Raw genomic sequence first — 72,089 nt, forward strand, 5'->3', positions numbered from 1 at the left:
AATTCCTAATTAATTTATGACTAATATTAATTAAATAATATTATTATTCCTTTAATATATTATTCTTATAACATATTAATATAATAATATCTCTTCTCTCTATATAAATCAACCTGTCAAGTTGCTATGGTGAAGGCAACCCAAAAGGACCATGCACAACCGGGTCAAGTACTTACCAAATATAGTTACGGGCTTAGACACTAATCCAACAGTACTTATCACTATTTGTTCCTTTTTATAGCTAAAATTTCAAGTGGCAGATATCTTGGAAAATGAAAGTATATTTATGACCATTCAATTCCAAATATTTGATGGATCAAGTCTCGATCTCCTTTCTAAAAAAAGCTACAGATTTTTCTATTTAAACTATTTTTTGTTTGACTAATTCTTTTTTTTTTTGTATTCTTATTCTCTCTTCGTACCGTTTTTAAAAAAAGGAATCTAACGGTGGCATTTTAAGCCTAGTATGCAACTTTTGACACATAATCATCCCAAGAACCATGCTGTTATATCTGACAAAATCTCTCTAAGCTTCTCATCAGCGAGACCATCTGCTGAGAACACTGAGTCACCCTCTCACGCTGATTGTTTAGCACGGTCTAAATTCTCCAAGTAAGATAGAATGGTCCAAATAAAAAAATCTTGATAAAACGGTTAGGGTGTTTTATTATTTTTAAGTTAATCATCTTTTCTTGACCCTGTGCCTGGAATCATGCTTGTCGTATGCATCAAGTCTCATGTTCTGCTGAAACATTGACCATAACCCAATGGCTTACCCTGATTGCATAGTCATCAACGTAAAAGATACTTGTCTGGTCCTTAAATGACAAAAGGGTTGTTCATGTCCCTTACCTCCTAGTTTGACGTAGAAATGTATCATTATGAATTAACAGTGAATCCTTGATTCTAGATTGCAACTTACTTTATGATACAAAAGTTTAAACCACTTCCTATTGAAGAGTTAAACTGTTAATAATTCATGTTAATTTCACTGCAGCATGATTGAAACAATCCACTCTTGCCCTTATACTCTTCTTTAAAGTTTTATGATTCAATTCAATGTACCATGCAAAAATGAGAGCTTGACAAATATGTTCAGATGGGTATATCATTATTCGTGGTATATTACACGCACCTATCCATTCTTGTAATTTTCTTCTAATAAAAGAGACTTATAATTCAGCGTATGACACCACGTGCTGATGAGATCTCGAAATACTATGTCAGTGAATGGTAGTTTAAATCTACACTATCACGAGACATCACAATCGTACTAGACTACAAGTTGATATTCTATTATGCTCAAAGTTAGGTAATGATGTCAAAAAGGGGGAGAGAATCTCGGTAAAAACTGAACGAAAAACTGGAGATCTCGCTGAAGAAAGAAATCTCAGTACTAGAAAAGCACATTCTAAGGGGGGGGGGAGTCGAGTCAAGATAATATCAACGCTCTCAACTCAAGCTCAAGCTTTCATAAACTTAAATGTTTGTTGAGTCATTCATCTTCTCAGGGGGAGCATTTGTTAGAACTACAAGAATAAAGACTTCTTTATTTTCAGGGGGGTCACAACCCAATATTCTTCAGCTTTCCGCTTATATATTAGAAGACGTTTAGTTTTGACATCATCAGATAGGGGGATATTGAAAGATCACACCTTATGATCTGATGAGTCAATGCATAACATGTTGATCCATCAACTTCAGCATCTACGAGTCGACAACGCCATCGTCAACTTATAGTATAGTTGTCTGATTGTAATCTTTTATATATTAGGCACTTATTATAGATAAATATAGAATAGATCAGATCATGTATCATTATGATAAGATCGGTTCTTGGTATAGATTAAACTCATTCTCGTCAATCAAGATATATACATGAATAGATTAGTCTATATACAACATTAGGGTAAACCCTAATGTAGTGCTAGTGTTTGTGGCTTTATGTCAATTGTGTTGGTGACAAACCTGTCTTCTTTGTGAAAACAAAAACTATTTTCTTGGTGAAAGGAAAATTTAGAGAACTCTTGTGTCATTTATTTTTTGTTGATTTTTTAATTCGTACTTGAAGTGTATCCGATCAAATACAAACCTTCATATTGGAATTGGTAAAATGTATTACATACCTAAAATTGATTTGTAATTGGATTAGAGCATCCATCTTCTTATTATGAATTGAAAATATGGATCCTAGGCTTAAGTATATAAAATTTAGGTTAAAATATATTAAGGACAAAAATCAACTAATTAAAACTTTCTCTTATATATAGATGTATGGAAATGTTGATCTTCCTCCTCCTCCTACCACTCAAAGTTCAAACTTCACTCTTTTGTCAATTTTTTCGAAGGAAACACTTACTGGTCCACACTACGTGGACATGATGAGGAATCTGAAAATGGCTCTTCGTTATGAGAACAAAGAGTATGTTCTCAATAACATAATTCCCAAAACTTACATGGAAACTGCTACTCCTGAAGAAATTGTTTCTAATGATAAACATGTTGACGACGCTACAAAGTTTTCTTGTATCATGATAGCCACTATAATGCCAGAACTGTTGTAATCCTATGAGGACTACTGGCCATATGAAATGAACCAACCACTTTGTGAAATGTTTCACAAAAAAGCTAGAAAAGAACGCTATGAAGTCGTCAGGGACCTTATGGCGTGCAAGCTAAAGGAAGAAGAATATGTGTGTGCTCTTGTGCAAAAAATGAAGAGACACGCGGAAAGGCTTGTGAAGCTCAATGTGAATTTCGACAAGGAGTTAGATATTAATGTGGTTCTTATTTTTTTCCTAGTAGTTATGACCTGTTTATCTAGACTTATCATTTGAACAACAATGAAATGAAATTGATGCAACTCCATAACTTGATGCAAACTGCTGAAGCGGGAAGGAAGAATTCTCATCCCACTAGAGGTGCTACTGCTCATGTCATCGCCATTCATCAAGGTAAAGGGAAGAAAAGGAAGGTTATCACCCAAACTAAGTGGAAATGGAAAGCCCGCATTGGAGAGTCTAGTGGTGGGTTAAAGGGAAAAGCTAACTGTGAAGTTCCTCCTGTTAATGATCTGAAGGATGCCATTTGCTTTCATTGGGGTCAAAAGGGGAATTGGGAGGGATTCTTCCTAAAATACCTACAAGAGTTGAAAGAATGAATGGTCAAAGTGTATGGTTCTTCGTTAGGTATGTACATTATCAAAATCAATAACACACAAATTTCTAATTCTTGGTTCCTTCATATAGGATGTGCTTTTTACATTTGTTCTGATATGCAGTGACAAAGTGAAAATGAGAAAGTAGAGCATGGAAAGTTGAACCTAACCATGGGAAATATACTTTCTTTGCTTGTTACAAGGATCGGTACTTATAAGCTTTTGTTTGATAGTGGTGTTACAATAGACCTGGTTAATTGTTGTTATTCATATGATAGTACAAGGAACATAATTTCATTTCATAGTTTTTTAGACAAGTATTTCATTACTCGTCTGATAATGACAATGGCACAATTTTGATTTAGAATAATGGTGTCTTTATTTTAAAAGCTTATCCTTGTAATAACGGAGTGTTGGTATAATTAAACATTAGGACATATGATGAATGTGAATCTTATTTATTAGGTAAGATGACTAAATCAACTTTCATATGGAATTGTGAATGAGGTGACAAATTTTTTGACTTAATTCACACCGATGTGTGTGGACCCTTCAGATCCGCCACAAGGGATGCTAATTACTACTACACGACATTTACTGTTGGTTTCAATAGATATGTATATGTTTATTTGATTAACCGTAAATCAGAAACTTTTGAAAAGTTCTAAGATTTTCAGAACGAAGTAGAGAATCAACTGGGCAAGAAAAGAAAGATACTCTAATCTCATAGAGGTGAAGAATATCTTAGTATCGAGTGCAACGACTATCTCAAGGAATGTGGAATAGTTTCACAAATGACCCCTCCTACGACACCACTACTTAATGGTGTATCTAAGAAGAGAAATAGAACATGGATAGACATGGTTCATTGAATGATGAGTCGAGCTTCACTTCCTATATCGTTCTAGGGATACGCCTTAGAGATTGTTTCCCATATCCTAAATCTTGTTCCTACCAAAAAGGATTCCAAAACACCTCATGAAATGTGGTGTGGAAAACCTCCCTCAATCGCATATATCAACGTCTGGGGTTGTGAGTCCCTTGTTAGGCATGGGACCAATGATAAACTGGAGTCTAGAGCTGAGAAGTGTATATCCATTAATTACCCTTAAAAGTACTATGGATACTTGTTTTATAGACCAAGATACAATTTGATTTTTGTAGCTTGAAGGGGAGCCTTTCATGATAGAGAAATCGTATTTAAACAGTACAATGGGAGTACAATTAATGTTGAGGAAATTCAAGAGTCAGCCAATGAGGAAAGTTTGGTTGACACTATTACGCAACCTGAGGATGAAACGCATAACAATTCATTACCTCTTCTTCGTTCTATTAGATTAATTTTGTAACATGGGTTATATGGATTTCATATAACTGTTGATGGGGACACATTTATTAGTGATAGAACACTAGTATTTTGGATTAGCCAACTAGCTTGGTGTAGTACCTGCATTTGAGAGTCTCGTGACAATAAGGTTGATTCTTTTGAAGGAATCGTCAAGAATTTCTCTAGGAAGAGATTTGAAGTTGTTGAAATCGTTTAAGGTTTTCGTGAGATTCTTATCTTGAGCTTGTTTCGTTCCCTAATATATGTTTTTGAGAATATATCGAATTTCCTTTGTTGATTTACAGTTAATAAAGAGATCATAAGTATCAGGTGGAACACCACAAAATATTTCATGAAAAGCGATCTCATCCTTTTCCATCTTTTTAATATCACTAACAGTGGGTCTGGACATGGTGGCTCCTCCAGCAAGTCTGATTTTCCTTTTCCATCTTTTTAATATCACTAACATTGGTCTGGACTGTCTAGCCATAAGACATAAGTTTATTCCAAATTTTCCTTCTTCCTCATCACTAGATGACCAACACCTATCATTATTTCTTGAAACCGTGGTGACAAAAGCCTTTTCACTTTCAGCAAGTTCTTGTGCTCTGCGACCATAATAGCCTAATTCTTTCACATTTTATTTTTTAGGAACTTCATCCAAACTATAACGCTCTGTTCCGCATCAATTCCTAATTCGAGGTTGTGGCCCGAAAATAAGTCATCATAAGGATTAGGGCCTTTGAAAAGGTAAGATTTAGGCCCATTCAGATGTGGGTAATGTAGATATGTGACCTAATAGTTTGGTTTGCACTTTAGAGTCAAAGGGTAAAATGGGAATGTAGTGTTTCAGACTTCTTTAATGAATTATGGATTTTAGTTCGATATGTTTTAATTAAAAAGTATTTATATAGGGTTGTAGAGCTCCTCAATAGCTTTCCGTGGATATAAATAACATCGAAAACGGAGTTAGAACGAAGAAGTTATGACTGTTTCAAATTTGGGTGGTTTTGGGCCTAGCTGAGTACCCTGGGCGTACAAAAAGGTGTACGATGGGCGTACTAATGGAATCCTGAGTACGTTGGGTGTACCAGGAGTACGTTGGGCGTATGCAATCAGAGCCCAAACCCTATTTTTGTTGTTTAAGCCCTATTTAAGCTACTTAACTCCCCCAAACCCACTCCATTCTCAGCATCCACCCCTCCAACACCCCTTTCATGAAACCCTAACCTTAGATGAGCCTTGTGAGCTAAAAGAAGGTGATTTTGACTGCTTTGGAGTATGTATGGTGCAACTTGGAGAAGAAGTAACTTCTTGTAGAAGAAACGTCATGGATATAATGTCCACGTCGTGGACATAAGGCGGCTAGGGTTTCTACCACGTGTCATGCCCTCAGAGAGCTGCATCTTCGGAAGGTCATAACTTTTGCATATGAGCTCCGTTTTTGACCTTCTTTATATCCACGCGTAGGTATGTACGAATACTACAACTTACTTTTAGACTCCAATATCTAATTCTAAGTCAATTTTAAATTCCTCTTGTTATAAGGATTTATGGCGTTTAGAATCTATCATAACTTCTTCACGTGAAGTCAGATTTAGACGTTCTCTATATTTTTGGAATCGTATGGACGTATAAAAGTTCATACTTGTATTAGAATTTATCGTGAACTACATAGTAAGTTTATCATATTGCTAGTTTAACAAAATCACATTACATGATTGACATAATCACATGTGATTGTTATTTGACATATTTTAACGAGTGTTACACTCTCCCCCCGTTGAAGTAATTTCGTTCCGAAATTTATCTTGTACCAAATTTCACCGCAGGGTCCTGGATAGCTTCCCTTCTTCCGATTACGAATACCCTGCCGCGGCCTAAACCTTCATGACTCCTTAACTTTGGACATTCCCTCCTGAAGGGTCCAATCTCGCCACACTCATAACACGTTCTTCCTCCACCATAGTCGGTTCTAGTATTTGTTCCTTGGTTGATTGTTGCAGGTGTTGTGTTACTGCAGTAGCTGACGGTATGTCCCTGTTTGTTACACTAAGTGCATCATAAACAGTTACCTAGGTGATGGCGATTACACTAAGTGCACCATGGGAGTTTTCCAGCATACTTCCTTGGTTGTGTGGGTATTGTTGTTGTGGCTGCATAATTAGTTGCCACATCTTGTCTCTCCTCAGATGATTGTCTGGGATTCTTCCCATTATATTTGCGCTTGTTCGTTCCAGATTCGGGAGACTCAGCTATAAATCCTACTTGGATTTTTGTGCTAGTTAGTTGATGAGCTATTCGCTTGGTACTGTCATATGTTGAAGGCTCCGATGCGATCACCATTCCTTTGATTTGTGATGCTAGACCCCAGATATATCGCTTGATCCTCTTGTACTCCGGGGTTACAAGTGTCGGACACATCACCGCAAGGTTATTGAATCTGGCAGTATAAGCATTTATCTCTGAACCCTTCATTGTTAGGTTCCACAGCTCTTATTCCAGCTTTTGTATTTCCTCTCTTGGACAATACTCCTCTACTAGCATCCTCTTCAGCTCCTCCCATTTCATGGAGTTTGCAACATCAATTCCCATTGTATTAACATGATTGTTCCACCATGTTAATGCTGCATCAGCGAAGGTACACGCAGCAAATCGTACCTTACAGTCGACCAGACAGAAGCTTATTTGAAATACTGATTCTGCCTTTTCAATCTACCGGGTCAAGTTAACAACCCCTTCCGTTCCATGGAAGCTACTAGGTTTGAAATTCATAAAATTCTTGTAGGTACACATTCTGGCGGTCCCTACATTGCCTTCATTTCTAACTCCACCTCTTGTGACATTAGCTAGAGCTACAACGATTCTCTAAGCTATGATTTCTTCAAGTTCTGCTGAACTTTTTGAGAGGTTTATTTCTGGTGGTGGTGGTTGCGGTTGTTGTTGTTGTGGTTCTGGTCATTGGTTAAGGTTTAGCCGAGCACTACTTCTTCTAGGCATTTTGTTTAGTTCCTATACATTTTGGATCACCAAGTGTTTAGTTTATCAAATATTGCTCCCAATTTAAATAGTTCATATGATCTGATCATAATAAAAAATAGTTGTACACCTACACCTAGTTGTGATAAGATCTATGCACATATGAACTTTAGTTGGAATATCTGATCTAAATCCTTGAGATCAAAAACATTCCGGGTATTTAGGTGTATTATCATCGTGGGTCTGAGTCTTCATAAATGACTCTATATTTATTATTTGTTGTATTCATTCTCTTTTAATTATTGATTGTTACATCAAGTCTACCTGATAAGGCACCGGCCAGTCTAGGATAGTCGGAGGGCAGGATCATTTTAGCATATAGCCATTCTGAAATCCAGCAACCCAAGCGACATGTCTATCATGTCATTGCTCCCGTAAGTAGTCGTTTAGTAGTATAATTAATAATATATTGTAGGCTAAGGGATATACCTAAACCTAACAGAGTAATCCCTAAACTATAGTCTTGCTTTCTTAACAAAGTACTAATTCACTATAGTTAATAGCTCTGATACCAATCTGTCACACCCCGGCCGTCGGCGGAAACACCGGGCAGTGTAACGTCATTTCTTCTATCATAGTTATCAACTTCCTGAAAACAAATTCATTTTAAAATACGTCAACATAAAGTTGGTGAGTTCACAGGTTTTGACTCCATATAAAATTACACTTTTTCTCAAGTGCAAAAGTATAGTTTTGAAAGTATCATTTTGACTCTCCAACATTTAGTATATATATTTGGTATAATGGTTTACTTATTAAATAAGTGATATACATATAAGTTTCACATATTATGAATAAATTATTGTAATCCCATACATAGTAAGGTTGCTACGTATAAATCTTATTTCAATTCTATACGAGTAAAACCGCTACATATAAATCTATTTCATTTCTATACGAGTAAGTGTGTTAGGTATAATTGTCTACTTAATGAGCAAGTAGTATACCTACAAGTTCCTTGTACTTAGAGTATAAGTCTTTGGGAAACTTATACTTAACATTCATACTTGTATATCAACAAAGTATAATGCTTCTAAAGATGTGCTACCATGAGTCCGTAACCGCTGCTAGACATACAAACATCTGATTAAAAGATATCCCACCAATGGTTCCTCCATTGGTGCCATAACAGATTCCACCAAGGTAAATACTCCCCCTGTACGCTTCATCGACGCCGGGTCCATAACAATCAATAGGAAAGTTCGTCACCCGCAGACCGTTGGGTTGTAGCTAATAACCACGGGTGGGGTCGTCAACCCGCATAGATCTATACTCCACCGTAAAACCGATTGGGTTGTAGCCAACAACCACGGATGGGGCGTTAACCCACATAGATCCATACACAACTGCCTCGCTCACACGAGATTAATGGTTATAGGTCAGAGGATTTCCTCTAAGATTCCCAATCTTAGTTGATGAATGAGGTAGCTCATGTAGACTTTGTCGGCTTCCTATAACTCTAACAACAAAGCATATTAGTTTCTAAAGCCCTAAGTTACTAGACTATGCTTTTAAACATTTCTCCTAAGTTCATAATACTTTAGGCAGTACAACATCTATAACTTGAGGAAAAAACAGGTTTTATCCTAACATAAAACCAATAACAACAACCTATAACATACCTGGTATTATCTTGACATAAAACCAACAGTAAAAAAACACTTATCAATTAACATATAGAACTTCCGAGTATAACTCTGGAACTATATCGCACACAACATATATATAGAATCCTAAGTATTACTCAAGATCTACATTAGTATACTACTATAACAATAGCATGTTAACAAGTTTACGATAGTTGTATAGATACAAAATAAATATATCCCGATTAACGAACTTTCTATCATATAAATATAGTATTAACTTCTATTCAATATTTAGCATGCGTTTTCCCCCGAAAACATTAAAAAGTGGGGCCGTGAAAGTCACCCTAGTAGCGTGATATATAGAATCTAAACAGTCAGAGGCTCGTCGTTTTCAGGATCGGGAAGGGAAACGGCCTTCGAAAAACGAGGGAAAGAAATGTAGAAGGTGTAAAGAATGAAAGGGTCTTGATCGCTATTTATAGGCTGTTCTGGGCCATTCCACGTCGTGGAATACATATGGCCACGTCGTGGACTTCCATAGTCACCCTGTAGCTTTAACACGTGTTTTGTAGCCCTGATTTGTGTCCCTGACACGTTCCATGTCGTGGAATTAATGTCCACGTCGTGGACATAAGGCGGCTAGGGTTTCTGCCACGTGTCATGCCCTCAGAGAGCTGCATCTTCGGAAGGTCATAACTTTTGTATACGAGCTCTGTTTTTGAGGTTCTTTATATCTACGCGTAGGTGTTTCCGAGTACTACAACTTACTTTTAGACACCAATAGCTAATTATAATTCTATTTTAAATTCCTCTTGTTATAAGGATTTATGGCGTTTAGAATCTATCATAACTTGTTCACGCGAAGTCAGATTTGGACGTTCTCTATATTTTTGGAATCGTATGGACGTATAAAATTTCATACTTGTATTAGAATTTATCATGAACTACATAGTAAGTTTATCATATTTCTAGTTTAACAAAATCACATTACATGATTGACATAATCACATGGATTGTTATTTGACCTATTTTAACTAGTATTATAGTTTTGACCCTTCTAATGGATAAAATTGGAAACTTTCTTCATTGTGGGGCTTTTAGGATCCATAAAAATGTAATCTTGATCCTTCTATACCTTCCATGAGAGTATCATGATGTCTTAATGGATTAATAAGTTAAGGTTTTAGCTTTTGGACCTTTTCTAGACATGGAAAGTCATAAAGGTGGAAACCTTTATGACTTACAATGATGTTGTGGGACTAGATTTGAGTGTTGGATGAAAGGACTTAAGAGATTAAGCACTTAATGGAAAAGTGCCATTTGGCCAGGTACGCTGCGCGTACTCGTATGGAGTCTCGATTCTGGTTGGTAGGTACGCCATACGTACAAGCTGAGTACGTTGGGCGTACTCAGCCTGAAGTTTGATTTGTTGACTTTGACTTCCGTTGACCGTTGACTTTTGGCCAAGTTTTACCTTGGGCCAAACTTGAGGGTTTTAGCCTATTAACTAAGATTTTATCTTGTTCTGGTATTGATAGCTCGGATAGCCGGCGAGGCAGCAACTAAGGATTTCTTCTGAGGAGCTTTTGCATTCGAGGTGAGTCTCCTCACTGTTTGTATGGGTCGAAGGCACCAATGTCGACCCATTTGGTTTATGTGTTGTAGGAAGACCCGGGGGTTAGCCCTAGGCATTATGTATGAAAGACCAGGAGGCGGCTCTTGGCACACTATATTCTATTATGTATGATAGGAAGACTCGGGGGTTAGCCCTAGGCATTATATATGAAAGACCAGGAGGTGGCTCCTGGCACACTGTATGCTAATTAGCTAAGTAGAGTAGTATGTATGCTAGTTGTCTTTGTGATGCTTGCATGGATGACCAGGAGGTGGCTCTTGGCACTTGTATGTAAGACCTTGGGGTAGCCCCCGGCTTGGCAAGAAAGACCACGTGGCAGCCCGTGGCATAATCGCAAGACTATGTATCGACACATAGCACCTTTATTGATTATGATATATGAATGATATGTATGTCTCATGGTTATGTATGAAAGTATGTGATTTATGTGTTTATTTGCTAGACAGTATCCGGTCGAAAGAGACCGAAGGGGTAGGCCAATACCCAAATATGTTAGGCAGTATGTTGATATGTATGGTATGTGGTATTTGGGTAACTCACTAAACTTCGTGCTTATGGTTTTCAACTTTGGTTTCAGGTACCTCCAGTTTTCAAATAAAGGAGCTCGGGACGATCACAGGGCATACACCTATGTTTTCCGCAATATGTGATTTCTGGGAATGAACTCTGATAAATGTTTTATTTGAAATGCTTTTCAATGTGTGAACCAAGTTACAAATGTGTTTTAGTTATATTAAAAATGAAATTTTTTGTTATGAATTTTGGGATGTTACACAAACAATCCTTAGCATAGTTGTTTCCGAGATCTCATTTGTGACATACAATCTTGGGCTTGGCTGAGTTCGGAACTTCCTGATGTTCCGAGGAGCGGTTCAGAATGTTAGGTCGATATGCCGGTGGATTTTCAGTAGGTTTAGAGTAAGTTTGAGGATTGCTTTGGTGAGGAGCGTGAAATATGTTTTGAGAAGGTTTTTAATTGGGATTCCAAGGACGCATGTACTTCATAGATAGAAGTGCAAACTCTTGCTGGAAACAAATAGTTCGGAATTAGGGAAGCACGTGCGAGTGGTGGTGTACGTTGAATAGGTGGAATAGGTGGGATGACTCCAAATGGATCCAAAACAGATGGGTTCAAAACTAGTGGATTGACCGAGTTAACTAAAGCGAGAGGACCTCTTGAAATTTCTCTTAACGTTTGAGCAACATTGGATTCATGACCTTGTAGTTCGTCAAACAACTAATAGAGCTTCAGTTTCTTCAGAGACTCATTACTCTGAAGACATGACTTAAGATTTTCCCATCCTTTTCCAAGGTTGTTGATGAACTTGAGGTTGTACTTGAGTTGAGTTCGGACTACTCCATATGATTTCAAGTTGTTCACCACGATCCTATACAGTTTTGGTGCATAGGCTACTGATTCACCAGGATTTGTAGTGTAGGTGTCGAATTCGTTTATGTTAAGTCTAAAATAGTGTTGTGTCAAATGTATTTATCTTAAATTCTGATTCTGAAGTTGGGCTTGTCCATGTTCGGAATTAATGTATTATTTAGTTTATAAATAGTATGCATGTATCTTCTAGGGTTATCAACTTTTGAAGCAATTACAAAATAGTTCTGTCTCCAAGAACTGTTCTATTGATGTGATTAGTGCTTTCGACACCTTTTCAATCATTGTCGTTTCTTGTCATTGATTATTCTCATAACATAGAATCTTTCGATTTTTTATTATTTTTATACAGTTGGTATCAGAGCATGAGAGAGTGTAATCAATTCACTATTCTTCTGTCGAGTAAAGGGGTTTTCATTAGGGTTTTACAATTTTCTTAGATCTGTTCTTGTTATCTGAATCGTTTCAATCGATTGTAGATCTCGGATCTAGATCTCTCGTTTTCCCTTGAACTCGATTCAAGTTTACACATCTGATTCTATATTTGGTTTCTTACAATTCTTGTTAATATTCCTAACGATGATCCTCACTCTCTCTCATTCAATCTCCCAAGCATCATTGGATCAACAACAAGGATTCCTATCCTTTTTCCAGAAGATTATGAGGTCTGGGCTCTTCACTTTGAAGATTACATGCTTTGAATCAAAGAACATGGATCTAGCTTATGGCATGCAATGATGATTGAAACGTACACACATTTGGGTACCAGAAAAGAAATCAAAACTCAGGTTGACTATAATGCACTCATTATTGAACACACTAACATTCCAAAGGATGAGAAAGACAATCTAATGTGTAATTTAAAGGTAATGAGAATCATTTGATTTGCTCTTCCTCTTGACACATTCTGTCTTGTCAGTTCATGTGACACTGGAAAAGGAATCTGGGACAGAATGAAGGAATTATCTTCAGGTGATGCCGACTTGGAACATTCTTTGTAGACGACACTTTTGTCAGAATTTGGATCTTTTGTGCAGAAACCTAATGAGAATTTGGAAAAGACAGTCAATCGCTTTAATCACTTGTTAAATAGAATGATTAAATACAATATTGAGCGACGAGTCATTAAAGAAAAGACAACATTAATGAATGGTCTCATATCTAAATGGAAATCTATAGTTTCTACTGTTAAGGCACATGAACAATTCAAAAACTATTCGCTGGCAAAACTCGTGGGAATTCTGAAATCTCATGAAGATGAAGTTACTAAAGAGGCGAAGCTTGTCTCTAGTGTTGGATCTTTGGTGTTGGTATCTAAAGGAAAAAATCAGTTGTTGAGGACTCCGCATATAAATTTCGGATGATGAACTCTCAAAAGAAGATAAAGTGTTGATGGTGTCTAACCCAAAGAAGTTCTTTAAGAAGAATTTCTCTCGTTTCAGAAACAAGTACAAGCAGGGAAACTCCAGTTACGAAAAGCCAAGAGAGGAGAGTTACAACAATTCTCAGAATGATGAAGAGAAGAAAGAGAAGTTGTTGGGTGATTATGGATATGATTGTAACTATTTTCATGGCAAGAATCATTTCGCAAATGAGTGCATGCTACGTAAACAGAATGAGAAGAAGGAGAAGGATAAAGACGAGGCTTACTACACTCAGAAAATAGACGAACTCCGAAAGAAAAATGCATCAAATGTGAAACTTATGTTGATGGTGCAAGAGGAAAGTGATGATGGTCGAGTTGAAGTTGTTGGATTCATGTCTAAGTCCATAACTATATTTGGTATGTACTTGACCCGACCCGGCATGGTCCATTTGGGTTGCAGTTCACCGGCACAATTTATATGGATAGTCTTTTGAGAATAGTTCTAATATATTAATATGGAATCATATTATTTAATTAGTATTGATCAAGAATTAATTTAGAATTAATTAAGTGATCAAAAAGAACTAATTAAATATGGACTCTTATATATATGCAATGGGCCAAGTTCATTTAGGTTGGGCTAAGCTTTCATGGATGGTCCATGGAGGTTTTAACCCATGGATCCTATGTAAATGAAAGGTCATGGGTATTAGGGTTTACATGGATGTAACCCTAATCCTCCATAATATATAAAGGGGTCATTGGCTCACAAAATTGGACAAGTGTGTGAAAATAAGAGTGGGCCGATTTTAGTGTGCATACATATTCTCTCAAGTTCTTCCAAGGTGTTTTGGTGATTTGTGATTCCATTTAAGGCTTCCACACTATTGGGGCTAAGCTCTTAAAGCTTGAAGACATCAAGCTACATCAAAAGGTATGTCATCTAACTAGAACTTTGTAGTATAGGTGCTTCATAATATGCTAGTTAGGATGAAACCTTGGAATAGTTAATATTTGCATGTATAATAGAGAAAACATAGATCCAACGTTTATAGGGTTGCATGTACACCGTAGGAGTGTTAGAATGTTCAAAACCCAACAGTGGTATCAGAGCCAGGTTGTTTTCTGTTATATTGATGCAAATGTTTTATTTTGAAGTTGAAAAAAAAAAGAAAAAAAAACATGACGTTTGTCAAATTTTAAGATAATTACTTGTTTTTGTGAAAAACTAATTATTTGTAAAATTTGAATCATTTGCTATATGAGTTGAATTAGGTCAAATTTAGTAAAAGATAAAATGATATGATTATTTTATTAGTTTTAAAAGTTTGATCTAAAGAGTTTTTTGAAACCTCCATAAGTTATGGATATGAAAAGGTTTTTAAAAAAAATTGATTCAAAGTTTTTTATGGAGTTACAAAACTTGGTCTTAATGTTTTAAAGAATTCCATAACTTGTTCTTAAGTTATGGAACATGAAAAGTTTCATCATAAAACAAGTATTTAACTCCATAAGTTATGGAATCCAAAAGTTTTCAAGAGTTACAAAACTTGCCCTCAAGTTTTGGAATTTGGAAAGAGTTTTTTTATGATAAAAAAAAGAATTGAATTCTAAAACTCTTGGGTTCATAACTTAAACAATTAATTAAATGGTTTTAATTTTGAATTTAATAATTGGAATTATGATGTTTTTATTGAATAATTCAATTAACTTTTATAGACTTTATTAATAGATAATTAAAGTGTTTAATTAAAAGAGAATTAATAATTCCATAATAACATAGTTTAAATTTAATTAAATTAAGAGTATAGTTTAATTAATAGATTAAACCACCAAGTATTTTAAATGTCTAAAATACACCCTTATACTATTATAATATTAAAAGTTTAATATATTATATGTATAAGAGCAAGTCATCTTACCATTAGTAGGCCTCACTCACGAAGCCGGTCTATAAGGGGGGTATAAGGTTACTGCCTATAAAATGGCAGTTTAATGGGTGTCCACTCTCACCCACCGCTTCCTTGACTGGTGGAGGGTCGTTAGCCGAACAGGTAGGACAAGGACTATAATTCTCCCTTCATTATAAGTATAATGATAAATACTAAGTAACTAAACACTTATAAATTCCCAATCTTAGTTACTTAGGAAAATGTGAATAAGGTGCTAATCCATGAAATTATACTTTGCACTTTGTTTAAGCTGTTAGTGCAGCATGTGTGGTTAACCGGCACACTAACCTGGACTTAACAAGGTAGGCAAAGGGTAACTTAATGTTTATCATAGTATCGTTGGAGCGTGTGTGGTTAACCGGCACATCGATTGAGGGGTAAATATTAAGGGTACCAAGTATATTTGCATGGTTACTTCACACCTTGTTTTGTGATCCTCGGCATCCCAGTCACAAAACTTGAAGGGAACACTCGAGATTGAAACATGCCATTGAAAAGTTCAATAAATCTCAAAAGAATCTAGGAGTTTCAAAACCAATTAAAACCTAATAATACATTTCGATTATCTTGGTGGAAATTGGTGAATCGTCATTCACCTACCTTCAAATATTTTATAGCTTGGATTACAGCATCCCTCTTCCAAGTTATAAAATAGTTTGTTGGGTCCTAGCCTTAATATATCATATTGGGTGTTATATTAAGGACTTAAATCAACTTTACGTGAATTTCTCCCATTGTTGATGTCTGGTTTAGACAACAATGATCTTCCCAAACCAAGTTTTCCTTATGAATATGACTTCCCGAGTTTGGCTCATGGAAGTCATACTTCTCTTCCTCCACCTCCTCCAATTATTCTCCCTAACCCACAAGTTCAAGGTCACTCAAGCCCTAATGGCAAGCAAGGTCTATGTGTGATCACATCTTAGAGATGAAGTCACATATTGACAAGCCGGGAGAGTTGGGTGTCAAAGTCTTGAGAAAGTTGGATGTTCAATCACTTTCTAAGTCACATAGTGAGTTCCTTTGGGACTACTATGAAACAGACTATGACATGAACCTTAATGATCATATCTATTTGCTTGGTGCTGCTGAATCAGCAATGATTTGGAACGATAGTAAAGCAAATTTGATTAGAAGATCAACTTCCCAAAAACTTTATGGACAGTGACAATGGTGACACTGGAAATCCAGAAAATGCATTCTCTTCCCAATGGAAAGGGATTGGCCATAGTCAACCCGGTTGACCAAATGGTAAAGAGAAAGGCTAAGTCTGAGATAGTCTCATTACCAAAGGGTCCATATGTTTATTTTGCCAAAGGAAGGGGCGTTGATTGTAAAGCTGCCAAATTTACCTAAGGATGTTAAAGTCAATAAGTTTGACTCTACATCAGGTAGAGCCCATTATCTAACTCTGTTAAGTTCTATTTTGAGATCCTCATTACATGAAGTGACTGGGTCACATGTTGATGTTTGAAGAATCAATGAATAGAGAGAAATCTTAAAGGAAGTATATGCTGATTCTGATCGCAAAGGTGGATTTCGATCGCATCAGAATTTTGAGCAGTTGCTTAAGAAGTTATGATATATTTCTAAGGAATAGATAACAACAATTTTCCATGTGGATTGTAAGGATAAGTTTTTCCGCAAAGTTTTAAAATAAAAGAAAATTGTTTAATTTTATTTATTGAAGTATCCTTACAATGGCATTTGTGGAAAATTGTTGCTTATATGATTCCACTGACAGCAATATTGGAAAATGGATTTGATTCTTTCATTTGTGGTAGTGTCTAAATTTACCAAATCAGGAAAGTTCCTCATCGCCCAAGTTTCAATTGGACCGAAACTTGGAATCATGCAAGTTGAATAGTATGATGAATGAGAACTTTCAAGCATTGGAAAATCAAGACTAATTACTTGTTCACTTGGATGTGTGAGTCAAGTGAAGGACTAAAGGGATCGAGTACACATTCTTGTGCACTGGTCATGTCCACCACAAAGCTCGTTAAGACTATTTGATTTACTAAAGTTTAGTAAATATGGTTATACTTACAAGTTTAAGTATAATTCTGAAACATTGGAAAAGACTCAATGTATGGCAGAACGAATGGGAAGAATCAAATTAGGCAGAAAGATAAAAGTTTCTCAAATCTGAAAAGATGGGAGAGTACTTTAGTATCATGTTTGTGATCATCTTAATGATTTAGAAATCATATCACAATTAGTCCTCTAAAGGTCATCTTAGTGCATTCTTATGACTAAGAAGAGGAGTCATGAATTGTTGAAATGGTTAGATCAGGAAGATGAGTCATACTTCGTTCCAAAACAATTCTTAGAGTCATACTCCAAGATTGTAACTTGAGTGACATATCTTAAAGAAAGGTTTAAAACACTTGTCAAATGTAAGAGTAAAAGTGTCCTACTCTTGTACATTTGAAATTGGTAAGTTGTGATGTTTTGGATAAAACAAAGACCAACTAAGGCCAATTGTGTGAAGTGTTTGTCTTGATAAAGAATCCGCACTATCTCTTGAATATTTGGCAAGATAGTCTTATATGTCAAGAGGATAATGGGAGTCCTAAAGATCCTAAAAAGAATTTCAAGAACTAATCAAGAATAAAACCTGAGGTTCTTCACTAGCATACGACTTGAGGTTTATAACCTATCGTGTTGACATATTCTGTCCCCATTCCAGTTAAAGTTGGCTTTGCATAGGAGTTCTGAAAGTTCTCAATTGGTTGCATAACAACTTGGAAGCAATGGAAGGCCTTGTACTGCCAGGTGGCAAGAAGTTAAGATTGCATAAGTTCAGTCCATATGAGTTTGGATTTGTCATTATCCTTGTCTTATGACTATGGTTTTGACGATTCACATGGATAAGAACACATACACCATAAAATCTAAGGGTCATAAGGTTTCTCTCCGATTCATGAAAATGATGGTGAGGAAACACTTCCACCAAGTAGATTTGAAGCAGATGGCAAAAGGTCTAAACAATTGAGACTATGATTACGGCATCCCTTTTCATAGTTCTGAAATTGTTTAGACATACATGCATGCTATCTAAGGAAAGGTGTATGATTTTGATAAAGTTTTATCAATGCATCTCGTATCAGAAATCTGAACTTTGGTAAGAAAGTGAATAAAGTATTGATTTCTAGAAGTCCAGCTGATTTCTGAGTACATGTCAAAGCTAGTGGGAGCATAAGTGTTATGCTAATAATCATCATGTTAGTGGGAGCATGATAATTATTGTTAGTGTTGCAAGTTAGAAATGTTAATTATAGAAAACAAAAGTTTCAATTCGTGAGGCTGCAGGGATTGAGAAAGTTGTTTTGCTATAATTAAGGGAGAGGATATACTTCATTTCAGTTCTAAAGGCTTAGATTGAGACCTTAATCATCTTTAGTCAAGAATATATATATGAATTTCATGTTGGATTGGTTCAACTTAAGGAAATTCTATATATTGCGTTCTCAAAATTCGATTATGATTACGACATCCCTCTTCATAGTCAAATTTTGAAAACATGACAAATAAAATTATTGTAGCAAAAGACTGGTCTAGAATCATGTCTTTATGTGAGACATCATGAATCGTGTACCATTTGCTTTGGGTACATGATCGATTGCATGTGCTATAATATTTGTCATTTCTAAATTTTTCCAAATGCCCAGAGGCATTAAGAAGGGAAAAGGTCTAGAATTGGATAAGACTAAAATGATTAAGCAATTGTCGAGGACAATCTGAGGTTTACCAAAGATTGGTTGCTTAGGGACAGTTGCAAGTATAGTGCTAATTTTGGAAGGACCATATTGACATATTCTGAAAAGAGGCATCTCTTATTCAGAAGTGATAGTCAAAATGAGAATATGGAGTTGTCTCCATAGGTGGAAGTTATCTGTGTAAGATTAGAAAACATAATGCAAGAAGCATGTCCAAAGCAATGTACTTTGAATATGAGACTTAGTTTCCATGGAGTTGATCTCCATTGGAATACCTTATAATGACTGTTGACAAGTCTTTGTGACTTTGTACATATTCATTACAGGAGGGTCAGTGCATATAAGTTTAAAATCTAAACAGATTTCGATAAATGATAGGAATTTGAAATTCTCACATTTTTCGATAAGGATTTGGGAGTGTGAAATTAGAATCATTGAAATTATGTTCAATTGGTTTATTTCACAAAGTAAGGATCATAGACAAACATAGAGTGCATACTTGGTGTATGGCAAAGCTATTGTTTAAGAAAAACATAGTGTACATGCTTGGAGCATTGGACAACTAGTGTTTTTAATTCAAGTATAAAGTTGATAAAACCGAAACAATGAATAATGAGTAATCAGTATGGTGATAAATAAAAGTGTTTATTTATATTCATAGGGTTTTATACCATATTTGATTCATTTATTCTTGTGTTTCACTTTGCATGTTTTGACTTCCAGAATAACTAAGTCGCTCTTCCTGAATGATTAACTTATTCAAACCATCCACAGTCGGTCATATGTTGGAAGTAGATATGAATCAAGACTGTCATGGGTTGGTTTGTAGAGGTCCAAGTTGGTGGACAAAGTGGTGCTACAACACTCATGAGTGCTCATAAGTTCTGAGTATTGGATTCAACCCGCGCTCATTTAAATCACTTCATGGATTTTATCACGAGTGATCATGAGACGATAATATCTTATATTCTTCAAACCTAGAGATATGAGTTGTTACTATGAGTTGGTTATACATTGATTGCACGAAAACGCATTTGGTAACTCGATGTTATAAAACGTGCATTTGTGTATGATTCAACAAGTAGTAGAACAAGCCATATGAGTCGAAGTTTATCCATTCCTTTTACCTTCGGGATAAAAGCGATATCTGTGGGCCCCTCGATGATTTAGCGATGACACATGTGAGTGCTTGGCCAATCCAGGACTGATTTGATTTGTTCAATCAGTCAGTCATCATAAATCGAAAATCGGGAAACAACAAATGGACAGAGAGAATGATTATAATCCATGTCTCAGTCCATATGATATCTAGAATGGAGGAATATATGATCCCTTATCTATTGGACAAGTCATTGACAAGGTCAGAGTTCGACAGCGGCTTTTAGAGCTACGATTGCCAGTTAGGTTTTGAAGTCATACTCAATAATAGTTTTAGACTTATCCAAGTGGGAGACTGTTGGATTAATGTCTAAGTCCATAACTATATTTGGTATGTGCTTGACCCGACCCGACATGGTCCATTTGGGTTGCACTTCACCGGCACAATTTATATGGATAGTCTTTTGAGAATAGTTCTAATATATTAATATGGAATCATATTATTTAATTAGTATTGATCAAGAATTAATTTAGATTTAATTAAGTGATCAAAAAGAACTAATTAAATATTGACTCTTATATATATGGAATGGGCCAAGTTCATTTATGTTGGGCTAAGCTTTAATGGATGGTCCATGGAGCTTTTAACCCATGGATCCTATGTAAATGAAAGGTCATGGGTATTAGGGTTTACATGGATGTAACCCTAATCCTCCATAATATATAAAGGGGTCCTTGGCTCACAAAATTGGAACAAGTGTGTGAAAATAAGAGTGGGCCGATTTTAGTGTGCATACATATTCTCTCAAGTTCTTCCAAGGTGTTTTGGTGATTTGTGATTCCATTTGAGGCTTCCACACTATTGGGGCTAAGCTCTTAAATCTTGAAGACATCAAGCTACATCAAAAGGTATGTCATCTAACTAGAACTTTGTAGTATAGGTGCTTCATAATATGCTAGTTAGGATGAAACCTTGGAATAGTTAATATTTGCATGTATAATAGAGAAAACATAGATCCAAGGTTTATAGGGTTGCATGTACACCATAGGAGTGTTAGAATGCTCAAAACCCAACAGAAGTGTGGTCCACAGACTCAGAGGATGATGAAGTAAGGAAACCTACTCATGGCGGGTGTTTCGTGGTGAATTCCGAGAAGCCGGGAAAGGTTAGTGTTTGATGATTCAGAGTGGAAGTTCGGAAAGGAAAGGTTATGTAACTGATGGTGGAAAAGCTTCGGATAGCTGCTTTGCTACGAATACATTCAAGGAGCAGGTGAGCGACTGTGACATCCCCATTTTCACGGCCAGAAAAGACCGATTTTGTTTATGCTTGTTTGAAAATCAGAATAACATTTTAAATAAAAGTGTTGCGGAATTTGTCCCAAAAGAAAATATGATAAAGATTTATCAAAAGCATTTCCAAGGAAATGTATTTCATTAGAAGACTCGGGATGTCATGTTCGATACAGATCAAAGGCATAAACAGTACAACATAAGCCTTACTACATTATTTCATATCTACAGGCCTATATCTGTAATCCCTCATCCAAAACATCACATCTATGCTCGAGCGCCACTACCTGTAATACATGGAACTGAGTGGGTCAGGCTTGGGAGCCTGGTGAGCACATAGGGTTTTGCAACCCACAATAAATAAGTTTATTAATTTCATCAATCAACAATAACCCGATTACCCATTCCCGGTATCCTCACTTTACGTCCCTAAAGACCTATCATAAGGGACCTAGCCTAAGGATCATCATCGGGATGGACACTAATGCTAAGGGGGTTCCTCAGCAATAAATGTCCTAAAGGCAACCATGAGGGGGATGGAGTACAACGGTGAACACATCGTTCACAAACACCTACAGGTTGCGAGCCTGCTAGCGTTCCAGTGGACTATCTAGAAGACTCCGTGGTCGTCATCTATACTCCGCTAGATGACTGGATCAGCAACAACATTGAGGCCTCTCATCGTTTTATCACACATCGTCTTATTACATCTACCCATGTTTTACCCCAACATTTTTGTAGATATAAAATACATATACATTTTAAATCATGAAAAACGTGTATAAAATCATTCATCCAACATAAACAGCAAGTATTTAGATAATATGCACACATAGCACGTAATTTATATAAAATACATCATATCTATGTGTAAGATGAAAGTAACTATGCACTCATCTGATTAGGTGGTGACTCAGTACTTGAACAACACTTCGTTATCTCAAAACAATTTTTCCTTGACCAAAACCTAGTATCAATACCACTAGAGTTTAGTTTTAGCGTTAACCGCGACTAATTAATAGTCTAGCTATTATTATTATTATATAAACATTAAATAACACCCAATATAACTCATAATAATAGCCCAAATATTTATTTTAAGGACCTAATAACATTACTATAATTATTTAAAAGTTATATTAAAATTTTCGTAGGCGTAGCTCACTTACAGCGGATTTTAAAAAAAATCGGGCTTTGCTCGGAGCAGCGTTTCCGAACCGAAAGACCCTTTTTCTCGGGACTCCGGGAGCCTCGAGGCTTCCTTAGGGTGCTAGGGATTTTTTCCTAGGGTTTAGGGGGTTAAAGGGGTAGTGAGAGAAAGTAGAGAGAGAAAGAGTTGTGAAAATGTGTGATTTACTCGGCAGCCCTCGCAGGGTATTTATAGGGTCGGAACTTCGGACCTACGCAGCGCGTTCAGCAAGTTACGTGGGGCGTAACTTCGGATAGGGTTGCCAGCTTCGCACAGCTGGCTCGCACTCGCATCGGACCTGGATAAGACCAAGGTACGCTGGGCGTACCCAACCTCGGACGCGGGGCGTAGAGCGATGGCGAGGCGACGTGGCGTTCATCGGATGCGAGACCGTAGGGAGCAAGCAACGGCTAAGATCTTGCCACGTCATCACAGTTTCGCAAATTGCACACTTAACTTCTAAAAATCATAACTTTTGCATACGAGCACCGTTTTTTACGTTCTTTATATCCACGCGTAGGTGGGAACGTACTCTACAACTTTCGTTTAGACTCCGTCGGCTAATTTTGATTTTATTTTAAAAGTTATATTTTTAACATGCCGGGACATGAATGGTCCGTTAAAAATTCATAACTTCTTCATCCGACGTCCGTTTTCGTCTGTCTTTTTATCGTTATGCTACTACTAACGAGATCTTCGATTCTCGTTTAGGTTGTGTAGGCTAAAAACCGCTCGATCTAATATTCAAACTTCGGGCTATACACTGCTAAGCCGAAACTTCGAAAAATCATAACTTCCTCATACGAAGTCAGATTTGGGCGTTCTTTTTCTGGACGCTCTCGGTTTAACATTTTCTACGACTTTCGTTTAGATCGCTAAGGCTAAAAATCGCTTTATCGTAAATTCACTATTTACGCTTCCCGGTGTCGTGCCCGTTCCGTCGCAAAACTTCGACGGGTCATAACTTCTTCGTTATAACTCGGATTTCGGCGTTCTTCATATCTCCGGAATCCTTGTTTCGACCACTACAACTTTATGTAAAGATATCGGTCTTATCTCATACTTTAATTTTGACGCTTATTTTTATTCTTTATTAATTATACATTTATAATTAAATAATAAGCACACAAATACACATAATTCACAAAATACTCAAATATTTCATCTTTATTACATCAAAAGAGTTACAATAGTTGACCTAGACTATTACATTGTCTACAATGCTTAGCCCCAAAACCCGGGTGTTACAGCGACTATGAGAAGGTTGTCGGAAAGGTACACTCTATTCTTAAATCTCTTAATATCCCTACGTCACGGTATGATTCTGAATTATTACGTTATACGATTTCTGATTTTAGTGTAGCTTAAAAAGGACTCATATCGGTAATTCTAATCTGAATGATAATCTTAACAGGTTAACATTTAAGAATAAGGAGAGATGAATGAGAATAGAATCCTTGGAAGTTGAGGTTAGTAGATCTAAAGATGATATTATTTTCCTTAAGAGAGATAGTAGAGCACTTTTGGAACAGCGAAATATTTTTTGTTTTATTGTGAAACGTCTGTATTTCAATATTACTCAGCTTCATTTGGATTGCGATATAGGTAAAGGTTTGCATAAGATGATTTTGCCTTTTCTTGAATTACAAGAAGATGAAATTGATGTTGAATGCATTAAATGTGAATCGATTGTTTCTTCAGAAGATGTTTTAGATTCTTACAGAGTTGGACTTGAGAAAATTGAAGAATATATTCAGTCCAAAGAACATAAAAACATGTTGAAAGATATTTTAACTGACAAAGATAAACAAGAAATCAAATTAAGTGCTATGCAGAAATATGACTTAATATGCATGAAATTGAATTCGGATAATACTCGAGATTCTGAGAATATTTCTGAATTTGATGAAAGTGAAATGAGTGAAATATTTGTAGAGGATGAAATTGATTGTTCTGCTTTTGTGAAAAATCTTGATGAACGAAAAACAATTTAATTTCTAAAAACTCAATCGAATTTTTTTCGAATTGTTCAAAACAAAGTTTCAAAAGTCTTGAAAGAAGAAGCAACAATTTTTCCAAAAGTTCAAAACAGTTCCAAATCAAGTTTTTGTAAAGAAATGCCTAAACAAAAATGACACTTTTGAATTAACGTCCATGGTTGTTGATGATAATGCAAAAGGGTGTGATGAATTTTTCTGGTCAAAGCCAATAGACAATGCTGATGAAACAAAAGGTCTCTCAGAAATAACCTCGTGGAAAACAAAAGGGAAATGCGTTTCGGAACCATTGAATCATGTGGACTTTTGTTACGATAAGGTCGGACCAAGTGGTACAAAAGATGTTTCAAGTGAAACTTCATCAGAAAAGAATGAAACACCAATTAGAAAAGAAAAATGGAAAGCTAATATTCGGAAATCAGCTAAGGAATTAATTGCAAAGAAAAGACAAATGACTACAAGATACAAAAAGAATTTGATTAAAAGAAAATTTTTTTGGAAGAAAGTTGTAATGAATTCAAATCAATGTTCTGTCAATTCATCAAAATATTTTAATCAAAATATTTATTCATCTCAAATTCCGAAACCAAAATCAAGTTATTTACCAAAGTCACAGTCTTCAAAACCGATTGTCGGAACAAAAGATCTTAATGTTAAAAACAAGGTTGTTTCGGATCTAGAAATTACTCTCAAAGAATATGAAGCCAAGTTGAAAAAGGAAGATAAAGAGTTTTCAAAAAAGACGGCTCCAAAATTCAAAGAATATATTCTTTGAAAATCTAATTTTTTTGAAATCAATCTTTGTGATAACAAAATTAAAGTTTTTAAAATGGAAAAAGCGATGAATCATGCTTTAAAAAGAAAATCCTTTTGGGTTGACAAAAGAAAGATATTTCATGTTAAAAATAAATTCTCACAAGGACCTAAGTTGGTTTGGGTTCCTAAACCTCTTTAAATTTTGCAGGTTATGCATGACGAGCAGTATGATTCGGAATGGTACATTGATAGTGGATGTTCTCGTCACATGACAGGATGGAAAAAGGAGTTAAGAGAGTTTCGGACTTTGAAAGATGGCGGAAAAGTGAAGTATGGAAACAATTCCACTGGAGAAATTAAGGGATATGGCATGATAACAAATGGAGAATTCGTGATTCAGAAGGTAGCTTATGTTGAAGGCTTACAACACAATCTAATTAGTGTTTCTCAAGTAGTAATAAGTATAGATCTCAAAGTGTCTTTTGATAAAGAAGGTTCAAAAATCATATAAAAAAAATCTAAAGTTGTTCTTCTAAAGTCAAGGAGGAAAGGAGAAATGTATCCTCTAAATCTAAATCCGATCAAGGGAATCCATTTATCTGCTTGCCTACAAAAGCTTATTCGGATGATAGTTGGCTATGGCACAGAAGGCTTTCTCACCTAAACTTCAAGGATATCAACAAGCTCGTGATTGGTGATCTTGTTCGTGGACTTCCCCTTCTGGAATTTGAAAAGGAACACATGTGTGCTGCTTGTGAGCTCAGAAAATAAAGCAGAAAGAGTCATTCTTCGATAATAAATACCAAGAACATCACTTGAATTAATGCAAATTGATCTATGTGGTCCATCTGGTATTGAAAGCATTGGCGGTAACAAATACATTTTGGTTATTGTTGATGATTTTCATGATTTACTTGCGTATTTTTTCTTAGAAAGAAATCTGATGCCACTCAGAATCTCATTAATTTCATCAAACAAGTTGAGCTACAATCGCGAAAGCTAGTTCGGAAAACTCGTAGTGATAACTGTTCAGAATTCAAAAATCATGTATTTGAAGAATTCTTGACCAACAAAGGAATTTCATATAATTTCTCTTCGCCTTACACTCCACAGCAGAACGGTGTAGTTGAAAGACGAAATCGCTCTCTCTGTGAAATTGCAAGGACGATGCTTTCATTTGCGAATCTTCCTTTATATTTCTGGGCTGATGTTATTGCCACTACTTATTTTACTCAATACCGCTCTTACATTAACAAACGATTTCTTATTACTCCATATGAAATTCTGAACAGTAGATAGCCTAACGTTAAATACTTTCATGTGTATGGATCCAAGTGCTTTTTGTTCAATTCAAAAGAACATCAGAATAAATTTGATGAAAAAGCCGATGAAGGAATCTTTTTGGGAAATTCATTGACATCGAAGGCATATCATGTTCTGAACAACAAATAAAAAAAGACTGAAGAAACCTATTATGTTACATTTGATGACAATTACATGAAGAAATATCAAAAGGGTGATTATCAAACTGAAGAAATCTTCCCATCAACAAATTCTAAGACTACTCCTCTTATGAACCTATATGCGGATTTTCTAAATTTGTTTTATGAACGTGAAAGGGAAATTTCCTCATAATAAAATGCCAAGGACAATCAAGAGGATGAGTTAATAAAGATTGTTGATGAAGTTGTTGAAGAAATAGAGACTCCTCCCAAGCAACCTACTAAGAAAGTAACTGAAATTCCAACTCAGTCAGAACCTTTTGATGCTACATTCCATGGGGAGAGTTCCACTACAAACTTCAACACAGATGTTCCACTCCAGGGGGGAGAACTCAATTCTGAATGATGGGTCACATGCAAATTTCCAGGGGGAGAATAATGAAAATAATGACTTGGATGCTCAATCAGAATTTGAAGAAATCTTTGTTGAAATTGATCCTGCCTATGATCATAACTATCCACCAACAACAAAATGGACCAAAGATCATCCACGGTCTCAAGTAATCGAAGACTCTTCTTCAGGAGTTCTCACTCGTGCTAAACAAAAAGCAAAGAAAACTGCATTATTTTCTAAATTGGAAAATTTCATGTTTAATTCTTTTATTTAAAAATTTGAACCTAAAACTATTAAAAGTGCTCTTGATCATGCAGATTGGGTTCAAGAGATGCAAGAAGAGCTTAATGAATTTGATCAAAACAAAGTATGGAGATTGGTTCCTACTCCAGCAGATGCACTCGTGGTTTGTATGAAATGGGTATTCATAAATAAGATGGATAAAGAAGGAAATGTCATTCGCAATAAGGCAACTTTGGTCGTTAAAGGTTATTGTCAAGAAGAGGGAATCGATTACGAAGAGACGTTCGCACCTGTGGCTAGACTTGAATCAATTCTAATATTTCTTGCCTATGCTGCTCATAAAAACTTTGATGTATATCAAATGGATGTGTGGTGTGCATTTCTGAATGGAGATCTTGAAGAAACTGTCTATGTTGAACAACATCTAAGTTTTGAGAATGACAAATTTTTAAATCACTGTTATATTTTAGACAAAGCAGTGTATGGTCTTAAACAAACTCCATGGGCATGGTATGAAACTCAAACTCATTTTCTAAAACAGTCTAAATTTAAACAATGTTTTTTTGATCCTACCTTCTTTCATAATAAGGAGGGTGACCATTTAATGATAGTTCAGATTTATGTTGATGACATTATTTTTGGATCAACTAATCCCAGCTTAACTGTTGAAATCCAAAAATTAATGGAAACAAAATTAGAAATGAGTTATATGGGTAAAATTAACTTTTTCCTTGGCTTAAATATAAGACAGGGTTCAGAGGGAATATTCATCAATCAAGAAGCCTTCACAAAGAAGTTATTGGCAAAATTCGGAATGGTGGGTGATTCAAATGTCAAAGTCCCTATGGCGTTCGGAACAAAACTCACTCATTCTCTTGATAAACTCGCAACGGATATAACCATGTGTCATCAGATGATCGGATCTTTGATGTATCTAACATCCAGTCGTCTTAACATAATGTGTGTTGTGTGTTACTGTGCCGGGTTTTAAGAAAATCCCCCTGAACCTCATATGTTGGTAGTTAAGAACATTTTTCGTTATCTGAAGCGAACTACTTCTCTTGGTTTATGGTATTCATCAAAATATGGAATCGGTGTACTATGATGCTGACTTAGCAGGCTGTGGTCTTGATCGGAAAAGCACATCAGGTGGATGTCAATTTCTGGATGGTAAGCTTTTCAGCTGGCAATCTAAGAAGCAGACATGTGTATCCTTATCTACAGCTGAAGCAGAATACATTGCAACAACATCATGTACATCTCAAGTGGTGTGTATTCAGAATCAACTAAGAGACTACGGAATCAATATGAAACGAATCCCATTATATTGCGATTCCGAAAGTGTCATAAGAATTTGCCACAATCCAGTGCAACATTATAAGAAAAAGCATATGGCACTGCGATATCACTTTATAAAAGACCATGTCGAAGATGGAAATGTGGAAGTTCACTTTGTTTGATCCTCAGATCAGTTAGTAGATATCTTCACGAAAGCCTTACCAGATGCATCATTCAATCGAATTCTACAAGGGTTGGGAATGATTGAAGTTGAATCAGTTCCGAAATCCACTTCGTAATCGTCAGAGTTACACTTCACATTCTGAATGGTTCCGAGCTTCGGAATGGTTCAGAATTCACTGTTCACTTCAGACTTGTTCTGATCTTCGGAATGGTTCTGAACTTACTGTTCATTAGGATTCCGAAACCTTTTCTCTTTGTAAGTCTCATGTTCTTTTCTTTACTTTTTTCCATTTCTTAATTTTCAGAAAACAATATTCCAAAAATATTTTAGTTTTTTCTGTATTTTCCTTTCAAAATTTCAAAAATATCAAAAATATTTTCTTCTTTTTAGTGTTCTGAAAAAACAAAAACATCAAAAATATTTTCGTGAACCTCCGAAATTCATTTCTGAGTTTGAATCTGCAACAAGGAATTGACGGTTAAAAGTCTTTCTACAATATCTTATCTCAACTTCCACGTAGTCCCTTGATTATTGTAACAAAACCAGTTTCGATATAGGGCTAAAAAAAGTCTAGTTCATGATCGCAAATTCATTGTCAACTTGCGTTTCGTGAAACTCCTAACCATTCTACTCCCAATGTATTATTCTGCATCGTAACCCTTAAGACTCTCATGTTTTACCACTAAGGTTTAGGTTACAAAACATCTATGCTCATGATCTTGACATCATTATCACCATGATTTTGAGTGAAACCCAAAACTCTGAATACCTTTCTGAATTGACGCTGAACAAATCATTGTTCTAGTTATTTTACCAACTGAATTGACAGATAAAACCATTTGGTTTGTACCATTGCATGTTCGAAATCTCATTTTTTTATTGTGTGATCTTAATGACATGTTCTCGACCCAAGTCATTTCTTCCAAAAAGGTCCAAATTTTTATTTTTTTTAGGTTTCCATTATATCTAGTTACTTTAAAAGAATATCTAAAGCTTACTTGTTTTTAAGGCTACACTGGTCAAACAAGTACTTCTTTCAGATCTTCGGACTTATGTTAAGTTTTGGAATTTGTTAAAAGCTGAAACCACCCTTTAAGCCTTATAAAAGAATCCTTTCATAGTTTCTCAATAAACTGATGATCGTAATTCAACAGGAAACCACACAAGTACTTCGGAGTCTCTCTTGACTCAGAAGGAAGAGATCGTTGCCTGGGATCCACCATCTTTTCATATCAAAATTGTTTAATATCACAGAATCTCATACATTAAATTTGCTTTATTTCTTTTTCTTTGGCACACTCTTGCGCTAAAATCCTTGTGATTTTACAAAAGTCTGGTTACTTTTTCGATTGATCACTTTAATTCAGAATATCCGATCTTAGTTGTAATTCTGATAAATACTGTTCTCGCTTCTGCAAGATGGAGGCTAGATCAAAGATTCTGAAAGTAGAGATTCTGAAACGCCCTTGACCCCATAAATGAAAAATCAAATCATGGCGCGACTTTTGGTTTTCCCGGACATCAGCTTGTCTTTTACAATGGCCCTGACACATGATTAATGAGCCGACATATAATTATTGGCTAATTTTTCGGCACTACAGGAACGTGAAACAGTGGTTTCTCTCTCCACTCATCATCTTTCATATAAAAGGTTTACTAACGGTTTATTTTCCTTCACCGCAAACACAACTCTCAAATTCTCAAAGCAAAAATTGCTCTCGATCTCTACTGTTCACCATTTCTCTCACAACATCAATGGCTGCTTCATCAGAGAATGTTTCCTTCGCCGACCAGTCTGCATTTGTCAACATTCTCACTCTTAAGCCCAACCAAAATATGATAATCGACCTTAAGGCTTCATGTTACAACGCCTCAATCAGGCCCATGATTGAATGTCTCAAGTTTTCACCAATGATGAAGGCGTTAACAATGGCTGAAGAAGTTCTAGTTGTTCATCTCTCCAACGCCTTCTCCACTGCCTTCTACACCAAAACTAGAGAAATTGTCAATTTCAAGGTTGCAAACCACAAGACCTCCATCAACAAAGCTAATTTATGCAAACTGGTAGGGCTTGCATCCTCATCTGTGGGTGTTGACCCTGAATTAATTCCAATGACACGCTTGATCGAGATGTTCTAACAGATGGGGTTCACCAGCGACATTTCTCTATTGTCCAAGTTAAGGAAATCCTTTTTGCCCCCAATGTGGAATCGGTTATTTACCATGTTGTTCAAAAGCCTGTCAGAGAGGGTTTCTGGTTCTGACAGTGCAAGCAAGTTGTCTACACTATGATCTATTGGTTATACCATGATATCAACCTCGACTTTGGGTCTGTTCTTTGGGCTCAATTCGTTCAGAGCACCAGTTCTTCAACACGACACACGGAAATTTCATGTGCTCGTTTATGGTCAATTGTTGTAAACCGAGACCTAATTCACTTCAAGGTTCGTCTGATGCACGACTCCTTAATGGCTGAAATTCTGACGCTCCAAACAACCATATTTGTAATGTCGGGTCCACGCAACTTTGACTTCGTTGGTTCTATTCCATATGCCTTAATTGAAAAAGTTCTGTTGAACAACGCCATTATTAGGGCTTATCGGAAAATGCCCTCCTCTGGTGTTCGTCCCATACCAGCGGAATTACAAAATATCATCGATGAAGGTGATAAACCAAAGAGGGGAGGGAAAAGGAAAGTAATGGTTGCTACTTCAGAAAGCGTCAAAGATCCGAAGAGGCCAAAGAAACTAGTTCAGAAACCGAGATCTCCATCTCCGATAATTCAAGAGGAATCCAAAAAGAGAACGGTAACAGAAGTTCAGGAGGACAATACACTCCAAAATGAAGAAGAAGATATGGCTGCAACTTCCGAACCAGTCAATACTGAACTTATTCCAAAGGTATCTTCTCCTCCAATCTCTTCTATTCCGGAACTAGAGATTTTTGATAATAATATGCAGAATCCATTTCTGAATCTCACCACATCTCCACCTCCACCTCCACATACTCCACCAACATCACAAATGACAGCCTCACTAATCACCTCCACAATTCTGATAACATCCATTCCTCTTCTACCACTAATGAGTTATGTTGGAATATCACTTCCTCGTATCTCCATCCCACTATCCTCGCCCATCTTTTCAGACTCAACCTCACCCACAACATCTATAATATCTACTGCACCAGAAGTTCCTTCTTTCAAATCCATTTCGGAGGAGATCAGGGCTTCCGACATCCCTGTCAACACATCTGATGTGGGGCCAAATTTCAACATTGGTGTATCTTCCGAACATCCATCCTCTTCGGTTCCTTAGAACATAACGATGCTGACATCTTGTTTGGATATGATCAAGAACCGATTTCGGATTTTGTCTTTCATCCATTCTTTGTAAATTTTACCAGTGATGATGATGAAGCGCCTATGACGAAAGGCCAATTCAACCACTTGAATGAGAAGCTTGATTCCATCTTGGATTATTCATAAGCCTTCTCTTCCTCAAAATGGGAAAATTTGTTAACAACCCATCGAGCAACTATGGAAATGCTCACATCTTCAAATACCAAACTCATTGAAGAATCCACAAAGGCAAACCAAGCTTCAGAAAAGAAAATATCAGAGGCTACAGAACAGGTCCAGCAGTTACAAAAGGTAGTCAAGGAATTCATGGCTGACTTCAGGACCTCTTCTGATAAGAATACAACTGACATGAACAAGGTCATCGAAGGCTTCCGATCTTCTTTGAACGCTGAAAAACAAGCTCTTTCAACCCTCCATGCAGACATTAAGCTTGAAAATGTTGAGCTTAGTTTATCAATTTCTGAAAAGCTCACCAAGTTAAAAAAAAATGACTTCGCTGTTGAAAACAAGATTATTGATGCATTGGCAAAACAGACGCAGAAAACGAAGATTCTTACTGAAAAGCTGAAGAATGTTTCAACCACTATTGCCAAACTTGAAGAAGAGAGATCTTTGGTTAAAGGGTGCACTTCCAAAATCAATCAATACTTGTTGCGAATCATTGAAACTTGTGATTCTTCATTCACTGTCTCTGTTCGACAGAATCTCTCTCAAAAACTCCAACCTGTTTTTGAAATGCTGAATCAACTACAGGGTGTTTCGAGAAGCGGGGCTTCTGCGAAACAAGGGGGAGACAAGGAAGAAAAGTTAAATAATGAGACTGAATGGAAGGATAAGTAAGCTTTCGGATAAGGAAAAGATAAAGACAAAGGTGTTTTTGAAGAAGAGGATGATGAAAATCCAATGATGTATGAAGCGGATAAGATTGCTAGAGAGAAAAGAGATAAAGAGCTTGACGATCTCAATGCTCTTCGGAAGAAACTTGACGCAGAAGAAGCTGAAGCCAAGAATTCACAATTAATTCTTGAAACTCAGAAATCCTTGTTTCCTGCCTGGTCTGTTTAGCGTATACAGAAAGAAGTCATTGATGATCCGAATATATACTAGTTGGAGCCAATAATCTCCTTCGACATTGATAATGATGTGGAGTGTCATTTTGATTTTCCCATCACTCCAAGGGTATTTCTCTTCAGGTGCTTTGAAAAGATCGAGAAATCCATGATCTCTGATAATGTAGTAAACCGAAAGCGCATTTTGTTTTACCTGAAATATGCAAAGCCGCAATATGAGACATGGAGGTTAAAAATAATTATGGCATTGAAGGTTGGATTGTCGGTTCCTACTGAAGACTTCTTGAATATTCAGTTCAAAGGATTTCGAGGTGCCAATCACATTCTTCAAGAGTTCACCTTGGCTGATCGGCCATTCACGAACCCTTATGATTGGTTATCTCTGTTTTACATTGTGATGAAGGATGTTCAGAAATATGGGCCAATTTTTTAACACTTGAAGCGAATGATTAAGTGTGACATCCTAGATATTGCAAAAATGGATGTTGAGATTGTTTCAGTTCTGAAGAAGAGGCCAATTCTGAAGCCAGAAGATCAACCGGAAGACATCCAACATTTGAAGGCAGGTATCATTCGGAAGAAGCACTGGAGCATTGTTTAGAAAAGGATGGAAGGTGAAGTAATTCAGAACTGCATGTTCTTTTTAAGGGATAAACACCTGTCTTCCACAAATGCACTAAAACAATCTTATCTTTGGCAGAAGCCAACAAAGCCAACTCTGCTGCCGACATCAAATGGGTTTCCTATATGATTCATTGATATTTTTCTATCCGAGGTTCACTTCTGAAGATTATGCCAAAGATTTTTGATGCGCAAAGACAATGATGAAGACCTCTTTCCGATTTAACACAAAGGGGGAGATTGTTAAGTCTAAAATAGTGTTGTGTCAAATGTATTTATGTTTAATTCTGATTCCGAAGTTGGGCCTGTCCATGTTCGAAATTGATGTATTATTTAGTCTATAAATAGTGTGCATGTATCTTCTAGGGTTAAAAACTTTTGAGGCAATTACAGAATAGTTTTGTCTCCATAAATTGTTCTATTGTCGTGATTAATACGTTCGGTGCCTTTTCAATCATTGTCGTTTCTTGTCATTGATTATTCTTATAATATAGAATCTTTCAATCTTTTATTGTTTTTTACAGTTTACAATAGATTTCAAATTCTTATCCTTCTTGTTCTCTGATCCTTCAAACAAATGTTGTAGTGTATCCTAAATCTCCTTAGCTAATTTTCACAGCTTGATGTGCTCAAAGATAGATGGAGGTACGCCAAAAACCATTTCAAAGAAGTTGATTTGATTTGCATGAAACTTCTCAAAGTCTATTTCATTTAGTGGTGTTGGTCGAGACTCTTCTTGACCCATGAGATTTGAAATAGAATCTCTAAGCACTTGACTTACCGGAACATGAGGACCTTCTTTTATTGGCCTTCATATTTCTTCACCTTTTTTTACAAAGCAAAAATCTCTCCATTCTAACTTTCCAGTGATCATACTCTTCAACAACTAGCAATACATTTGTTGAGATTGATTAGAAGTAGCCATTTAAATTAATATATTGGAGCTGAAGTGGTATATAGAAGAATATTTATCCTGAACACATAAGTGATTGAGATACCAAGGTAATCTACAACCGACTATAATCTGCTCTTATGGATTCAAAGGACAACCACTTAGGCTCTGATACCAAATGTGAAAGCAAATAACTGTGCGGACAAGGTCTGAGAACTCAAACCTTGAATTAACTTAAGATTAATATCTGCTAATAATAAAGATTCAGTCAAGTCTGGTAAACCAGTCTTGTCTCAGAATTAAGATAATCAACAAAGTGCTCAAAATATAAATAAATAACAAGTATGAAGAATGTAAAGTGATTCAAGAAGAAGAAGAATGTAAGAGAGAATCACTAACCGAATGATTATTGATATAAGTGAAAAAGGTGCACATTCCACACTTTGATACAAAGGATGATTACTCCTTAAATAGTCAATCAGTAACTACAAGACAAATTTGATAAAGTCCGCATGGATTGTGAGACTTCTGAAGATCAACAAACTGACACAGTCGTTGCTGTTGATCTCATCTCTTGTACTATACTCTAAGACAATAATAACAATACGAAATAGTACTTTAAATAATAAATGTACATCACAAACACAAAATACTTCAACACAAAGATGCATCTCAGAGTTATCTTAACTTCGGAATAGACTTCACTTCGGAATCATTTCACCTCGGACATGCTTCATCTCGGATAGCTTAAGGATCACTTCTCATGTTATAATAAGTCTTCAGAGCGTAATCTAGTTTTGATTAATTCATCGTTCATTTTATCTCTATTATCTAAGGCACTCTCATAAGCTTTCAGCACAACTGTCATATTTGATTTAATTTTAGTCAAATAAGGTTTACAAACAATAATATTATAATGATGTTCATCGATCATATCTTGTACTTGTTGTATGATGCTTCGGCCAGGTGGATCATTTCTGGGCATGTAGCGGTAGTTCGGTTCAGAAACATCATGATCGTCGTCCGAACCAGAAGACCAAAACCCTTCATCACATCCCATGTCATTTCGAGCCATAAGACACAGATTCCTTTCATTACAAAAATCTTTTTCATCGCCAGAAGACTGGTACCCATCAACATTTGGTGAGAAAATGGCAACGAATTCTTCTCACTCTCAGCTAGATCTTAAGCCCTTCTAGCGTAGTAAGCAGAATCCATGACCTTAGGTTGGATTGGAGGATCAACTTGTCAATCCCTTTCATAGTGATTTATGAGCCCACATTTGTGACACACAATCTTGGGTTTATCAATAGATGGGGTCGGATTGGAAACCTGAGGTGGATTGCTCGGATAACTTGGTCGGTAGGCTGAGGGTTTTTAGGTGGTTTTTGGAAAGGTCGGTTGGTTGTTTGGTTAGCAGAAGGATAGGATGGTTGAGATCTGCTCGGAAAGGTTTTATGACTATTTTACCATGAATGCCTGTGGTACTTCATGGTTAGTAAGGCAAAATTTTGTTGAAATCAAAGTTTATCTGTTGCTAGTTCAGGATCATAGATTTCTCGGAAGATGGAGTCGGAAGAACAATAGACCAGAGCAGGATAACTTCGAGGAGGTGTTCCAACAATGCTCACAAGATCCAGTGGCCCTCAAGATAACTCACGAAGAGTCTGAGCAAAGTCTGATTCATGTCATTGTAGCTCATCAAAAAGTGGGAACAGGGTTAACTTATTATGTGTATCATTACTTTGAAAACATGACTTAGCATTACCCCATCCTTTTCCAAGGATCTTAATGAACTTCAGATTGTGATCGATTGGAGTTCTTTTTATGCCACGAGTTGTCATGTTGTTTACTAAAATCCAGTAGTGATTTGAATTAGAAGCCACGTATTCACCAGGAGAGGTTGTGAACATGATGTACTTATTCACCACGAAAGTCATCCTCTTGTCTTTGACATTTTCCAAACCCTCAAATAGCTCCTTGAGTGTATCCAATATCTCCTTAGCATATTTGCACAACTTCATGTGTTCAAATAGAGATAGAGGAATACCAAATACATGTTCGGGAAAATGAAAAATCATATGCATCTATCTTTTCTTCATCCATCAACGTTGGAGGTGCAGGGCCAACTCCTTTTGACCCATCAGATTTGTAGCTGCATCTATAACAAATTGACGAGTAGGAACATGAGGGCCTTCAGTAACAGATATCCAAATTTCATCACCTTTATCCTTTCCTTTCCAGAACCTTTCCATTCTCATTTTCTAAGGATCATATTCTTCGGCAATTAGCAATGGGGCTCTCGTTGGGCAACCCACACTTTTGGCGTTGTTGCGTTTTTTTGAGCACAAGTGGTATATAAAAGAGCCTTTATCCCGATATATAAATGATTAAGAAACCAAGGTAATCTTAATCAACAATAATCTGATCTTGTGGATTCAAATGACAACCACTCAAGCTTTGATACCAAATGATAACAAATATCCCACATTTATATAAGGACAAAGTTTAATTTCTTAAACTTTGAATAAACAAATACAATGGAGTCTGGTAACAGAATTCCAGCCAAGTCTGGATAATACCAGTCAAGCCTTTAATGATGAAGAACAATAACCAAGTATTTAGTGCAATATTAAAATGAAGTAAAGCGAATGAGAGAATGATAGATGTGATTCATGATTGATAAAAGGCACACAGATTACATGGATGTTAATCCTATTTATACTGCCATAAGCACACTGGACAAAAGAGACAATAAAGTGAAATACGGACAACAGATCAACCGTCTAACAATGCGTTGTGGTTGATCTTCATTACATCGTATGGACAATAATCTTGGATAAATCATAGGGTCACTTTCTTGAACTAACAAGTCTATTGACTCGACATTACTGCCTCAGTCTATTAACTTGGCATTTTCTCATTCAGTCAACTGGCTCAACATTTTTGCCTTCAGTCCAGTATACCACATACTATTAATACATGCCACACAACCTAGTACTAACCACATATAAGATATAATGACACATAAGCTAAATCAAGGATATAAAACATCACCATATTGTAGTGAGGAACTCACTTCAAATAGAACTTAGATAACAACCAAACAAACATCAAAGCTCCAAAGGGTCAAGGCACTTCCTTTTTCCCTATAGATGTGTTATAGAGTATTGATAAACAACCCTTGACCCTTGATTCCACTAATTAATGCCTAAAATTATTTTTAGATTTTTATATCAAAACTACTATATGTTCAAGACTTGTTTTTCTCCCTTTAAACCCATTTAAATACAAAATATAATTTATTATCCATAAGTTCAACTCACTACCTTTCCATGGATATATTAAACTAATCCTAATAATTTTCCTCTAATTTACTATGCATTTTACAAAACAGCGTATCAATGCACCTAAATTCAGACCAGTCAGTGAAAGTTAGAATTTTCACCCTAGTTAAGCTCATCAAAAGGTCAAGGAAAAAATCATGGAGCTACTAGACTCAAAACTAGAACTTTGGGCGTTGACTTTGTTCAAACCTATAATCCATGATTTTTCTATAATATATGCAAAACTGGATAGAAAATGGAAAAAATATATAATTTCCCATCTTTGTCTTTTTTCGGTTAATTTGGCTTCTTAACCCATTAAGACATCATAAAATGACCCCTAAAGTTGAAAACCATTGAATTAATAGTGATAGCAAAGCTTTAAATCAAAATGACCATTTAAATTGCAACCCTCTACCCAAAGTATGTTGTCTAAATTGGAAATTCAAAGTACAATGATTTGATGATAAAACCATGAGTCTTCTTGGATTTATGCTTTTATCCAATAGCTAAAGCCTCAAAGTAAGAAATGAGAAACACTAACCACCAACACCACCACAAGGCGGCTGATGGTAGCCGACGATGGTAGCCACATGGTGGTTAGTGGTGATGGTGAGTTTGTTTTTGGGTGACGTTCGAACAAAAGAATGAGGAGAAACAGAGGGTAACAATTGTTACCTTGAAATTCTATTCTACCAGCCAAGAACCCTCTGATCGTCCTTCCTTTCCCACGCCTCGTTCTCTTCCTTGATCACAACTTCTACTATCGACTCTTCTTCTTTTGAGCCGCACCAAGATAAAATACATACACACACACACATTAACATTATCTTTTTCTTAGGCTTCTAAGGTTTTATTTTTTATGTTTATTTGTATATCTACAATACGATGAGATTGACCTTGTAACCAAGAATGTAATCAGCCTCAGTTCCCGTCAAAATACTCCTAAACTACGAATTTAGACAACATTTATTAGTCCTATCATGTTATCTATTCAGAGGTTTTATCGCAACCAAATTATTGTGGACTCTTTTTTGGATTTTAAACAATATTCAACAAAGTTTCTGTTGGATTAGTGTCTAAGCCCGTAATTATATTTGGTAAGTACTTGACCCGGTTGTGCATGGTCCTTTTGGGTTGCCTTCACCAGAGCAACTTGACAGGGTGATTTATGAAGAAAGAGGTTATTATGGTTTATTAATATATTATATGAATAATATATTAAAGGAGAAATCATATAGTTAATTAATATTAGAGAAGAATTAATTAAGAATTAATTTTGTGACTAAAAGACATTAATTAACTAACGGGGACTTAAACTGTCAAATGTGTGATAGTTGATTATTGGGCTGAGAAGGCTTATGAACTAGGCTTGGATGAAATTAGGGATGTGTACATCCTAATTTCGGCTATAGAGGCCGTATTCCAGAAGCTTCCTTGGACTTCTTAAGGCCTAAGTTGTCCATTAGGATTTTGACTGAAACCCTAGCAGCACAAGTATATATAGAACCCCTAAGGCATCATATTTCGGCCACTTGAAATGCTAGAGAGCTCCATAGCCGAATTTGTGCCTCTCCCCTCTCTCCAATATCATCCTCTTGCTTGTGTGGTGTTTGTAAGCCATTAGAGGAGTGACACTTATGACTCTAAGCTCCAAGACAAGAAGATTCAAGCCATTGTAGAAGAGATAATCATCTAGATCTGATTTCTTATGTTGATTTCGAAATATGTATGCTAGATCTAGGGTTTATAAGTCTTGGATGAATTGCATGTACAATTGAGAATCCTAGATCCAAGCTTTAGGGTTTACATGAGCACATAGGATGTTTTTTTGGTGAAAACCCATCAGTGGTATCAGAGACTTGATTGATTTCTCTTGTATTGATGCCTTGTATGTTCATCTTGCTGAAAATCATTTTTCTGCCCTCTGCCCGACCTGACTCGGCGAGTCACTTGCTGCACTCGACGAGTCGGGGAGTCAGACACAAGGATATTCGGGATTTCTTGCTGTTTTGCTGAAGCATAATTGCCTAAAATGTTTTTAACTAATAAAATCTGATTTTTATTGTTATTATATGATTATCCTTACCAAAACGAGAGATAATTACCATTTAATTGAATAATAAATTCCTTATGTGATAAAATTTGATTATTTGATTTATTTGACGATTTATCTTGTGATTAAAATATAATAGATCAAATTTAGATAATCATTTAATTAAATGTTTAGTTTATATTATTTTCTATTTGATCCTATGTGTTTTGAAAAGTTCAAAACTTGCCCTCAAGCTTTGAAATTTAAATTTTTAATTAAAAAGTTTAATTTGAATTATATAAATTTCAAACCCTAGAATTTTACAAGTTTAAAATTCAACCTTATACTTTATTTATTATAAGATTAATATATATATATATATATATATATATATATATATATATATATATATATATATATATATATATATAACTTAAATGGTAGTCTTACCGTTAGTAGGCATCATTCACGAAGTCGATCTATAAGGGGGGTATAAGGTTATGGCCTATAAAATGGCCGTTTAATGGGTGTCCACTCTCACCCACCGCTTCCTTGATTGGTGGAGGGTCGTTAGCCGAACTGGTAGGATATGGCAAACCTTTCCTCATTAAAAGTATAATGAATTTATAAAGTAACTAAATGTTTTTCCAAAAATTTCCAATCTTAGTTACTATAGGCAAAAGTGAATTGATGCAATTCCATGAAATTACACTTTACACCCTTGCTAAGACGTTAGTGGAGCGTGTGTGGCTAACCGGCACACTAATTGGGCTCTAAGCAAAGGTGGCAAAGGGTGACTCGATGTTTGTCATAGTTTGATGGAGCGTGTGTGGTTATCCAGCACGTCGAATAGGTGACTGTAACATTGGGGGCCCCATGTATATTTGCATGGTCATTCACACCCGTTTTGTGATCCTCGGCATCCCAGTCACAAACTTGAGGGGCATATCGAGATTTAAACATGCCATTGAAAAGTTCAATGAATCTCAAAAGATCTAGGAGTTTTCAATACATTTAAAACTTATCTTTAATTTGTTTTTCATGGTGGAAATTAGTGAATCGTCATTCACTTACCTTCAAATTATTTGCTTGTTAGATTACGACATCCCTCTTCTAATTTGTAAATAATGTTGTTGGATCCTAGCCCTAATTTCTCATTTGGGTGTTTAGTTGGGGATTCCCTTCTAATCAAACTTTGTTCTTTTTCTTTTCAGATGTCGAACGTCAACAACAACCCTTCTGGCTCAACTTCCTCTGGCTCGTTCTCAATCGTGAACTTGTGTGGGAGAGTGAGCTTTGACGTGTCCGATTTCAATGATTGGATCCGCAACATTCGAATGGTCACTCGTTACGAGGACAAAGAGTATGTCCTCGATGAGAAGTTGAAGGAAATCAACATCAACACTGCCTCTGCTGAAGATATCACGGCCTTTGAGGCCCATGAGCGTGATGCCACGAAAGTCCATTGCATCATGCTAGCGACTATGACTGTATAACTCCAGAAGTCCTATGAGGATATGTACCCCTATGAGATGCATCAAGATCTGCTGGACCGGTACCACCAAAGCGCTAGGCAAGAAAGGTACGAGATCATCACTTCGATGATCACTACCAAAATGGGTAATGTAGAGTCCCTTACCGCTCATCTGCAAAAAATGCATAAATATGTCGATCGCCTGCTAAAGTTGAATGTGAACTTTGATGAAGAGTTGGCAATTGACATCATCCTTCATTCCTTGCCTCCCTGCTATAACCAGTTCTGCATGACCTACCACATGAACAAGGAGGAGGTAACCTTGAGCAAGCTTCAAGGATTGTTGAGGATAGCTGAGAGCAACCTCAAAGATAAATCTATTCCATCATCTCCAACTCCTACTGCTGCCCCAGTCTTTGCAATTAGGCAAAGGAAGGGTAAGAAGAGGAAGGCTCCCTCAATGAGCCACCATAAGGGAAAGTCCCAAAATGGCTCTTCTTCTAGTGGAACCAAGGTTTGTCCTGCAAAACCCAACTCCAACCCCAAGGAGGCAGAGTGCCACCACTGCCACGAAATAGGGCATTGGAAATGAAGCTGCCCGAAATATCTGCAAGATATCAAGGATGGAAAGATCAAGCCGCCTACACAGGTATTTACACTATTAAATCTAATGATTCATTACATCCTATTTCTTGGGTATTTGATACAGGATGTGGTTTTCACAAGTGGAGAATCCACCGCTCCAACCTCCAGATCAAGAGTAGGGTATCTCGTCTCATGCGGCATCAACTGTCGCGATGCGTAGGCTATCATCTGTCCTCTCTGCATGAGGACCGCTCCCAGTCTCGTAATGGATGCATCACAGTAAACTACAAAGTCCTCAACTCCCTCTGGCAAGATTGGAGACTCGCATAGTCGTTGCCTGAGGGTCTCAAACGCCCTCTGCTGCTCAGGGCCCCACCGGAAATCCACCGCCTTCCTCGTCAGACGAGTGAGGGGTACTAAAATCTTGGAGAATGTTGGATTAATGTCTAAGTCCATAACTATAATTGGTAAGACTTGACCCGACCCGACATGGTCCATTTGGGTTGCATGGCATCGGGACAATTGGATAGACAAGATGAGGAAAAAAGGATACTAGTGATTTATATTAATATATTATAAGTTCTAATATATTAATATATAATCATATTATTTAATTAGTATTGATCAAGAATTAATTTATAATTAATTAAGTGATCAAAAGGAACTAATTAAATATGGACTCTAACATATATGTGTGTGATGGGCCAAGTTCATTTAGGTTGGGCTAAGCTTTCATGGATAGTCCATGGAGTGTTTAACCCATGGATCATATGAAATGAAAGGTCATGGGTATTAGGGTTTAACCCTAATCTCCACACTATATAAAGATGTCCTTGGTTGGTGAAATGGGACTAGTGTGTGTACACAAAAGGGCAAGGCCGATTTCACTAGAGAGAACCAAAGTATCCTTATTCTCAAGGTTATTCCAAGTGTTCATGGTGTTGTGTGAACCATTTGAGGTGTCACACTTGGGGCACTAGGCACTCAAGCTTCATGAAGACAAGTTACATAAAAAAAAGGTATGTATTCTATCTATTTTATTACCCCAAGTATATGATATTTGTATGCTAGTAGAGGGTAATATTTTGGAAACTTCATATTTGCATGTATAATAGAGAAAACATAGATACAATGTATTTAGGGTTGTATGTGCACCATAGGATGTTGTAGTATACTAAAACCCAACAGTGGTATCAGAGACATGGGTTGTTTTCTATTATATTTGATGCAAATGTATTTTTTTTCAAAGTTGAAAAAAAAGGAAAAAAAACATGAAGTTTGTCGAATTTTAAGATAATTACTTGATTTTATGAAAAACTAATTATTTGTAAAATTTGAGTCACTTTACTAAAAGAGTTGAATTAGGTCAATTTATTAAAAGATAGAATGATGTGATTATTTTATTTGTTTTAAAAGTTTGATCTAAATGTTTTTATGGAGTTACAAATTTTGTCATAAAATTTTCGAGCTCAAAAGTTTTTTTTTAAAAAGTTATGATCTTAAGAGTATTGAAACCTCCATAAGTTATGGATATGAAAAGGTTTTTAAAAAAAATTGATTCAAAGTTTTTATGGAGTTACAAAATTTGGTGTTAATGTTTTTAAGAATTCCATAACTTATTCTTAAGTTATGGAACATGAAAAGTTTCATCATAAAACAAGCATTTAACTCCATAAGTTATGGATTACCAAAAGTTCTATGTTTCCTTGATTTATGAGTTAGTTTAGATTAATGGAAAAAAAAATTTGTGTTTTAGTTGTTTTCAATCCTAATTAATCTAAAAGTTGTTCATAAAATGTGTTTTTTTTGTAACTTGTCCTCAAGTTATATGAAAAGTCACATTTATGAATCTTAAAAACTCATAAATATGCCTTAGGTTACAAAAAAAAATGAAGAGTCTTTTCTTATAAATAGTTTTTATGGCTCTATAACTTGTCCTCAAGTTATGGATGTCCAAAAGTCTCTTCATTAAAGGTTTTAAAGCTTTACTTAAAACTCATAAGTTATGAAAATCCAAGAGTTTTGAATAGTTTCAAAGCTTGCCCTCAAGTTTTGGAATTTGAAAAGTTATCTCTAATGAATACTTTAATTCCAAGTTAAGCCCTTAGAATTTTAAAAGTTAAAATTCAACCCTTATACTTTATAATATTATAAGTTAATAATATATATATATATATATATATATATATATATATATATATATATATATATATATATATATATATATATATATATATATAAGAGCAAGTCAGTCTTACCATTAGTAGGCCTCATTCACGAAGTCGGTCTATCAGGGGGGTATAAGGTTGTTGCCTATAAAATGGCAGCTTAATGGGTGTCCACTCTCACCCACCACTTACTTGACTGGTGGAGGGTCGTTAGCCGAACAGGTAGGACAAGGACTATAATTCTCCCTTCATTAAAAGTATTAATGATAAATACTAAGTAACTAAACCTTTTATTAATTCCCAATCTTAGTTACTTAGGAAAATGTGAATAAGGTGCTAATCCATGAAATTACACTTTGCACTTTTTTTAAACCGTTAGTGGAGCGTGTGTGGTTAACCGGCACACTAACCTGGATTTAACAAAGTAGGAAAAGGGTAACTTAATATTTATCATAGTTTCGGTGGAGCTCGTGTGGTTAACCGGCACATCGATTGAGGGGTAAATATTAAGGGTACCAAGTATATTTGCATGGTTACTTCACACCTTGTTTTGTGATCCTCGGCATCCCAGTCACAAAACCTGAAGGGCACACTCGAGATTGAAACATGCCATTGAAAAGTTCAATGAATCTCAAAAGATCTAGGAGTTTCAAATCCAATTAAAAACCTAATTAAATTATTTCGTTTTTCATGGTGGAAATTGGTAAATCGTCATTTACCTACCTTCAACTATTTTATAACTCGGATTACGGCATCCCTCTTCTAGTTATAAATAGGTTGTTGGATCCTAGCCTTAATATTTCATATTGGGTGTTATATTAAGGACTTTAGATCAACTATCTTCAATATCTCCCAAAAGATGTCTAGTTCAGACATCTATGTTCTTCCCAAATCTCTTGGAACTTTACTTCCTCCACCTCCTCCAATTATTCTCCCTAACCCACAAGTTCAAGGTCACTCAAGCCCTAATGGCAAGCAAGGTCTATGTGTGATCACATCTTAGAGATGAAGTCACATATTGACAAGCCGGGAGAGTTGGGTGTCAAAGTCTTGAGAAAGTTGGATGTTCAATCACTTTCTAAGTCACATAGTGAGTTCCTTTGGGACTACTATGAAACAGACTATGACATGAACCTTAATGATCATATCTATTTGCTTGGTGCTGCTGAATCAGCAATGATTTGGAACGATAGTAAAGCAAATTTGATTAGAAGATCAATTTCCCAAAAACTTTATGGACAGTGACAATGGTGACACTGGAAATCCAGAAAAAGCATTCTTTTCCCAATGGAAAGGGATTGGCCATAGTCAACCTGGTTGACCAAATGGTAAAGAGAAAGGCTAAGTCTGAGATAGTCCCATTACCAAAGGGTCCATATGTTTATTTTGCCAAAGGAAGGGGCGTTGATTGCAAAGCTGCCAAATTTACCTAAGGATGGTAAAGTCAATAAGTTTGACTCTACATCAGGTAGAGCCCATTATCTAACTCTGTTAAGTTCTATTCTGAGATCCTCATTACATGATGTGACTGGGTCACATGTTGATGTTTTAAGAATCAAAGAATAGAGAGAAATCTTAAAGGAAGTATATGCTGATTCTGATCGCGAAGGTGGATTTCGATCGCATCAGAATTTTGAGCAGTTGCTTAAGAAGTTATGATATATTTCTAAGGAATAGATAACAACAATTTTCCATGTGGATTGTAAGGATAAGTTTTTCCGCAAAGTTTTAAAATAAAAGAAAATTGTTTAATTTTATTTATTTGAAGTATCCTTACAATGGCATTTGTGGAAAATTGTTGCTTATATGATTCCACTGACAGCAATATTGGAAAATGGATTTGATTCTTTCATTTGTGGCAGTGTCTAAATTTACCAAATCAGGAAAGTTCCTCATCGCCCAAGTTTCAATTGGACCGAAACTTGGAATCATGCAAGTTGAATAGTATGATGAATGAGAACTTTCAAGCATTGGAAAATCAAGACTGATTACTTGTTCACATGGATGTGTGATTCAAGTGAAGGACTAAAGGGATCGAGTACACATTCTTGTGCACTGGTCATGTCCACCACAAAGCTCGTTAAGACTATTTGATTTACTAAAGCTTAGTAAATATGGTTATACTTACAAGTTTAAGTATAATTCTGAAACATTGGAAAAGTCTCAATGTATGGCAGAACGAATGGGAAGAATCAAATTAGGCAAAAAGATAAAAGTTTCTCAAATCTGAAAAGATGGGAGAGTACTTTAGTATCATGTTTGTGATCATCTTAACGATTTAGAAATCATATCACAATTAGTCCTCTAAAGGTCATCTTAGTGCATTCTTATGACTAAGAAGAGGAGTCATGAATTGTTGAAATGGTTAGATCAGGAAGATGAGTCATACTTCGTTCCAAAACAATTCTTAGAGTCATACTCCAAGACTGTAACTTGAGTGACATATCTTAAAGAAAGGTTTAAAACACTTGTCAAATGTAAGAGTAAAAGTGTCCTACTCTTGTACATTTGAAGTTGGTAAGTTGTGATGTTTTGGATAAAACAAAGACCAACTAAGGCCAATTGTGTGAAGTGTTTGTCTTGACAAAGAATCCGCACTATCTCTTGAATATTTGCCAAGATAGTCTTATATGTCAAGAGGACAGTGGGAGTCTTAAAGATCCTAAAAAGAATTTCAAGAACTGATCAAGAATAAAACCTGAGGTTCTTCACTAGCGCACGACTTGAGGTTTATAACCTATCGTGTTGACATATTCTGTACCCATTCTAGTTAAAGTTGGCTTTGCATAGGAGTTCTAAAAGTTCTCAATTGGTTGCATAACAACTTGGAAGCAATGGTAGGCCCTGTACTGCCAGGTGGCAAGAAGTTAAGATTACATAAGTTCAGTCCATATGAGTTTGGATTTGTCATTATCCTTGTCTTGTGACTATGGTTTTGACGATTCACATGGATAAGAACACATACACCATAAAATATAAGGGTCATAAGGTTTCTCTCCGATTCATGAAAATGATGGTGAGGAAACACTTCCACCAAGTAGATTTGAAGCAGATGGCAAAAGGTCTAAACAATTGAGACTATGATTACGGCATCCCTTTTCATAGTTCTGAAATTGTTTAGACACACATGCATGCTACCTAAGGAAAGGTGTATGATTTTGATAAATTTTTATCAAAGCATCTCGTATCAGAAATCTGAACTTTGGTAAGAAAGTCAATAAAGTATTGATTTCTAGAAGTCCACCTCAAAGCTAATGGGAGCATAAGTGTTATGCTAATAATCATCATGTTAGTGGGAGCATGATAATTATTGTTAGTGTTGCAAGTTAGCAATGTTAATTATAGAAAACAAAAGTTTCAATTCGTGAGGGTGCAGGGATTGAAAAAGTTGTTTTGCTATAATTAAAGGAGAGGATATACTTCATTTCAGTTCTAAAGGCTTAGATTGAGACCTTAATCATCTTTAGTCAAGAATATATATATGAATTTCATGTTGGATTGGTTCAACTTAAGGAAATTCTATATATTGCGTTCTCAAAATTCGATTATGATTACGGCATCCCTCTTCATAGTCAAATTTTGAAAACATGGCAAATAAAAATATTGTAGCAAAAGACTGGTCTAGAATCATGTCTTTATGTGAGACATCATGAATCGTGTACCATTTGCTTTGGGTACAGGATCGATTGCATGTGCCATAATATTCGTCATTTCTAAATTTTTCCAAATGCCTAGAGGCATTAAGAAGGGAAAAGGTCTAGAATTGGATATGACTAAAATGATTAAGCGATTGTCGAGGACAATCTGAGGTTTACCAAAGATTGGTTGCTCAGGGACAGTTGGAAGTATAGTGCTAATTTTGGGAGGACCATATTGACATATTCTAAAAAGAGGCATCTCTTATTCATAAGTGATAGTCAAAATGAGAATATGGAGTTGTCTCCATAGGTGGAAGTTATCTGTGTAAGATTAGAAAACTTAATGCAAGAAGCATGTCCAAAGCAATGTACATTGAATATGAGACTTAGTTTCCATGGAGTTGATCTCCATTGGAATACCTTATAATGACTGTTGACAAGTCTTTGTTTAAAATCTAAATAGATTTCGATAAATGATAGGAATTGGAAATTCTCACATTTTTCGATAGGGATTTGGGACTGTGAAATTAGAATCATTGAAATTATGTTCAATTGGTTTATTTCACAAAGTAAGGATCATAGACAAACATAGAGTGCATACTTGGTGTATGCCAAAGCTATTGTTTAGAAAAACATAGTGTACATGCTTGGAGCATGGGACAACTAGTGTTTTTAATTCAGGTATAAAGTTGATAAAACGGAAACAATGAAATAATGAGTAATCAGTATGGTGATAAATAAAAGTGGTCTATTTATATTCATAGGGTTTGATACCATATTTGATTCATTTATTCTTGTGTTTCATTTTGCATGTTTTGACTTCTAGAATAAACTAGGTCATTCTTCCTGAATGACTAAGTTATTCAAACTATCCACATTCGGTCGTATGTTGGAAGTAGATATGAATCAAGACTGTCATGGGTTGGCTTGTAGAGGTCTAAGATGTTGGACAAAGTGGTGCTACAACACTCATGAGTGCTCATAAGTTCTGAGTATTGGATTCAACCCACGCTCATTTGAATCACTTCATGGATTTTATCGCGAGTGATCATGAGACGATAATATCTTATATTCTTCAAACCTAGAGATATGAGTTGTTACTATGAGTTGGTTATACATTGATTGCATGAAAACGCATTGGTAACTCGATGTTATAAAGTGTGCCTTTGTGTATGATTCAACAAGTAGTAGAACAAGCCATATGAGTCGAAGTTTATCCATTCCTTTTACCTTCGGGATAAAAGCGATATATGTGGGCCCCTCGATGATTTAGTGATGAGACAAGTGAGTGCTTGGCCAAGCCAGGACTGATTTGATTTGTTCAATCAGTCAGTCATCATGAATCGGAAATCGGGAAACAACGAATGGACAGAGAGAATGATTTATAATCCATGTCTCAGTCCATATGATATCTAGAATGGAGGAATATATGATCCCTTATCTAATGGACAAGTCATTGACAAAGGTCAGAGTTCATCGGCAAGGTCAGAGTTCGACAGAAGTTTTTGAGAGCTACGACTGCTAGTCAAGGTTTGAAGTCATAGTCAATAATAGTTTTAGACTTATCCAAGTGGGAGACTGTTGGATTAATGTCTAAGTCCATAACTATAATTGGTAAGACTTGACCCGACCCGGCATGGTCCATTTGGGTTGCATGGCATCGGGACAATTGGATAGACAAGATGAGGAAAAAAGGATACTAGTGATTTATATTAATATATTATAAGTTCTAATATATTAATATATAATCATATTATTTAATTAGTATTGATCAAGAATTAATTTATAATTAATTAAGTGATCAAAAGGAACTAATTAAATATGGACTCTAAGATATATGTGTGTGATGGGCCAAGTTCATTTAGGTTGGGCTAAGCTTTCATGGATAGTCCATGGAGTGTTTAACCCATGGATCATATGAAATGAAAGGTCATGGGTATTAGGGTTTAACCCTAATCTCCACATTATATAAAGATGTCCTTGGTTGGTGAAATGGGACTAGTGTGTGTACACAAAAGGGCAAGGCCGATTTCACTAGAGAGAACCAAAGTATCCTTATTCTCAAGGTTATTCCAAGTGTTCATGGTGTTGTGTGAACTATTTGAGGTGTCACACTTGGGGCACTAGGCACTCAAGATTCATGAAGTTAAGTTACATCAAAAAAAGGTATGTATGCTATCTATTTTATTACCCCAAGTATATGATATTTGTATGCTAGTATAGGGTAATATTGTTGGGTTTTGAGCATTCTAACACTCCTATGGTGTACATGCAACCCTATAAACCTTGGATCTATGTTTTCTCTATTATACATGCAAATATTAACTATTCCAAGGTTTCATCCTAACTAGCATATTATGAAGCACCTATACTACAAAGTTCTAGTTAGATGACATACCTTTTGATGTAGCTTGATGTCTTCAAGATTTAAGAGCTTAGCCCCAATAGTGTGGAAGCCTCAAATGGAATCACAAATCACCAAACCACCTTGGAAGAACTTGAGAGAATATGTATGCACACTAAAATCGGCCCACTCTTATTTTCACACACTTGTTCCAATTTTGTGAGCCAAGGACCCCTTTATATATTATGGAGGATTAGGGTTACATCCATGTAAACCCTAATACCCATGACCTTTCATTTACATAGGATCCATGGGTTAAAAGCTCCATGGACCATCCATGAAAGCTTAGCCCAACCTAAATGAACTTGGCCCATATATAAGAGTCCATATTTAATTAGTTCTTTTTGATCACTTAATTAATTCTAAATTAATTCTTGATCAATACTAATTAAATAATATGATTCCATATTAATATATTAGAACTTATAATATATTAATATAAATCATAAATATACTATTCTCAAAAGACTATCCATATAAATTGTGCCGATGAAGTGCAACCCAAATGGACCATGCCGGGTCGGGTCAAGTACATACCAAATATAGTTATGGAATTAGACATTAATCCAACAGTCTCCCACTTGGATAAGTCTAAAACTATTATTGAGTATGACTTCAAAACCTAACTGGCAATCGTAGCTCTTAAAGTCACTGTCGAACTCTGACCTTGTCAATGACTTGTCCATTAGATAAGGGATCATATATTCCTCTATTCTAGATATCATATGGACTGAGACATGGATTATAATCATTCTCTCTATCCATTTGTTGTTTCCCGATTTTCGATTTATGATGACTGACTGATTGAACAAATCAAATCAGTCCTGGCTTGGCCAAGCACTCACATGTGTCATCGCTAAATCATCGAGGGGCCCACAGATATCGCTTTTATCCCGAAGGTAAAAGGAATGGATAAACTTCGACTCATATGGCTTGTTCTACTACTTGTTGAATCATACACAAAGGCACGTTTTATAACATCGAGTTACCAAATGCGTTTTCGTGCAATCAATGTATAACCAACTCATAGTAACAACTCATATCTCTAGGTTTGAAGAATATAAGATATTATCTTCTCATGATCACTCGTGATAAAATCCATGAAGTGATTCAAATGAGCGCGGGTTGAATCCAATACTCAGAACTTATGAGCACTCATGAGTGTTGTAGCACCACTTTGTCCACCAACTTGGACCTCCACAAACCAACCCATGATAGTCTTGATTCATATCTACTTCCAACATATGACCGACTGTGGATGGTTTGAATAAGTTAATCATTCAGGAAGAGCGACTTAGTTATTCTGGAAGTCAAAACATGCAAAGTGAAACACAAGAATAAATGAATCAAATATGGTATCAAACCCTATGAATATAAATAAACACTTTTATTTATCACCATACTGATTACTCATTATTCATTGTTTCGGTTTTATCAACTTTATACTTGAATTAAAAACACTAGTTGTCCCATGCTCCAAGCATGTACACTATGTTTTTCTTAAACAATAGCTTTGCCAGACACCAAGTATGCACTCTATGTTTGTCTATGATCCTTACTTTGTGAAATAAACCAATTGAACATAATTTCAATGATTCTAATTTCACACTCCCAAATCCTTATCGAAAAATGTGAGAATTTCAAATTCCTATCATTTATCGAAATCTGTTTAGATTTTAAACTTATATGCACTGACCCTCCTGTAATGAATATGTACAAAGTCACAAACACTTGTCAACAGTCATTATAAGGTATTCCAATGGAGATCAACTCCATGGAAACTAAGTCTCATATTCAAAGTACATTGCTTTGGACATGCTTCTTGCATTAAGTTTTCTAATCTTACACAGATAACTTCCACCTATGGAGACAACTCCATATTCTCATTTTGACTATCACTTCTGAATAAGAGATGCCTCTTTTCATAATATGTCAATATGGTCCTTCCAAAATTACCACTATACATCCAACTGTCCCAGAGCAACCAATCTTTGGTAAACCTCAGATTGTCCTCGACAATTGCTTAATCATTTTAGTCATATCCAATTCTAGACCTTTTCCCTTCTTAATGCCTCTGGGCATTTGGAAAAATTTAGAAATGACAAATATTATAGCACATGCAATCGATCCTGTACCCAAAGCAAATGGTACACGATTCATGATGTCTCACATAAAGACATGATTCTAGACCAGTCTTTTGCTACAATATTTTTATTTGCCATGTTTTCAAAATTTGACTATGAAGAGGGATGCCGTAATCATAATCGAATTTTGAGAACGCAATATATAGAATTTCCTTAAGTTGAACCAATCCAACATGAAATTCATATATATATTCTTGACTAAAGATGATTAAGGTCTCAATCTAAGCCTTTAGAACTGAATTGAAGTATATCCTCTCCCTTAATTATAGCAAAAAAACTTTTTCAATCCCTGCAGCCTCACGAATTGAAACTTTTGTTTTCTATAATTAACATTGCTAACTTGCAACACTAACAATAATTATCATGCTCCCACTAACATGATGATTATTAGCATAACACTTATGCTCCCACTAGCTTTAAATGTACTCAGAAATCAGTTGGACTTCTAGAAATCAATACTTTATTGACTTTCTTACCAAAGTTCAGATTTCTGATACGAGATGCTTTGATAAAACTTTATCAAAATCATACACCTTTCCTTAGGTAGCATGCATGTGTGTCTAAACAATTTCAGAACTATGAAAAGGGATGCCGTAATCATAGTCTCAATTGTTTAGACCTTTTGCCATCTGCTTCAAATCTACTTGGTGGAAGTGTTTCCTCACCATCATTTTCATGAATCGGAGAGAAACCTTATGACCCTTATATTTTATGGTGTATGTGTTCTTATCCATGTGAATCGTCAAAACCATAGTCACAAGACAAGGATAATGACAAATCCAAACTCATATGGACTGAACTTATGTAATCTTAACTTCTTGCCACCTGGCAGTACAGGGCCTGCCATTGCTTCCAAGTTGTTATGCAACCAATTGAGAACTTTTAGAACTCCTATGCAAAGCCAACTTTAACTAGAATGGGTACAGAATATGTCAACACGATAGGTTATAAACCTCAAGTCGTGCGCTAGTGAAGAACCTCAGGTTTTATTCTTGATCAGTTCTTGAAATTCTTTTTAGGATCTTTAAGACTCCCACTGTCCTCTTGACATATAAGACTATCTTGGCAAATATTCAAGAGATAGTGCGGATTCTTTATCAAGACAAACACTTCACACAATTGGCCTTAGTTGGTCTTTGTTTTATCCAAAACATCACAACTTACCAACTTCAAATGTACAAGAGTAGGACACTTTTACTCTTACATTTGACAAGTGTTTTAAACCTTTCTTTAAGATATGTCACTCAAGTTACAGTCTTGGAGTATGACTCTAAGAATTGTTTTGGAACGAAGTATGACTCATCTTCCTGATCTAACCATTTCAACAATTCATGACTCCTCTTCTTAGTCATAAGAATGCACTAAGATGACCTTTAGAGGACTAATTGTGATATGATTTCTAAATCATTAAGATGATCACAAACATGATACTAAAGTACTCTCCCATCTTTTCAGATTTGAGAAACTTTTATCTTTCTGCCTAATTTGATTCTTCCCATTCGTTCTGCCATACATTGAGACTTTTCCAATGCTTCAGAATTATACTTAAACTTGTAAGCATAACCATATTTACTAAACTTTAGTAAATCAAATAGTCTTAACGAGCTTTGTGGTGGACATGACCAGTGCACAAGAATGTGTACTCGATCCCTTTAGTCCTTCACTTGACTCACACATCCATGTGAACAAGTAATTAGTCTTGATTTTCCAATGCTTGAAAGTTCTCATTCATCATACTATTCAACTTGCATGATTCCAAGTTTCGGTCCAATTGAAACATGGGTGATGAGGAACTTTCCTGATTTGGTAAATTTAGACACTACCATAAATGAAAGAATCAAATCCATTTTCCAATATTGCTGTCATTGGAATCATATAAGCAACAATTTTCCACAAATGCCATTGTAAGGATACTTCAAATAAATAAAATTAAACAATTTTCTTTTATTTTAAAACTTTGCGGAAAAATTTATCCTTACAATCCACATGGAAAATTGTTGTTATCTATTCCTTAGCAATATATCATAACTTCTTAAGCAACTGCTCAAAATTCTGATGCGATCGAAATCCACCTTCGCGATCAGAACCAACATATACTTCCTTTAAGATTTCTCTCTATTATTTGATTCTTAAAACATCAACATGTGACCCGGTCACATCATGTAATGAGGATATCATAATAGAACTTAACAGAGTTAGATAATAGGCTCTACCTGATGTAGAGTCAAACTTATTGACTTTAACATCCTTAGGTAAATTTGGCAGCTTTGCAATCAACGCCCCTTCCTTTGGCAAAATAAACATATGGACCCTTTGGTAATGGGACTATCTCAGACTTTGCCTTTCTCTTTACCATTTGGTCAACCGGGTTGACTATGGCCAATCCCTTTCTATTGGGAAGAGAATGCTTTTTCTGGATTTCCAGTGTCACCATTGTCACTGTCCATAAAGTTTTTGGGAAGTTGATCTTCTAATCAAATTTGCTTTACTATCGTTCCAAATCATTTCTGATTCAGCAGCACCAAGCAAATATATATGATCATTAAGGTTCATGTCATAGTCTGTTTCATAGTAGTCCCAAAGGAACTCACTATGTGACTTAGAAAGTGATTGAACATCCAACTTTCTCAAGACTTTGACACCCAACTCTCTCGGCTTGTCAATATGTGACTTCATCTCTAAGATGTGATCACACATAGACCTTGCTTGACATTAGGGCTTGAGTGACCTTGAACATGTGGGTTAGGGAGAATAATTGGAGGAGGTAGAGGAAGAGAAGTATGACTTCCATGAGCCAAACTCGAGAAGTCATATTCATTAGGAAAGCTTGGTTTGGGAAGATCATTGTTGTCTAAAACAGACATCAACAATGGGAGAAATTCACGTAAAGTTGATTTAAGTCCTTAATATAACACCCAATATGATATATTAAGGCTAGGACCCAACAAACTATTTTATAACTTGGAAGAGGGATGCCGTAATCCAAGCTATAAAATATTTGAAGGTAGGTGAATGACGATTCACCAATTTCCACCAAGATAAACGAAATGTATTATTAGGTTTTAATTGGTTTTGAAACTCCTAGATTCTTTTGAGATTCATTGAACTTTTCAATGGCATGTTTCAATCTCGAGTGTTCCCTTCAGGTTTTGTGACTGGGATGCCGAGGATCACAAAACAAGGTGTGAAGTAACCATGCAAATATACTTGGTACCCTTAATATTTACCCCTCAATCGATGTGCCGGTTAACCACACACGCTCCAACGATACTATGATAAACATTAAGTTACCCTTTGCCTACCTTGTTAAGTCCAGGTTAATGTGCCGGTTAACCACACACGCTCCACTAACAGCTTAAACAAAGTGCAAACTGTAATTTCATGGATTAGCACCTTATTCACATTTTCCTAAGTAACTAAGATTGGGAATTAATAAAAGGTTTAGTTACTTAGTATTTATCATTAATACTTTTAATGAAGGGAGAATTATAGTCCTTGTCCTACCTGTTCGGCTAACGACCCTCCACCAGTCAAGGAAGCGGTGGGTGAGAGTGGATACGCATTAAACTGCCATTTTATAGGCAGTAACCTTATACCCCCTTATAGACCGGCTTCGTGAATGAGGCCTACTAATGGTAAGACGACTTGCTCTTATACATATAATATATTAAACTTTTAATATTATAATAGTATAAGGGTGTATTTTAGACATTTAAAATACTTGGTGGTTTAATCTATTAATTAAACTATACTCTTAATTTAATTAAATTTAAACCATGTCATTATAGAATTATTAATTCTCTTTTAATTAAACACTTTAATTATCTATTAATAAAGTCCATAAGAGTTAATTGAATTATTCAATAAAAACATCATAATTCCAATTATTAAATTCAAAATTAAAACCATTTAATTAATTGTTTAAGTTATGAACCCAAGAGTGTTAGAATTCAATTCTTTTTTTTATCATAAAAAACTTTTTCCAAATTCCAAAACTTTAGGGCAAGTTTTGTAACTCTTGAAAACTTTTGGATTCCATAACTTATGGAGTTAAATACTTGTTTTATGATGAAACTTTTCATATTCCATAACTTAAGAACAAGTTATGGAATTATTTAAAACATTTAGACCAAGTTTTGTAACTCCATAAAAAACTTTGAATCAATTTTTTTAAAAACCTTTTCATATCCATAACTTATGTAGGTTTCAAAAAACTCTTTAGATCAAACTTTTAAAACTAATAAAATAATCATATCATTTTATCTTTTACTAAATTTGACCTAATTCAACTCATATAGCAAATGATTCAAATTTTACAACTAATTAGTTTTTCACAAAAACAAGTAATTATCTTAAAATTTGACAAACGACATGTTTTTTTTTCCTTTTTTTTTCAACTTGAAAATAAAACATTTGCATCGATATAACAGAACACAACCCATGGCTCTGATACCACTGTTGGGTTTTGAGCATTCTAACACTCCTATGGTGTACATGCAACCCTATAAACCTTGGATCTATGTTTTCTCTATTATACATGCAAATATTAACTATTCCAAGGTTTCATCCTAACTAGCATATTATGAAGCACCTATACTACAAAGTTCTAGTTAGATGACATACCTTTTGATGTAGCTTGATGTCTTCAAGATTTAAGAGCTTAGCCCCAATAGTGTGGAAGCCTCAAATGGAATCACAAATCACCAAAACACCTTGGAAGAACTTGAGAGAATATGTATGCACACTAAAATCGGCCCACTCTTATTTTCACACACTTGTTCCAATTTTGTGAGCCAAGGACCCCTTTATATATTATGGAGGATTAGGGTTACATCCATGTAAACCCTAATACCCATGACCTTTCATTTACATAGGATCCATGGGTTAAAAGCTCCATGGACCATCCATGAAAGCTTAGCCCAACCTAAATGAACTTGGCCCATTCCATATATATAAGAGTCCATATTTAATTAGTTCTTTTTGATCACTTAATTAATTCTAAATTAATTCTTGATCAATACTAATTAAATAATATGATTCTATATTAACATATTAGAACTTATAATATATTAATATAAATCATAAATATACTATTCTCAAAAGACTATCCATATAAATTGTGCCGGTGAAGTGCAACCCAAATGGACCATGCCGGGTCGGGTCAAGTACATACCAAATATAGTTATGGACTTAGACATTAATCCAACAAATATCTTGAAAACTTCATATTTGCATGTATAATAGAGAAAACATAGATCCAATGTATTTAGGGCTGTATGTGCACCATAGGATGTTGTAGTATACTAAAACCCAACAGAGAAATCATGTATGAATCTCCTGTAGTACCCTGCCAATCCCAAGAAGCTCCTGATATCCGAGGGAGATTTCGGTGTGAGTACAAGAGATCTGATGCGCAGGGACAAGGTTTGAAAACTCAAACCTTGAGTTAATGCTTAAGATCAATGTCTGCTTACTAAGGAATGTTTCAGTCAAGGCTTGCAAGACCAGTCAAGTCTGAGTTAATGTATTCAAAAAAGTGTTCAAGATATTAATGAAGAGTGAAGATAATGATCAAGGTAAAGAAAATAAATGACGAACAAGAAAAATGTTTGAGAGAATAATTTGGTAGGTGAAGTAAACTAGAATATTGCTATATTTGTTTGAATAATCCATCACTTTATTTAAAATAGAAAGCTCCTTTAAATAGAAGAACAGATTACATCGTACTAACCAAATACAAACATAGGACCGGATAATAGAGTTATTTCTAACACTCTGATTATCTAGGTTTGACAAAAGAGACTAAGTCTATGACATGTTAAATCAAGCTAAATGACAAATACAATTAATTAGACGGACAAAAGACTGATTCTACATATTATGATTCAGGACACTACTTCCATTTCGGAATGCCTTTACAACGTTCAGAATGTCTACTACTCCAGACGCAAGCTTCTCTTCAAACTACACACTGATTCCACGCCAACTTCTATTTTGGAATCTGAGACTGATTTCGGAATTGTCAAAAGGTTAGAGATTGCTAGAGGTTCACTTTCAGGTTCCAACAAACTTTGCCTTGATGTGTTCAGGAGCTTCAGTTCACTTCTTCCTTGATAAAAGTACATGCTTTGAATAACCAATCTCAAACTTCAATGTAGCATTGTAGCTGACTCACAAACTTTGCCTTGATGTCTTCAGGAGCTTCGGACTAGGATGCGCGACTAACAAATTTCTGAAGGATTTTTGTAGGAACTAGGTGTTTGTCAAGGACTCGAAAGAAGTCCTTTTTGGTTAACTTTCGTTGCTTGTAAACGTACCCTAGAACCGGATCATCAGTGGGTCCGTCAGCCAGCAACTTAGCTTCTGTCAGAACAAAGTCAATTTTCGCTAAGTAATTTTTGGTTCCGAACAAGTGAACCAATTCATAGCCGCATCTATGAAATTCAGCAACATAATCCTTAAGGAAGCTTAAGGCATCAAGATAGGCTCCCATTCCTAGATCATTATCTTGTCGTCTTCGAAAATGAGCAGCAATGGTTAAGATGTCGTTCAGATTAATTGCAGGAAAATCAGCATCAGTGATAGAGAATGGAGTTGGTTTGTTCCGGTGGATATGGTAGCGAAACAACACACAGTTCATATCAAACTTTATTAGAACCTTCCTTGCACACCCTGAGATTTTGGTGATTCTTTTTCTCGACCACACTTCCTTTTGGGGAAGGGCATTCTTTGCATAGAAGGTCTTCAGTCTTTCACGCTCAGTTCAGATGATCAATTGGGGATCAACGAACTTGGTGTAGTACTTGCTGTAAGGAGACAGTGGCAGATCAAGTTGGTCTGAATCGTTTGTAGGGATGTCATGGTACATGAAGGGTAAGATGTCCAAATCATGGATTATTCCTTCGCAGCATAGAGGAGAAAGTCCCAGCATCGGATTGGGATTATCTTTGAGCGCCTGAATCTGAATGCCTTCCTCTAGAGCTTAATTGAGCTCATCCCGAGACCATCCTGATTTTGGCTTTGGTAGTGGTCTGTAGTAATGAGCTTGATAGCTTTCTGTGATGGGCTTTTTACCCTTGTCTTTGTTGAGTACCGAGATGATATGTTGCATGTTTTCGTCAAGGGTAAATTCTGGAGGAGAGGTTTGAAGAGGTTCTTCCGGAATATCGTCTGGAGTCTGGAGGGGAGAACCTTCATCAATCGGAGAAATTTTTGGAGCAGGAATTGGTGGCAGCATGGATGAAGTGGCCCGGAAAGCGTCAACCGTTAATTCAGTTTTAGCCTTAGCCATTTGAATACTTCTTTTGAGAACATCCGGTAGTGTATATGGCCATGAAACTGTGGACCAAATTCTTTGTTCTTTCTCCATCAATACCTTAGTAGGTAGCTTCCTTGGAGCCTGAAGACCTACTATGGCATTTGTGACATACTCCACTTCCTCCTCACTTTCATCGTCATCACCATTTCCTAGAAGTCCGGAAAGAACTTGGACTTCATCGTCAGAATTTTCATCTCGAAGCTCATATTCCGAGGAAGATCTCCATGGTTGATGTTTATGATTTGGTCCTTCTCCCCCTCTTGCATCGGTGAACCTTGGGAGTTTCTCCAGAAATGAAGTTCAAATCGGTGACTTCGTCAGAAGGGGCAACAAACAGTAAGTTTCTTAGCCCAGTTCCGCATCGAAATGAGAGTCGCTTCAACTTGTGACCTTGTGAGTTCCGGATGCATCGAAATGAGAGTCGCTTCAACATAGTCTTCCCAAAGTGGATCATTAGCACCTGGTCGTCCTGTACTCTTACCGGGTATCAGACTAGTTATCGCACCAAAGGTTGGAGGGACAGCTCTCGCCTCGGAATGCTTAGGGTCTGAAATAGTGGTTTCGGGTCGTGCTTGTGTAGAAGAATGGGGGATAGCAAATGAGACACGTAAGTTTGTTCCAGGGTGAAAGGAACTATCATCAACACCAGCATCACCTTTTTGGGAAGGTGAGGGTGGATTATGAGCATACTCTTCGTGAGTGTGTGCTTGTGATTTTGAAACACCGAGGGGTACCTCGGATGAGTGGACAGGAGGGGTAGACGGACGGCCAGAGTCAGTCGGAATATCCTGGGCTCCTTCCTTTTGAGAGGATGAACTAACTTTGGTTCTCTTTTTAGCTTTTCGATTTGAGGGAGAAGTCTTTCTCTTAGCAGACTTCTTTTTCTTTCCTCCGGATGAAGTAGGTTTGGCCTCTTACAGAATGGGCTCAATGGAGACCTGGGCAGGTTGTGTTGGGTCATACACAACCGAAGTCTCCAAGTGGTGTTTCAAATGAATGGATCTCGAAGGTATTATGGCCAACATATGTTCTGGTAAGCGTCTAATTTATCCAAAAGAGGATTGGTCCGGAATGCGATAATGCTTAACAGTTTTGAAAGAGACATTTACCTCTTTCGGAATTGTAGCAATTGGAATAGGTTCGGAACTTTCTCTGTAGAGCTCTTGGATCGTCAGGGCCCAAAACCTAGGGCTTGAAATGTCATACTCTTTGCGCTTGACGTCGAACTTTCGGAAGTCTTTCAAGAGCACCTCCAGAAGATCAATTGCATTTTCTTTTCCGGAGAAGATGATGTAAACGACATACAGCCAATCCTTGCTGAGTGTGTCTGTACCTCCATGCTTTCCGGACAACCCACGGATGATAAAGTGCATTAGAACGGTCCAGAGACCGGAAATGACGTATTTTTTGAACTCCTTTTCCTTGTACTCTTGATCATACCCTATGTGGTTTAAGAACTGTTGAAACTCATCAGCGGTTGGTTCTTGAACCTTGAAACCTTTGGGGTTTTCCTTCACTTCAATGGATCTGAGAAACGTCGACTTGTGGATTGCCACAATGCGATCACGAGTGAGTTTTGTTTCAAGAACATCGTTATGGATTTTAACCCTTGTGAATGCTGTGTGAAGAAGGTAAAGTGGAAGAGGTGGTTCTAGGATTTTTGTGAGAGGGATGGAGATGGGATGATGAGAAATGAACTCGATCATCACCCTGATAGGTTCATCGAAATCCATTGGGTTAAGTGAAAAGAGCTGTGTGGTATCCCTGAGGAAGGGTTCAAACGACGTTGACGATGAGGATCCCTTAGATGATTTCTTCTTAGCAATGGATTTGGTGACATTGGGAGCAGTTTGAGCAGTTTTGGGGGGGGGGGGTGAGGAAGACGTCATTGATGAAGATGGGATGAGAGCTTGAAGAACACAAGAACACAGAAGACGATGAGAGGGTTTTGATGAATTTGTGTGCGTAAAGAGATAAATGAGGGTTTAATGAGGCTTATATAGGTGATGGATACGGTTCGTGTTAGAAACTGTAATGATGAAATCCCAATTGGAAACGGGTAGCATTTAATGTTTTGTCTTTTTGGGGTTGAGTTGACTTGAGATTACGAAGGGTTTCTATGGATGGATGTTGGAAATAGAAACGGTAAACGACGATGGGATGTTTGCTTTATGAATCGTACAAACGTGGTGCAGATTTCAAGGAGAACATGATAAGGATATCGAGAAGTTACCATTTCAAAACGTTTCACCTAAAAAATCTTTGGACTTCACAATGTTTGATTCCAGAACAATGGTGTTTCGGAAGTATTGAAAATGATTTGCATAAAATGAGAAGTGCGGGATGAAAGTATGTGATTTGTTCCGGAATGAATCATATGAGCTTTAAAAGGTCCGGAGTTATTTTGAAAATTCCGGAGACAAAAATTCTGAGGTGATTCCGGAGAAAAATATTTAAAAGATTCCGGAGAGAAAAATTTGAGATGATTCCGGAGCAAAAGGTCGAAAAGATTCCGGAGAGAATGATTTCATTAGATTCCGGAATAAGGTTTGAGAAAGATGTACGGAATGAAGATTTGAAAAAGATTTCCGGAGCAAAGTTTTAGGATTTTCCGTAGCAAACTGTTACGATTTTCCGGAGAAAACCGTTCCGGATTTTAATTCCGGGAAGACGTTATGAAGTAAGTTCCGAGACAAGGTTGTTACTTATGTGACTATATTGGTCTTTGAATGTCAAAAGATTTAGTAGTTGTTCAACTTACACTGAGATTGAAGGTTAGAAAAAAAGACACATAAAATGATCCTGATTATTCCGAGAGATAATAGTTCTGATATGTAAAATGATTTTTCTTCAGAACCAACTTTACTTCCTGATGTTTCCATCAGAGAGTACATGCATCGTGAAAGAATTGAGGATCATACATCATCATACCCATTTTGTTCTATTAACCGTTGGACATGGTTTCATATAATTCCTTAGTAAAGACATCAACAATTTCATCGTCAGATGGAACAAAAATGAGTTCAATGTTGCCATTTAAGACAAGATCTTTTATGAAATGGTACCGTATGTCAATGTGCCTCATCATGGAATGTTGAATTGGGTTGTGTGAGATTTCACCTGCACTTTGAGAATCACAATTGATCGGAATGCGTTGAAAGCGGTAGCCATAATCCAGAAGTTGAGATTTCATATAGAGGACTTGTGAGGTACAGCTAGCAGCAGCAATGTATTCTGCTTCGGCTGTTGAGAGAGCAATGCAGTTTTGCTTCTTGGATGACCAACTAACCAATCAACCTCCTAAAAATTGATAGCCACTAGATGTGCTTTTTCTATCCAATTGAATAACGCCATAGTTTGAATCTAAGTAAGCTTGAAGAAGAAAACTCTCATTTGCAGGGTACCAGATTACGAGATTCTTTGAACCTTTGAGGTATCGGAAATATACTTCTCTTGGTGAATGTAAATTCATGTGTTAGTCTGTTTTACTTGGAGACCAAGAAAGAAACTTAATTCTCGATTCATACTCATTTGAAGTCTACTGACCATTAACTTAGCAAAGTCAGCAACCATTGAAGAATCGGTGGATCCGAAAATGATGTCGTCAACATAAATTTGGACTAGCATGAGATGTTTTCCATTTGACCTTCGGAACAGAGTAGGATCTAGAATTCCTCTTTGAAAGTCTGAACGCTTGAGAAAGTCAGTGAGGGTCTCGTACCATGCGCGAGGAGCTTACTTAAGGCCATAAACATCTTTCCGGGAGGTTGTTGAAGATATACTTCAGTATCAAGTTCACCATTTAGGAAAGCACTTTTGACATCCATCTGGTAAACCTTGAAGCCTTAATGACCAGCATAAGCAATAAAGATTCTGATAGCTTCAAGACGTGCAATAGGAGCAAAGGTCTCATCATAGTCAAGCCCTTCAATCTATGTAAATCTTTTAGCCACCAATCTTGCTTTGTTTCGAATGATAACTCCTGCATCATCTAATTTATTCTGAAACACCCATTTAGTACCAACAATGGGATGATTCTGAGGGGGGGGGATGAGAGTCCAAACTTCATTTCTATCAAATTCTGCCAATTCTTCTTGTATGGCTGTAATACAATCAGCATGTTCAAGTGCTTCTTTGATGGATTTGTGTTCAACCATTGAGATAAATGTCGAGAAGTGACATTCATTTTGAACACTTGTGGCAAAGCGGGTTTGTACACCAGCGTTTGGGTTTCCAATAACTTGGTTCAGAGGATGATCCTTGGTCCAAACGTGTAACCTTGGAAGTTCTTGTGCAGAAGATGATCCAATATCAACAATGGAGATGTGTTGCTCCCCCTGAATAGTTTGAACGTGTGGATGATGCTCCCCCTGAACTTTTAAACCAGATAGGTTGACGTCATCTTCAGGTGGGAATTCAATGAAATTTGCATCATCATCGATGTTGATAGGATTGGAATCGAATTCAGCAGCTGCATCATGAAATTCATCCACATTTGATTCAAGGGAAGAGTGACCATTCTCCCCCTCAACCTGAGAATGTTGAAATGGTTCGGAATCAAATGAAGGAAGACTAGGAGTCGGACCGGAGACGTTTTGGGAGACCGGAGCTTCGGATGTGGTTTGTCTTGTTCGAGATTTGATGGGAATATTGCGCTATAGATCAATAGATTCTAAACAGAAAAACAATATTAATCAAGTAAAGAACATAGGAATTGATCAAATGGTGTCGAATGATTAATATCTCACACCTCAGAAGAGCTCGATGAAGAACTTCGACTGTAGAGGTGTGCTAGGGTTACAATGCAGAAGTAATTAATGAGAATGATGACCTGGAAGCTATACATGCATGCATAATATATACGCTAAACCTAATAATAATTCACGGTTGGACAGCCCCAAACCGGGTAAACAAAATGGACTATAAAACTAGCCCAAGATGCAACACTTAAACCCAACAATCTCCCCCTTTGCGTCAATAGAGGCGAGAGATCAATTCGGTTGAGCAAGTGTAGACTTCTTTACTTCTTGAATACATTCGGTATAATAGCCAAAAGAGTGTAACGAAATGCTATATACCACCGAAGCATGTCAGAGAAGTTCTTCTTATCCGAATCACTGTTCTGTTTACACCTGTGAGTTATATCAAGTACGTGCTCCAAACAGGTTGTGGAGAACAGGTGTTTGTCAACAAGAGCGAAAAGTAATTTTTAACCTTCCCCTCTAGTGAACATAACAGTGTGATGAACCAGATCTATCTTGCCCATTTTCATCTTATTCAGATCACTTGGCTTCCCGATAGGCTTCACAATAGGCTTCTTTCTCAAAACGTTTGCAATCTCCTGATCCATCTTAGCAACTTCATGGATGTAGGAAGCCAACATTCTTTTAATGTGATCGAGGATCGGCTCATACTGCTGTTGATTGGTAAGCATAATGTTGAACATCATAATCCAATCGTGTGGGTTCAGGTTTGGAAGATCAGCTAACGAAATCATATGAACCGAGTTATCAGAACCTCGGGTCACCCTGAACTTAACGTTGATAAATTTTCCAGCAACAGTTGGTTTCAATACCTTGACAGTGGTTATTTTCTGAGCACTCCATGTCAAGTATTGGGGTTGGGCAAATTCAAGATAATAATCGATCAGATCTTGATCAACCTGTGGGTGAGGAGAAGGGACTTCAACCGTTGAATCAAAACAGTGGAACACGAATGCCCTACAGGTGATAAGCATGTCAAATTGAGAATCCCTTGTGTTTTCACATTCAAACGAGGCAACAGGTTCCATCCAGTGAGTGCTAGGAGACTCAATCGCTTCTTTGATTAATCATTCCCGGGTCCAAGGGGGAAAGAGAGTCTGCTTGCAAATCAGTGTGTCTTGAGCTTCTTTCTACTTTCGCTCTTTCTCTTCTTCCTCTTTGGCTATCCTCAAATTTTCATTGATCTCTTTATCCCTTTTCTTCCTCTTTAAAGCCTCAGCAATCGTTTCTTCTTCTTTGTCATCACTATTTTCCACAACACCCTTCAATTTTTCCTGTTCACCAAAACCCGAAGCTACATTAACGTTCGGTTCGGTTTCGATAATGACTTTGGGTGGAATTGGAGGATTTTGATCAGCTTCTCCCCCTTGTTGCGGAGTGACCACGGACTCCATAACACCCTGAATCTGACTTAATATCTGAATTGCAGGAAGAAGTTTAGCAGTCAAGTGATTCCGGATAGTAAGGGTGAGAACAGGATCATGAGCATTAACAAGATTACTGAGAATCGAGAGAACATCCCAGCACAACTTTTAAGAACTGCCCGCTCAGTCTTAAGTGATGCAATTTCCGTCTGGGCTTGAGAAGATGAGCTGACTGGACTTCAAGTTGTGTAGTCTTTTGAGCAAGTTCGTCCATAATCTTCTTTTCGGTGGCCAGGTTAGCCTGAAGCTTATCAAGGCGAGAGTTGACCGATGTGAGAACAGAAGTGTGATCAACTTGGAACTCAGTTCAAACATAATCAAATTTTTCTTTCTCTTCTTGAAGGGACTTTGAGAGAGAATCAACAGAAGCATTAACCTTTGCAGCATTGGAATCGGCATGGGCTTTGAGTGATTCTAAAAAGATCTTTGACTCATGAACGAGATATGTTACTTCTCTTGTTGCTTTCTTACAGGTAGATGTGGAAGCATCCACAGCCTTTGTAGATTTTCAATAGAGTCTATATATTGTTGAAGAGCAGTGTCAAGAAAAGCTTTTAAAACAACGTATGAATAAGTTCGTGAGGTACCAAGCAATTTGTCAAGCTTATCATGAAGATCTTGTAAATGGAGCTTTGTCACCGGAGCATCATCCTCATTTTCACTTGGAAGTCGATAAGGACTATAATAAGTAGAGTCAAAATCAAAGTTTGAACCTCCCAGAATAGGCTTAGAGTCTGTTGAAGGTGATGGTGATAGAGGTTTGATGGTAACAGGTGTGTAAATGCCAACGGTATGTGCCCCCGTATCAGATACGTTGACATCACCAAAGGTCCAGTGGTTGTGGTTGTTGTAGCTTGAGAAAAGATTGGTGGTGGTAGTGGAGCAGTAGTAGTAGGTTGAGAAGTGACAAGTGGTGGAACGGGAGCAACCGAGATTGGTATCGTTGTTTGTTTTGGAGAAGGAGGAGGAGTAGGAACGGGAATCTGTACCTCAGGAGTTAGAGATTGGGGAGGAGAATTTCCCCTTGGTGAGTATTCGTTTTGGACTTCTTTCTCTTCATTGGCAGGATTGTCCTCTGCATTGGAAGCAGAAGGCTTCGGTGCCTTTGGTCGGTTAGCCATCTTCTTGACCTTTTTCTTTTTGGAAGCCGAAGGTGCATCTGTATCAGCCTTACGCTTTTTAGGAGATGAGGGACCTTCGGTCTCGGCTTTCTTAGACTCCGGTTTCTTCCCTCTCTTGGCAGGTTTGTCAGCTACGTCCAAAGCACTCTGCATCTCAGGAGTGAGTTGGCGTGGACCCGAAGGTGGCAATTTCCTGTAATCTGCCATTACTCTACTTTCACTAGTGACACAGCGGCTCATGGAATCAGGAATTGAACCGATGTAGATGAACTTTGTAGGATCAGCTACAATAATTTTGACCGTGTGAAAAGTAGAAATAGAAGACCGTAGAGCACCCTCCATGACAGGAATCTGAAAAGTCTTAATGGCTCTGTGAGTGACTAATGTCCAGAAACGACCGCATGAAATCTCAGAATGTTTGGATGAGGAGTTGAGACTCTGCACCAGTTGTTCCCAGATTAGTGAACCATAATCCAAATTGATTCCATTTTAGAGACCATAAATAATGGTCAGGAAACCTTTACTCGCCCCATCTGACCCTACAACCCTTTCTGCTAAACCCTTGTAGAAAAGTATAAGAAGACCATTCCATTGAGGTGGTAAACATGACTTCTTGAATTTCGTCACCGTCGTTAGAACGTCCGTGTATCCCATGTCATAGAGCATCGAAAACAACTGAGTCGTTGTTAAGAAATCCGGTGAGATGACAGAAGCATCTGCAGCAAGCTCTACCAGTGAGCAAAAGTAAGCTTTGGATACAGATATCTTTTGATTAGAGATATCGAAGAAGATCCGTTCCTTGCGTTTGTCGTATGAAGCAGTGAAATAGACCTGGGATAGAAATGACATGGGAACTGATTCGACTTGTGTGAGAGCAATCACCAAGGGAGAATACTTGAGACACTCTACAACGTGAAGCATGTATGATTCATAAAGGAAAGGGTCCAGTTGAATGATGAGATTCTGATTGAGTTTTATCGTAAGCAAGGATGATGACACTATTTGATCTTGAAAAGAGGATGATTTCGCCATTGTTGTAGTGAAGAAGAAGATGAACAGTTCTATATCGCCAGTTGTTTGCAAGAGAGAGGTTGAAGAAGGTAAGGAGGTACATTAGGTGTGAGAACCCCCTTTTATACCGTTGCCAGGAGAGAGAAAAAATTTGTTGTGATGATGATACGATATCTGAAACGTCGCCTGAAAAAGCGTGATTTGACAGCTCGGTTTCCCTAGATATACGTCAGCAGGCGTGGGTGTAGGAACCGTTTTAAATTCACGCGCCCAATTCAAATGCTTATCCAATTACCGTCTCTTCAATTTTGAAAATACAAGTAGCCACAAACGAGACTCATTCGTTCGCTTCATGTTAAGCAACTGTCGCTCCTCCATAAGAAAGGGAACCATCACATCTGTTAGAACCGAAAGCACAAAACTGAAAAGTGCCATTAGTACCACAAACAAGAGTTTGGAAAATCATAAAGATCTTCGTGCAAGAGTGTGCCAAAGAAAAAGAAATAAAGCAAAAGATTTTTGGGATTTAAGTGATGTCTATTTAGACACAAAACTGTGGATCCCGGGCACGAATCTCTTCCTTCAAAGTCAAGAAAGACTGAGAAGTGTCTGTGTGGTTTCCCGTGAATAACGATCAAATATTTGTAAAGAAACATTGAAAGGTATCTTTTCAATTATAGGCTTTAGTGGGTAGTTTACCTTCAACGGAACATCTATACTTAAAATAAGACCGAAAGTTGGATGAAGTACTTGTGAGACCGATGTGGCCTGTTGAACAAGTAGGTCTGATAAAATATTCAGTAACTAGATGTATTTTAGAAATCTCAAAAAAAAAAAAAAAACTGGATCTTATGGGAAGAAACGTCCTGGTGTTAGACCGTTTCATAAAGATCACGCAAAAATAAAAATAGATTTCGTGAGGTAACAAGTAATAGCTTGAACAGTTTAGCGTTCACCGTCAATTCATTCAAGGTATTGGATTTTGGGTCTCACTTAGCACGTGGTAAACGAAACTAAGATCATCAACACAGAGATTGTGTAACCATAAACCTTAGTGGTAATAGCTGAGAGTCTCAAGGGTTACTTTTATGAAACGAAACTTAATGGAGAAATGTGAGAAGATGGTGAAGGAGCCGAAAGTACCTCTGCTATATAAGAATGACAAAGCAGAAAACTCTTAACTCACTATGAGAAGAGTAAGGTAGCTCGTAACTTGAGTGATTTTAGCAGCCTGATTGGGAAGAAACAATTAGTGTTTATCGAATCATTAAGGCTTCACTCAGTGTCATGGAGGCTTCAGTCTACATGCAGCAACATGCTTCTAGGGACACTAAACTAGTACAAAGATAAGAATGTTATACCCGCCCCCATCGTCATTGTGTTTCGCATATGTGAACTTGAATGAATTTTGAGAATTGAGAGATATAACTTAAAAACACATAGAAATATTTTTGTAGTTTTTGGATTTGTCTGAAAAATAATAAAAACAGAAGAGAAATTTTTTTTGGATTTTTGGAATTTCTGAAAAATAATAAAAACATAAGAGAAAATATTTTTGGAATTTTGGAATTTCTGAAAAAATAATAAAAACAGAAAAGAAAATATTTTTGGATTTTTGGAATTTCTGAAAAAAAAATTAATAAAAACAGAAAATATAAACACACGAAAGAATAAGAAAGCTTTACAAAAATATACAACCGAAACCATACCTTAGAAAAGACGAAGCGAAATAGACCGAGCGTTCGATTCATTTCGGTTCCAAAAAAAATTCCAGAGTCGAAATAGACCGAGCGTTCGGTTCATTTCGGTTCCCGAAAAATTCTAGAGCCGAAATAGACCGAGCGTTCGGTTCATTTCGGTTCCTGAAAAATTCTAGAGCCGAAATAGACCGAGCGTTCGGTTCATTTCGATTCCTGAAAAATTCTAGAACCGAAATAGACCGAGCGTTCGCTCTATTTCGCTTGTTCAATTTTAGTGAGAAGAAAGAGGTTTTGGTACTGACTCAGGTTCCATCATTCCCAAGCCTTGGAGTATTTTGTTAAAGCTTTCTTCTGGTAAGGCCTTAGTGAAGATGTCAGCCAGTTGATCTGAGGACCGAACGAAGTGAACTTCAACATTCCCATCTTCAACGTGGTCCTTGATGAAGTGGTATCTTAGTGCAATATGCTTAGTCTTGGAATGTTGCACTGGATTGTGACATATTCGAATCGCACTTTCAGAGTCACAGTAGAGAGGGATCTTCTTCATGCTTAAGCCATAATCTCTAAGTTGGCTTTGTATCCATATGACCTGTGATGTACAGGATGCTGCTGCGATGTACTCAGCTTCGGCTGTGGAAAGAGACATGCAAGTTTGTTTCTTTGACTGCCAGCTGACATGTTTGCCATCAAGGAAATGGCATCCGCCGGTTGTGCTCTTTCGGTCCAATCCACATCCACCAAGATCAACGTCAGAGAAAGTTTGAACAAAGAACCCGGATTTTACAGGATACCAAAGACCGAGAGACGAGGTTCGCTTCAAATACCGGAAGATATTTTTCACTGCAAGCATATGAGGTTCTCTAGGATTTGCTTGAAACCTGGCACAATAGCAGACAGAAAACATTATGTCCGGTCTACTAGCTGTTAGATACATTAGAGATCCTATCATATGTTGATAGAGAGTCATATCAACTGCCGGTTTTTCAAGAGATGGAGTCAGCTTCGTGCCAAATGTCATTGGAACCTTTACTTTGGAATCTCCCATCATGCCGAACTTTGCCAACAGAGTCTTCGTGTATGCTTCCTAATTAATGAATATGCCTTCGGGTCCCTGTCATATATTTAGTCCAAGGAAAAAGTTAATCGGACCCATTGCGCTCATGTCAAACTTAGTCTCCATCAACTTCCTGAATTCAGCTGTTAAGCTAGGATTCGTGGAGCCGAAGATGATGTCATCGATGTAAATTTGAACAATAATTAATTGTTCGCCTTCTTTCTTGCGAAAGAAGGTTGGGTCGACCGAACCTTGTTTAAATTTTGACATTTTGAGAAAGCGTGTTAGAGTTTCATACCAGGCTCTCGAGGCTTGCTTCAATCCATAGACTGCTTTATCCAGTATGTAGCAGTGATCAGGATGCTTCTCGTTCACAAATCTGGGTGGTTGCTCAATGTATACCGTTTCTTCTAGTTCTCCATTCAAGAAAGCACATTTTACGTCCATTTGGAAAACTTCGAAGTTTTTATGTGCAGCATATGCCAAAAAGATTCTCACTGATTCCAACCTTGCTAGTGGAGCGAAGGTCTCTTCATAGTCTATTCGTTCTTCCTGGCAATATCGTTTCACCACCAGCCTCGCTTTGTTGCGAATGACGTTACCCTCTTTATCTAACTTATTTCTAAAAATCCATTTTAAACCGACTACGGATATATCCTTCGGTGTGGGAATCAGCCTCCAAACCCGATTTCGTTCAAACTCATGGAGTTTGTCTTGAATAGCTTTCACCCAATCAGAGTGATCAAGAGCAGTATTTACAGTCTTCGGTTCGACTTTAGAGACAAACGAATTAAACATGCAGAATTCTACTTTAGACAATAAAGCAGTTTGCTTCGCTTTCATTTTAGAGCGTGTGAGAACACGCTCAGATGATTCACCAATTATTTGAGTTTTAGGATGATCCTTTGTCCATTTTATTAGAGGAGGGTAA

The sequence above is a fragment of the Lactuca virosa genome, chromosome 6 (genome assembly GCF_052849685.1).
Source record: "Lactuca virosa cultivar CGN04683 chromosome 6, Lactuca_virosa_CGN04683_v6, whole genome shotgun sequence".
Classification (NCBI taxonomy): Eukaryota; Viridiplantae; Streptophyta; class Magnoliopsida; order Asterales; family Asteraceae; genus Lactuca; species Lactuca virosa.